At 46.4% G+C, this 70,878-nt stretch overlaps 1 protein-coding gene and 2 long non-coding RNA genes across 10 annotated transcripts; 2 read left to right on the top strand and 1 right to left on the bottom strand.

The window, feature by feature from the left end:
- The first annotated feature begins 11,668 nt into the window (after positions 1-11,668).
- On the top strand, positions 11,669-33,962 carry LOC309866999. The gene is made up of 3 exons (XR_014312920.1): positions 11,669-11,912; positions 17,606-17,702; positions 33,277-33,962. It is a non-coding gene; the product is annotated as an uncharacterized lncRNA (long non-coding RNA).
- Positions 33,963-35,076: 1,114 nt separating this feature from the next.
- Positions 35,077-68,313, top strand: LOC309866997 (uncharacterized protein). Of its 8 annotated transcripts, none has more exons than XR_014312914.1 (6): positions 35,077-35,259; positions 35,828-35,949; positions 37,553-37,639; positions 52,698-53,301; positions 53,418-53,527; positions 67,323-68,313. XR_014312914.1 is itself a non-coding variant. In XM_082735204.1 (6 exons), the coding sequence occupies exons 4-5, from the start codon at positions 52,836-52,838 to the stop codon at positions 53,464-53,466; spliced, it is 462 nt and encodes a 153-aa protein (XP_082591330.1). In that variant the 5' UTR covers positions 35,077-35,259; positions 35,828-35,949; positions 37,553-37,639; positions 52,698-52,835; the 3' UTR covers positions 53,467-53,527; positions 67,323-68,313. The 8 variants fall into 8 exon arrangements, 3 of the variants coding, with proteins under 3 accessions (XP_082591330.1, XP_082591331.1, XP_082591329.1); XR_014312916.1 differs by lacking the exon at positions 67,323-68,313 and adding an exon at positions 55,364-55,501 and having other exon boundaries at positions 35,839-35,949; XR_014312918.1 differs by lacking the exon at positions 67,323-68,313 and adding an exon at positions 55,364-55,501.
- LOC309866998 lies at positions 59,095-61,950 on the bottom strand. The gene is made up of 3 exons (XR_014312919.1): positions 61,866-61,950; positions 59,901-60,279; positions 59,095-59,234 (listed from the first exon to the last, which is right to left on the bottom strand). It is a non-coding gene; the product is annotated as an uncharacterized lncRNA (long non-coding RNA).
- Positions 68,314-70,878: the final 2,565 nt, after the last annotated feature.

The following is a 70,878-nucleotide window of genomic DNA, read 5'->3' as shown; positions in this document are numbered from 1 at the left end:
TTGTTCCAAGGGATTTGGAGCTATGACAGAATTCATTGAGTACAAGGTCAGCAAAGTGAAGGGTGGAGTGACAATATTTCCCAGGCAGTATTAAATGAATGCAGCAGCCAGGACATTTGGGATCTGGCTGTAGATGGAGTCTGACACTGGGTGGGTCCCGGTGGAAGAGCTGTGACTTCACTCCGCTAACATGCTGACCTGCTATATTGAGCTACTCGTACAGATTCATTTCCAGCGTCCTTCCCATGTGCTGTGTGTGGGCTTCAGTTCAACAGAATATCTTTCTTTCTCCCTCGTAGAGAAATCTCACGCACACTTTGAGAGCATTGTTTATTTACAGTAGGAATCAGCACCCATCCTGCGTTTGCTACGCCTGCTCCAAAGACTCCTGGGTGAGGAGGCACACAGGGCCAGGGCAGGCACCAGTGGCCAGGACAAGCACAGATTACTAGAATGCTTTAGAAAGCCCTTTCTGCTTCAGATAAGTGGCTAATTAAATTTGAGGTTGGCTATGGGAAAAGTGCCAATTATGGAAACGAGCATCTGTTGATCACACTTTGCTTTCAGACGTTTGGCTCCTTACTAGAATGCTGCTGGAGAGATCTCGAGCAGGGAACCGCTGCTAGCACCACGAGAGGAAAACATGGTAGGAGGAGTGAATCATCATATTTACTTTCAGGCGTTCGTCTTGTAACAAGATTAATTCAGTAGAACTCAACTTCTAGAGAAAAATGGACTGTGTATTGTTTTAGACTCAGGCTTCGGCACAGCAGGTGGATTTTCCAAATTGCCTCATCTGACATTTCCTAGAAATATAAGCTAACATTATTCCCTCTTTTGGCAACTGTAAAGTTCTATTTGAGCGTTCTACAAGTCAGTTGGCAGGGCTGGGAATTTCGAGCACTTAACTATCACTCTTGAGCTTGATTTTGTCAAGTGATTTTTCACTGGGAGACGGTCCTTTTTTAGATCTGGAAATCAGCTCAGAAAATGTAAGTCATTTGCCAAGGGTCACTGAATAATATACAAATTAGAGCTGGGAACTGCTGAATATTGATTGGAATCCAGTTCTCTTATATCTCAGAGTTACTTGTAGCAAGTGACTGTAATTCGTGATGTGTGCAACTTTGTTTAGCTCATGGAATCAGTGCCGATTTTTGACATGTATCTTCTCCTGGCTTCTCCCTCTGGTACTTTGAGGGCTTGCTTATTGTGGTGTCGGTTCTTCCCGGAAATGAGAATGGAAAGCTGTAAATCATATGTCCTCTTCTTCTAGAAGCAGACTTTCCTGCTGTGTGGGCCAGACCCAACAGGCAAATCCACTTTGCCAGCAGTAATCCCATAGTCCAGGTAATGATGTCTTTTGATCTCTTCCATTGCAAATGGTCGGCCAAAGCAAATTAAATCCAAGCAAGTACGATCAGCTAATGACTTCTTAATTGTTAGACGTGTCTGGTCTTCACCAGTTAGTTGTCTCTAAGACATCACTTCAGTTCACTATTTCAATATATTTTTTTACTTCTTCGGGGTTTCTCTATTCAATAATCCTTTAGGTTATTCTCGACTGTGTTTGCTTGTTTGTTTTATGGGTGTCACAGATTCCTCCCCCCTCACTACTCTGCATTTTTGTGGTTATTTATGGTAACCATAATCTTTCCTTGCTTATAGATTTCTGATATTTGAAAATTAACTCTTAGCTGGATGAGATGCGGGCATTTGCTGGGGGTGAAGGTGGGGTTGGGGGTGTCAGTTAGAGTCGGTGAGTTTGGATTGAGTCCTGTTTTCTTAGCTGCTTCTGGTACCCCCAGCCAGACAGAGCCGTCAAGCACTTAGAAACGGTTTGGGATTCAGAAGAGAGTTCAGGGCTAAAGATAGATCTTTGGAATAATCGGTTTATAAGTGACACGTGAAACCATGAGAATAGATGTAAATATCCAAAGGGGGACAAAAGGCCGGTGTTAAGCACACTAGGTGCGAATGGCGAAGAGAGAGGCCAGCGCCCTCAAGGAGACTGGCTGTGTATGAGAAGATGAGGAGGGAACGGAGCGGTTCGCCAGGATAGAGCATGTTGATCGGTTCCTTAGGGAGAAGAGGAATGGGGGAACCGGCGGCAAGGGGGGAACTGAGGAGCAAAGAGAATGGGCTTGTTGGTGGCTTGGGGTTTCAGGATGGTGGGGGCAGTCTCAGGAAGACCACGGTAGAGCCCGACGCGGGGAGGAAGGCCCCGCACGCCTGCAGCTGGAAGGCTGGAGGAGAGTGAGACTGTGAGTTAGAAAGTAGAAAACAGAGGAATTGAGAGTCATAGATCTTGGTGACCTTCCCCCTCTCAATGAGGCACAACGTGCATCCGCTGAGCACAAAAGGCGGCTTGGTGTAGTTTGGAGCATCTTTCTAAATTAAAATGGGATGCACCTAGATTTTGCCAAACTCATAGATGACATTTCCATTTTGGAACCTGAGCCACTTTTCACTTCTTTCTGAGAGCTAAAACATCATGATCAAGGGTCAGTAACTTAAACCAAAAGCCACGGAAGTGATGTAAAACTTCCATGGCTTGTGAAACTCATCCCCGGAATTTCTGACGAGCCCAGGGCTTACCTTCAGATGCAACCTGGTGTAATAGGGCAAAAGCTCTGCAGAGCCGTGCAGACCTGAGATGGGAGGATGGCGGGCTGAGTAATTTATGCCTTAACTCACCCGATAAACCGACTCACTCTTTGAGAATGTTGGATCTTCTTTGGAGATAGAGTAAAAACTCCTTGGGGTAGGGAGGTCCTCTGAGAAATGTTGGTGTTCCTGAAGTAATAATAGGCTGGAAGGCCTTTTATTATGGATGAGTGTGACAGCTAAGAAACAGAAAGATATAAATGTGAGTCACAGAAAAGCCTCATTCTGTGACCTTCAGCCTTTGTCAATCATATTTACGAAAACGTTGTGAAGAACATCAATATTTTAAAAATTTTTGTAATACTTATAAATGCTATATATGTAAGCTTCACCTCTGATGAAAAAATGAGACAATTATGTCATTTCACTTTCTTCCGCTGGTTTAAGATTGTTGCCGCTGCATGAGGTGGAAGCTTCTTTTTTTGTAGAGTGCTCAGCCATGAGGGAAGGGAACGGGGGCTTGGGGAGGGGGATAGGCAGACATAGGCTCCTGAGGCTTAGGGAAGCCCTTAGAATTTTCAAATTTTCTCCTTTCTCTTTGAGGCTTCTTACTTTTGATTCAGGTTTCCCATTTCGGAGCCTCACCTGGAGTCAGCCCAGAGCAGGCTCACCCTACACATCCACAGAACTCAGCAGAAGCATGCCTTTTCTTGTCCAGGCTTCACACAGCACCTCAGGGTTGGGTACAAAGTAGCTTTTCAAAACCCCAAGTACAGCCGCCAGAACCTGTTTCTTCCCGGCCAGTAGCCGACCTCGGGGCCACTGGTGCTGTGGCTCCCAAGGTCCTGCTCACTGACACAGTCACTTACACACTAGTTGGGGACAGGGCAGGGAGGCACAGCCTAGAGGGAACTTTGCCCTTCCTCTGGCCAAGCCAACAACATGAGAACCGTGAATATGAACTGAACAAAGTGACAGAGTTAAGGAAAGTTCAAACAAGAAGAACTGGAAAGATTTTGTCTTTAATTAAATTTCCAAACTTCTTTTCTCTTTCTTTAAAGATTATTTATTTATTTCTTGAGACAGAGTGTTCGAGAGCATGAGCAGGCTGGGGGAGGGGCAGTGGGAGGGAGAGACTCTCAAGCAGGCTCCACACCCAGCACAGACCTTACCTCAGGGCTTGATGTCATGACCCTGAGATCATGGCCTGAGCCGAAACCAAGAGTTGGATGCTTAACCGACCCAGGTGCCCCCAAACTTTTTCTCTTTTAAAGGAAATCAGCTAAGAAGCACTTGCTGCGTACTGATCATTTGTGGCTTATAAATACTTTCTAAGACTTCATAACACTCATCGTGGCACAACAAAGGTTTGAATGTCCCCTTAGACCTCGTCGAATTTTTCCCTTTTCAGAACATTTATCTCCTCTGTCCTGTCCTAGATCCTGAGGAACCTCTAGGAAAAAAGGAGATTTTTTTGTCAGACACAGATCCCGAGTTTTTTTCCTCCAATGCTGTCAGATGGAAGAGAGGGCTCTTTTCCTGGCTTGACCTATGACACCAGCTCTGTCTGCTCACTCTGTCCATTGCCCAAAGCTGGAGAAGCAGCAGAGCCATCACAGATGTGGGAGTGAAATGTCCCCAGCCATTGTCACGATCCTTTATACATCCTCCTCCTGGGCACGTGAATGGATTTGATAGTCTGTGAGCATCTTTTTTCCTGTTTAAAGTGTTCTCTGTTTTCTACTGAATCTTCAAGCACAGCTTGGGTCTTATCATTGGGTATATCAAGGATATTATTTTCCTGCTTCTGAAGAGCTTAAAAAACGGACCATATTTCTATTTTTTCTGAGAATTTAGTTCTTCTATATGTAAGGACATAAAAACACTTTCTAAATCTATAGTACTTAGGTTTATCTTCCCTCTTCAGCTTTACCAGGAATGCAACACGACCCTTGTGCTTCAGGGTGGAGGTAAGAGGTGAGAGGTAAAGTGAAAAGACTGTTCTAAACTTAGGTGTCTGCCAAGCATTTCAGTCCCTGAGCCTGGGGGACTGCAACAGTAATCTAAATTCAACAGAAGAAATCCAGGGCCAATGAGCAGGGCTAAGTGCATGGCAGGAATCAGGGTCATGAGTTACAAATTGATCTGGGAGTGAAATTATGAGCCTCCATAAAGCTTTCATAGGACTTGATTCCAGGAAATAAAGAGAATACATTTCTAAGATAGTTAATTTAAGTCTGGAGCTTTCAGAACTCTAACACGCTTTTATTTTCCGTAAGTGGTTGGGAACATGGTGGGCACTCATTCACATTATTTTCTGCTCTGGAGGGAGTTCCCCATTGCATGTAGTATTGGGGAGATGCAGTGGTCTACCTTGTGTCAAGGGTGATCCCACTCTCCCTAGCTTAGACATCCAGGATATGACACAAGACCTAGGCCCAGCCAGTCAGACCCTTCTCTCAGGGAATTTGAATATCAAAGGAGTGAAGCAAAGATTCAAGGATAGTCCAGAAGCCACTTGTGGGGACAGTGTCATGCTGTGGACAGCCGTGGGCATGCACACTGTCCTGTGGCATGACCTTGGCTGTGGTCTATACTGTGCCTTCTCTCTTGACCTCCAGTGCATTTCCTGAACCTTGTTCTCTAGCCCTCCCGTCCATCCTGTGAACTATTCAACATCTTTCCACTCCATTCTAGCTTAGATAAAGTCAGATAGGGTTTGCTTCTCTTGCCTGTTACCAAGAGTTGGACTGGGCCATCTGATGTTCCTGTCTTCAAATCCTAAGAGATGGTCCCTCTGTTCCTAGTTGGCCTCTGTTTAGAATGGTCTGGAAGTAAGCCTGGTATACTCCTTCACATGAAAGCAGCTTTATGTAGAGATTTTAAGACAGACCTAGAATCAAGGGTTTGGAGTATATTCCCAGAGTGGATACACCTAACTCAATGTAGAGAGAAAATTCGTCAAGTATGGGTTTGCAGGTGGGAATCCCAGGCCACAAATCTAGGTGGGAAGAGATACTGAGTTTTTTCATGTACTTAAATCAACTGAATTTCAACTTCACATTTTTCTAAGCAGCAAGAAAGAAATGTATCCCCAGGCAGAGCTGACTTTGTCTAGAGCCCCTGTACCCCGAGGGTCATTTGGAAGCCCAGGCTCTCAGAGAGACCAGGTATGGGGGGAGGCCCTCTGGCCGTCAGTCACTGAATTGTACCAGTGACTGCTGAGACACCCCTCGTTCTGGCCAGTGTAGGCGAGTCAGCTGCCTAGGGTTCTGTCTCCTGAGGGGTGCCATGAAGCTAAGCCATTGAGGATTTGGTCGCCTCCTTGGGGCACTGGTATGGAGCAATCTGGTCCCTGATGTTTGAGGAATGCATGGACCTCTGTCTTTCTCTGTCATCTGCCAGAATGTTTTAGTCTGATGAACATGCCACTTTCTTTATGTTTCCCCTTATGGGACCCCCAGCCCCAATATATTAATCAATGACTTAAGCTTTTGAAAACAAAAGGCAAGAAGGGAAACATCTCACAGGTACCATGTACTTTCTGTTCTGCCACAAACCTCCTTTGAGACAAGGAAGTACAGAATCTGTTCTTCGCTCAAATAGGAGAAGAGAGAGGGGTCACTACGGTGTGAGAGTGGAATAAAAACACATTCATAGATTTAAAAAAGGCTTGTCAACACTTAAAATTAATAAGGGGAAAAATAAAGTAGTGCTAGAATGCTATCAGCTGTTGAAGAGAGGGGCTAATTGGATTTGTATCTGGTGTCACCACCTTCTGTGATTTCTAAAAGTTTCATAAGAGATTCAGTCTCATTCAGAGCTATTCTGGTATGAATAATGTCACTCCCTCCCTTCCCATCTCAACTTTTCAGCATCAGGAATGAGGAGTATTTCTTGTCTATATTCTGTAAGCCAAGTCAGCAATTCTAGCTCTAATTAATATGGGACTTCCACTCCAGCTGGAAGCAAATATTTATGTTACAAATGAAATAGTGTGTAATCCATAATCAAGTTTCCTATTGAGTCCCATGTTCCTGCTTCTTGGAATAGAATCCACTTACTATAGGTTTTCCAGTCTTGGGTAATAAGGTGGCTTAAGTGAACTGTCTCTGCTGGTATGAGAGCCTAGTAATTCACTGACACATTTAAAATAAGTATATGCTAAAAATTAAAAACAGAAATATCATATGATCCAATAATTCTACCACTGGGTATTTACCCAAAGAAAATAAAAACTCTAATTTGAAAAGATGTGTGCACCCCTATGTTTAGTGCAACATTATTTATAAGAGCCAAGATATGGAAACAACCCAAGTGTCCAGCCGTAGATGAATGGATAAGGAAAATGTAGATTTCATGAAATATCACACAGCTATAAAAAGGATGAGATCTTGCCATTTGTGACAACATGAATGGACCTGGAGGGTATTACGCTAAGTGAAATAAGTCAGATCGAGACTGACAAATCCCACCTGATTTTGCTCATATGTGGACTCTAAAAAGAAAACCAAAACAAGATGGGTAAGTCCATGAAAAGCAGAATCAGACCTGTACAGACAGGGAAGAAACTGATGGCTGCCCGAGGGGAACAAGTGGGAGGATGGGCAAAATGGGTAAAATGGAGAGGGAGCTAGAGGCTTCCAGTTATGGAATGGATAAGTCAGAGAAGCAAAGAGCACACACAGCATGGGGAACACAGTCGATGGTACTGTAATAACATTGGATGGTGATGGACCATGGCTACACCCACAGTGAAGTAGCACAACGTATAGACAAGCTAAAGCACTGTGCTGTACCTCTGAAAACAATGTAATATTGTATATTAGCTATACTCAAAAAACTTATGAAAACTAAAATAAAATAAGTAGATGCTAATTAAAAATTCGTTGTAGACGCTGATTCCAAGAAGCAAAGAATCCACATTTGTAGGAATTTGGAGGTCTAGTTCACTCCACACAGAGGAAGGCTAGCTTCCAGTAAAATTGGTAAATCCCTGGAAGAGGGAAGGACGGATCTTCATAAACCCATAAGCACTTTCTGATGATCATTTATCCAATAACTGTATGTATTGAGAACCTGTTAGGGGACCTGAGCTGCTACAGAGCTGGGTATAGAGTGGTGGACAAGCCATGGGGTCCTAGCTCCCACGGAGCATGCGCTTCTGGATATAAGGATATGAGTGAGGAGTCATCTCAGCTGGAGCCCATCTCCTGTCTCTGATCTTCTAGAACTTACACCACCTACATAATGAAGATACAGTAGAACAAAGGCTTACCTTGAATATTTGCTACACAGGCAGGGCGTTCTGCATGCTTACCACATAATAACTCATTTACTCTTCACAGTACCCCTGTGAGGGGGCACCATTTACTCTTTTTACAGAAGAGGGAACTAAGACCTAGAGAGGTGAAGAAACTCACCTGGGCTTTCAAAGCTAGTAAGTGAGGAGTTTGCTTCCTTGAAAGCCAGGAAAGTAAAAATTTTTAACAAATACTGTTTGGGTCAAGAATAAAATGTTTAAACTTAAAATAATGTGAGTTTTAGTACACCTGCTTTTTGATTTTCAATATTTTCTCAGCTATACTGATGTCCTGGGACAAAATGAACCATTACAAAATACACTGAAACATGTATATGTGGTTGCACATATTTTCTTTTGCCTTCAGCTCCAGTATGACTCAGCATAGCATTTTTTTTTTTTAAGATTTTATTTGTTTATTTGACAGACAGAGATCTCAAGTAGGTAGAGAGGCAGGCAGAGAAAGAGAGGAGGAAGTGGGCTTCCCGATGAGCAGAGAGCCCGATGCTGGGCTCCATCCCAGGACCCTGGGACCATGACCTGAGCCAAAGGCAGAGGCTTTAACCCATTGAGCCACCCAGGTGCCCCTTGGCATAGCATTTTTAGAGCCTGTCTGTATTTACACTTCTGCTATTTTGTACATCATGAATTTTTAAAATAGTGTATTAAAATATTATTTATCTTCATTACAGAGGGTTTTTTTTGGTTTGGTTTTGTTTTGGGGGGCTTCCTCTTAAATTCTGTGTCCCAGGTGAGTGCCTCACTCTCATCCTGGCCTTCGGTGGCAGAACTGGGATTCAAACCAAGGCAGTCTGGTTCTAGGTCTGTATTCTTAACCATTACACTACTCATGTCCTATAACTGTCGATTTTATTTTTTTTTTTAAGAGAAGGGGGGTGGATGAGCAGAGGGAGAGGGAGAGAGAGAATCTTAGGCAGGCTTCACATCTGGTGTGGAGGCTGATGTGGAGCTCGAGCCCATGATCCTGAGATCATGACCTGAGCTGAAGTCAAGAGTCAAATGCTTAACCGACTGAACCACCCCGGTGCCTCTAGAATTGTTGATATTTATATTTACATCTATATATCATTGCTTTCTCCAGTTAAACTAAAAAATGCCTTGAGGGCATAGACTATTTATTATGTTGCCTTCTTGTATCCAGTATGGTGTCGGTTTGGCACATAGTGTTTTTGATAATGGTTGGCTAAAGGGAATTAAAGGAGACTTTCCTAGTGTGCTGAAGTTCACCGTCATCACAGCTACTTGGACCACAATTTATAGTTTTGCTTTAATCTCCCTCTTATATGTCGCATTTTAATTTTATGAAAATAATGAACCAAATAACCCATCTCCCCTAAAGATGATGAACGAACACCTATAAATAAAAACATTATGAAAATAAAATGCTTTTCTGCAGCCCAGTGTTCTCTTTCTGGTGAAACTCTCCACATTTTTGGGAAACCTACCGCTTCGGGGAAGAAATCCTAGAAGTTTTAGTTCTGTAAGTGAACAGAGGAGCGCAATAAAAAGAAGGTAGAATGTTCATTGACATAATTATCAGCTCTTTGGTGACAGTCTGGGAGTTTCCGAAGTACAACAGTTCTGTGACTTAAGTTTCCCTACACACTGGGAGCTCTGCTCATCACTTCCGACACCCTGCTCTGAAATCGCCCTCACCTGTGGGTGCGCCCATCTCAGCTCAGTAATGTCACGCCTGGTTTGTTGTATTTTCTCCAGCACTGCTTTTGGGGATGACAGGAGAGGGTGGTTCTCTCTTGGCCCTGAACTATTAGAAATGTGGCTTTTTTAGGAGATGGGGTCAATGACGAATGCAGTGACTGCTCTGGGGTGCATTATATAAAACCCCTTGAGAGCTCTCCTCAGGGTGGGAGTCTTGAAGACAAAATAAAGGAAATGAGTAGCGCTAGAAAACATCTGTAGAAGGTGACTTTTGGAGGGCTCCTCCAGTGGAGCAATGTCATTGTCAAAGGTTCGTAGGGTGCATGGGTGGCTCCATTCGTTAAGCGTCTGACTCTTAATTTCAGCTCAGGTCATGATCTTGTGGTTGTGAGATAGAGCCCGGGCTACGGGCTTTTCACTGGGCTTGGAGCCTGCTTAAGAGTCTCTCACAAGGGCTCCCTCTGCCCCTCCCGGCCCTTAAAAAAAAAAAAAGAAAGAAAGAAAGAAAGAAAGAAAAGGAGGCTTTCTGAGTCAAATATTCCTACTCCCTTCCTGCCCATCCAGTCCTGGGTTGGGTTGAAAAATACACAAATCACTTTGATTTGTTTGTCTGCATGTTAAAAATCTTCTGAGCAGGTTTTAGCTCCGCTTGAGTTTTATTTTTGAGTATTCTATACTTACTAGTTTATTTACTCTTTTTACAAAAGAGAATAGAGCCAGGCAAACTGTCACTTGCTTGAAATTTGGGGATCATATGGATGCCTCCTTATGCTCCTGGGTTCTGCAGGGAATAAAATACCGCACTCAATCTAACTCCAAAATCATATTATGATAGGACGCAGTATGAAGAACGCAGCTATTAAAATTCGTGTAAGGTCTGTCTCACTCTGCAGAAATGGGGTGTAAGGGACACTGGTTAGAACAGTTAGTCTGCTCGAAAGAGAGTTTTGCTGAACATCACCCCATCAGATTTGTACCCTGAAAACCCCACTCCAACCCTGGGGCAAACACAACCTCATGTATTTGGTGGCAGGGGAGAAGAAACACTGCGGGAGAACGTATTATTTTCTTGGTGCCATTGTTACCTGCTCTGGGGACACATCTATACTCATCCCCTAGATCACTGTAGATTGTTACGGGGTGGCAAAAAGCTTGAAGCTTAACAAAGACTCAACTCCAGAAGAGAGAATAGTCCATTAGGTCCACCCAAATGAGAGGAAGCTGGTGAGAGACAGTCTCCAAATAGAGGAAGAAGAGTAACAAAAAAGTGATACAAAGGAAGGAAAAAACTTGCAAAGGGTGAACAGGGGCAGGACCCGGGGCCCAATCCTGATACTGCCTGTCACCTGAGTTGTCAGGGAGGGCAGGAAGCGTTGGAAAATCAGGCAACCAGAAGCCCATTTGTGGTAGGTCACACGCAGACAAGGACCAGGCAGAAGTCCTAAGCATCTACTCCAGGATCGAGGCTCGTCCTAGGTACAGTGGCGGAGTGCTTGACGTTTAAATACATAGGGCTTAAAGTTGACAGCTAATCTTAGACTGAGAAGTCAAAAGAGGGAGAAGTGACAAATGGGGAGGTCTGGAAGGGTGTGATTCAAGGAGCACAAATTGAGAGCAGGCCCGGGGGCCAGGGGCTAGCCTCAGGGCTAGAGGCGCAGACTGGATTAGACATCACGCTGCCCTCCTAGAGCTGTGATCTCCCAGGATCACGGGTCTCGGGTCTCGTCCTCTAGCGCACAGCAGGTTTCCAAGATGGAGTGGTGAGAGAAAAACTGCAGGTGCACTTTCAGAACCAGGTACTCATACGTATGGAAATTAGAACTAGAACGGTCTGCAGTGATAGGACTCCCCTTCTCCCACTTTAGTGGATTGCCCACACTTCCCACATTGTTAATGAAACCTCTCCCATGTGGTGTTTCTCCAATACCTGCCTTTTCTCCTCCTGAGTTCTGCTCTACCACCTATTTGCCTCCCCGGACAGCTAATTATAAGCCTCTATTTTAATGCCTACTTACTATGAAAGCTTGTGTCAAAAGCAGCACCTACCTATATAGACATTTCAAAGGTTGTAATTCCAGAGCAGGGATGAAGCAACGCTCTTGGATATGTTCCCCATCCAAGTGGTGGTTCAGGGAAGTTGAAATAGGTCTGATTAGGTCAGTGCTGACCAAGTGAATGCCTAAGAAGTATTTGAGAATAGCCACCATGATAATGATGCGGAGACCTCCTACAAGCCTATTTCGGACACTTTCTATTTATATGAAGAGGGAGAGGAACTTCTGCATTCATCAAGGGTAAAGCTTGGGCTGCAGCAGCCTTGTGTGTAAGTTCACACCTTTGCAGAGCCATTAGGGTTTTCACCAGCCCTTCTCTATCTTTACAAATCATGTTCCTGCTCTAACCATGGCTTAGAATATTTGAACGTTGGGGTTACAGTTTGGGTTTTTAATCACAGCCTTTCTTGCTAATGGTACAATCTCCTTAAGGTCTTCAGTCTCTGAGACAGTTCTGATCTGCTGGGATGCTATCCTCACTTCCTCTTCTCCATTGCAGGGGTCGAAGGTGGAAGGGGTCGGGGAAGTAGGCACAGGAACAGAGTAAGTGTTTATGTACCTATAGCTTGGATTTTGAAGGGGAAACTCAGACCCGCCCAAGTGTCTTTTATCATCCGTTCCAGTTCTCGAGCTCTGCAGAGATGCCCCTCTCCTTAACAGAAAACAAACTCTCTGCTCAGAGCTTGCATGGACTCTCGTGTTTATAAATGGGAACGTTCACGGGACTCGAAGTCTTCAAACTCTCACTGCAGATCCTGAGCTTCTGTGCGATTATGTAAAACCTTGTGTTGCCAAAAACCCTCCTTCTGTCTTCCTTCTATCTTGAAGCAGGGTTGAGCAGTTTATGAAAATGACAGCAGGGAAATGTTTTACCTGCTCGACTTGTTCTTCCGATCTCATTCGGGTTTCAGTCAAATGTTTCTACACTGCACTGGGCGTGGGCGGCGGTGACTCACCAGGAGAGAGGACATGGTGGCACGTCCAAGGCGCCGCGGGATGACGGAGGAACTTCGCATTTGGGCTTCCTGCCATTTTGTTCCTTCCCTTGTTCTCTGTCGGATGTTTGCTTGGCTCCTTGTTCCCAAGGAGAACCAGTCAGTTGAGTATTCAAATATTAAATTAATTCCTCTTTCTGCACAAGTGGCCAGGCCAGTTTTTACTGGAAACGGAGACCAATGCGTGAGGGAAAATGGGGGTGGTGTGGAAGGGGAGAGACGGAGTTTAAAAGGCAGAGGAACCTACAGAAAGTTGCTTTTTTGTCTAATTACAAATTTTAGGACACTTTCCAAGATCTGTGATCTTTGTGCACGAAGAGACCAAGAAAATGTTTCAGGGAGAGTAAGCTGACAGGAATCAGCTTGTGTCAAGAAACTTCCTTTTTCCTGTTGGCACCATCTGCTGGGCCCTTTAGAGCTGGAAGAGGGACCTGTCCCCTGGCCATCTGACTCCCATGAGTCACATTTCGCACACAACGCCTCCGCTTTCCCCCTCTTTCAGACTAAGGACTTGTCCAGCTCTCTAGTGGCTACATGCCTGGTGTGCCTGTGGGGAGTAGCTGGCTGGACGGAAGCAGGTGAAGTTGGAAGCTGCACCCCAGTGCCCCCTGGTTCCTCCCCAGGCAGTGGATGTCCTCCTCCTTCTCCAAAGCTTGCTCTCCCCGGGTCCTGTTGTCCTCCTGCAGGACCCTTCTGGAGCCAGGAAGCCTGGTGATGTTTCTTGATTACATTTCTCTCCTTTTAAAGCCTAATGTTGCGAGTTTATCAAGAGTAATACCCCAAGGTGTTCAAATGAGGTATTTTGGGCATTTGGTTCCAAATGCAGCTGTATATCATGGGAAGAAGGGAGAGAGGAGAGAAATTGGCTTAGAAACACACATTCTAGGATCAGATGGATTTAGTGGAGCATTCTACCTAAAACTTAAATAATAATTAACATGAATTCTTCTCAAATTCTTCCCAAAAGTTGAAGAGGAGAGAACATTCCTAAATCATTCTATAGACCAACATTACCCTAATACCAATGCCATAAAAAGACATCACAAGGAAAGACAACTACAGAGCAAGATCTGTTATGAATATAGATTCAAAATCCTCAACAAAATATTAGCAAATCAAATTCAACCACATATTAAAAGGGTTATATACAATTACCAAATGGGACTTATTCCCAGAATGCAAAAGTGGATCAGCATATGAAAAATAAATACATCACACTAATAGAATGAAAGGGGGAAAAAAAAACACATGATCATCTCAACTGATGCCGAAAAAGTGTTTGATAAGATTCAACACTCAGTAAACTCAGGATTAAAGGAAACTTCCTCAACATAATAAAGGCCATATACAAAAAACCCACAGCTAACATCAGATTCAGTAGTAAAAGACTGAAAGCTTTTCTCTTAAGATCAGGAGTAAGACAAAAATGTTCACTTCTATTCAGCATAACACTGGAAGGTCTAGCCAGCACAATGAGCCAATAGAAAGAAATAGAAGGCATTCCAATTGGAAAGGAAGAAGTAAAATGATCTCTGGTCACAGATGATGTGATTTTTATATGCAGAAAACCCTAAAGATTGCACACACACAGACACAAAAACAGCTCAAGCTAATCAACAAATTCAGCAGTTGCAGGATACAAAATGGCACACCAAAATCAATTACATTTCAGTACGATAGCAATGAAAACTCTGAAGTGGGGGGTGCCTGGCTGGTTCAGTTGGTAGAGCACAAGACTCTTGATCTCAAGTTTGTGAATTTGAGCCCCACTTTGGGTGTAGAGATTATTTTAAGAAATAAAATCTTAAAAAAAGAAAGAAAAGAAAACTCTGAAGTGGAAATTAAGAAAATAATTCCATGTGCCATGGAAGGATACAATATTTGGGAATAGATTTCTAATCCAGGAGGCTAAAGACTCATACACTGAAAATTACAAATCATTGCTAAAATAAATTAAAGGAGACACAAATAAATGAAAAGAGATCCTGTGCTCTTCTTGTATTGGAGGACCTAATGTTAAGATGAATACTACACAAATTGCTCTACATAGTCAATGCAATCTCTATCAAAGACCTACTTTTTTTTTTCCAAAATAGAAAAACCCATTTTAAAATTCATATGGAATCTTGAAGGACCCTCAATAGTCAAAACAATCTTGTTATAAAAGAACAAAGTTGGAGGTCTTATACTTCCTGATTCCAAAGCTTACTATGAAGCTCCAGTAAACAAAGTAGCACAGTATTGGCATAAAGACAGACAATGTAGGGGCGCCTGGGTAGCTCAGTGGGTTAAGCCTCTCCCTTCAGCTCAGGTCATGGTCTCAGGGTCCTGGAATGGAGCCCCCACATCGGGCTGTCTGTTCAGCAGGGGGCCTGCTTCCTCCTCTCTCTCTACCTGCCTCTCTGCCTACTTGTGATCTCTCTCTCTCTGTTAAATAAAGTTTTAGGGGAAAAAAGGCAGAAAATATAGACTGGTGGAATAGAATAGAGATTCTAGAAGCAAATCCTTGCATATAGGGTCAGATGATTTTTGATAAGAGTACCAAAACCATTCAGTGGGGGAAAGGACAATCTTTTTGACAATGATACTAGAGAAATTGGACATCCACATGCAAAAGAATGAAATTGGACACTTACCTTATACTGTCTATAAAAATTAACTAAAAATGGACCAAAGAATTAAGAGCTAAACTATAAAACAGAAGAAAACATAGAAAGTATTCACAACATTGGATTTGATAATGATTTCTTACACATGACATCAAAAGTACAGGGAAGAAAAGAAAAAGTAAAACAAATGGGATTCCACAAAATTAAAACCTTTAGTGTATACACAGACATTATCGAGAGAGTGAGAAGATGGTCCACTGAGTGGGAGAAAATATTTGCAAATCATATGTCTGTTAAGGGATAAGTACTCAGAATATATTAAGAACTCCTATATCTGAAAAACTAAAAACCAAAATAGCCTAATTAAAAAGTGGACAAAAGGGGTGCTTTTAGTGGCTCAGTCATTAAGCATCTGCCTTCAGCTCAGATCATGATCTCAGGGTCCTGGGATTGAGTCCCGCATCAGGTTCCCTGCTTAGCGGGAGGCCTACTTCTCCCTCTCCCACTCCCCCTGCTTATGTTCCCTCTCTCACTGTGTATCTCTCTGTCCAAATAAACAAATAAAATCTTCCAAAAATATAAAATAAAAAGTGGACAAAGGTCTTGAAGAGACCTTTGTCCAAAGGAGATATACATATAGACAATAAGCACATGGAAAGATGCTCAACATTGTTGGTTGCCAAGGAAATGCAACGCAAAACCACGATGAGATACCGCTTCACACCCATACCGCTTCATGCCCCTTAGGTTGGCTATTCCAAAAACCAAAAACCAACCATCCTTACCCTGTACCCTGTACCAAACAGAAAATGACAAGGGTTCATGAAGATGTGGAGAAATTGGAACTCTTGTGAACTGCTGCTGGGAACGTAAAATGGTACAGCTGTTGTGGTAAACAGTTTGGTGTTTCCTCAAAGATTAAATATAGAATTACCATATGATCTAGCAATTTCACTCCAAAGAACTGAAAGCAGGTACTGAAACTGGTATTTGTACACCAGTGTTCACAGCAGCCTATTCACAATAACCAAAGGTAGAAAAAACCCATCTGTCTACCAACAGATGAATGGGTAAACAAACAAAATGTGGCATATTCATACAATGCAATATTATCTAGCCATAAAAGGAATAAAATCCAATGTATGTTGTGACATGTAAGAACCTTGAACACATTATGCTAAGTGAAGTAAGCCAAACACAAAATGGCAAATATTGGCGATTCTATTTTTATGAGGTACTTAGAAAGTAGCATGTGGTCACCAGGAGCTGGGGGAGGGAGTGGGGAGTTATTGTTTAATGGGTACAGAGCTTCTGTTTGGAATGATGAAAGAGTTCCAGAAGTGGATAGTGATGATGATGATGGTGACTCCATGCTGTGAATGCACTTATGACCACTAAATTTTACACTTCAAAGTGGTTAAAATCCTAAATTTTATAGTATGTAAATTTGACCACAGTAGGAAAAAATTTTTTTAATACACATACCAGGGCCTTATTATTAAAGAGGCTGAGAGGGCTGATATAGTAAATATGAGTTGGGAACCTGGAATCTGATTTTATTTTATAATAAAATTTATTTATAATAAGATTTTATTTATTTGAGAGTTAGAGAAAGAGAGAGGGGAAGGGAGACAAAGAAAGAATTTGAAGCAAACGTCCCACTGAGTGCATAACCTGAGATGGGGTTCAATCCCACAACCAGAAGATCATGACCTGAGCCAAAACCCAGAGTCGGTCACCCAACCACCTGAGCCACCCTGGCATCCCCAGATTTTTTTGTAATGCCTTCCTGTCTTTCACAGACATAGCCAGGCTTAGAAATTTGTGATTTATTATCTGCCTGTTCTTTCCAAGGCAACTGGTGCCAGTCTGTGAGGAAATGTTCGCAAGTCTATGTGTAATATGTGTGTATTATTCATAAATCTAAGTGTATTAAATTTAAAATGCTGTTTTAGAATCAGGGATTGTCATAACCACATTGGTTTGGTGTCTACTCATTTATGAATGTATAAATTGATTGTGACTGTAGGTTGTTTTTTAAATGCCTATATTCAGCAAAATACAAATGAACAATCCAGGGGTGTTTGACTGGCTCAGTCAGTAAAGCATAAGACTCTTGAGCTTGGGGTCCTGAGTTCAAGCCTCAGGTGGACCTGGTGCTTACTTAACCCTCCCCCCCCCAAAAAAAATCCTGTTAGTCTTCTCAAAATTTTTTGAAATTTTAATGGCTCATTAAATTCCAAAGTCTGGGAAACTTTGCAACCATTTGAAAATATTGTAACAGAGACTGTTACTTCTATTAACTTCTTTGTACAATAAGAAATTGAAAAGATTTATGCATTTTCCTATTGTTCATAGGATCCTTGAACAGAAATGGCAGAGTTGAAATGGACAGTATCAAGATGCTATTCCTCCTGCGGCCTGTGGCACTATTCTTCCTCAGATGAGGGAGGAGGTAGGTAGATGTGGGGCCAGGAGAGTGGAGAATGGTATAAGTCTTCTAGAGAACATACTGTCAGAAGAAGGGGTTGTCCTGTCCTGGGTGGTCCTTTGAAGGCCCTCCTCACCTCGCTGAGTTTGGGGACTGAGGTAGGACCGGGGCTGAGGAACACCCTTCTAGAGGATGCCTTTGCATTCCAGAGGAGGGCAGCTGGCAGCAGGGAGTGCCCAGTCTGTGGGAGCCCCGCCTGCCCCGCCCGTTAGGCGGATTAGTTAGTTATTGAAAAAGTGCTTTGGAAGCACAAAGGTCTGGAGTGACTCCATGTGCTGTTGCTCAGGCCTGTGTGGGAGCTGGCATTTCTGAGACGCTGAGGCTCTTCTAGGAGGCTAGGGGACAAGAAACAGTTCTTTCCTGTTGTGGTGCAGTCCTTTTTGAGTCTGTCTCAGGATGCAGAGACAGTTCCAGAAAATTCTTTTGCAGTGCATTCTGTCTCAGGAGAAAAGTTCATTTTGGTGGTAGGTTTCGTAAGATATTTAGATAAATGAACCACATCAGATTTTAGTTTCGTTTTCATGCTTAAGTCTTTTTATTTATATTCAAGTCATTTATACATAAATGAAATCATTTAACATGTTCTATTCTGTGACTTACTTTTTTTACCTTAACAATAGTACCTGGAGATCTTTCTATGTTAGTGTGTTTAGGCTTCCTTGTTTTCTTTAATGACTACATTCCTTCCAGGCTGTAGAGCTGCATCACAGTTTTCTTAACCAACTGTAAGACATGTAGGTGGTTTGCTGTTTTTCACCATTACAAACAGTACTACAACACACATTCCTGTACAAAAATTTGTGTGCTTATGTATAAATATTTCTGAAGGATATATTTCGAGAACTGGAATTTCTGGACCAAAGGGCATGCACATTTCAGTTTTTTGGTAAATAGTACAAACGTTCTCTCTGAAAATTCTGTTGTAATTTATGTAGCTAATGTGGCACTCATCAACACTGGATGTAATCAGCTTTTTTAATAATTGGCCGCATCATGATCAGAAAAAGCAACATCAATTAAAATCGTGTTTTTCTGGTTTACTGCTTAAGTTATACATCATTTCACATGCCTGTTGACCATTTGGGTTTTTTAACTTTTTTCTGGAAGCATAAAATTACAGAGGTACACAAGTCCTAAGTGTACTGCTGAAGGAATTAACACAAGGTGAGCTCTCCTTGTATCCACCCCTCAGGTCAAGAAATGGAATGTTATCAGATCTTTTCCCACCACCCCAAAAGTAATCACCATTGTGATGTTTAACCCCTACCAATTAGTTGTGCCTGTTTTTGGATTTCATACAAATGGAATCGTAAAGCATGCGCTCTTCTTAGGCCTGGCTTCTTTCCGTGGATGCCTCCAAATGGATTATGTGCTCTGAGCCCACCACTGGTGGAGACAGAGGCCCAGCTGCCACTCTGCAGGGTCAGCTTCTGGTTAGAGACAGGACTACCTACCCCAGCCATGCTGCCCTCTTGACAAGAACGACTTTCTTGGCTGGCTGGATGATTGGTATGGGCGTCCCATCATGGGAGAACGATGTTTGACCTCAGTCTGTCCTCCCCCTTTTGTCTGAAATGAGCACCAGCTTGTCATGCCCATGGACTGGCCAAATTCACTGCTCAGCATGAGATTATCTGGTTGTGGGCTGCCTCTCCCATGGCCCAGCGGCAGGCAGTTGTGTTCTGCTTGTCCCTCCTTTTTCTTTCTTCCTTACACGTTTTTGGGAAGGCCAGTTACCTGTGACTTGGTTAACATGTGGTAGGCCTGAAGCTTGAGCTAGGAGAAAGAGGAGTGACATCCCCCTTTGCTCGACAGGGAGCTTGGTTTTAGGCTGGTGAGCTGAATGTGCAGCTGTCAACTGTCTGAGCTGGTTTGCTTGGAAATTGCTCTGCTGGCCAAGCTCCAGAAAAGTAATCAAAAGTGGCCTCAAATCACAAGTTTTTTTGCTTGCATTCTGAGTTTCACAATTTAAGGAGTTGGCTGGTCCCTGTCCTAAAAGTACGGCATTTTCTACTGTTTGTAACACATAGCACGTGTGTCTGTGTGTGCATGCGTGCGCGTGCGTGGTGTACACAGGCTTGTCAGCACAGGCAGGTTTTATAGCTAAACCGTTTATACCTACAGGCAGGGAATGATTAAAGAACACGGTGTATGGCAGATTTTCTTTGATTTCAAGCATCATGTATCTGGATTTGTAGGTTGGTGTCTTTGAAGGAATGCCCTGGAGAATCTGATCCACAAGGTACAGAAATATCTGCAGATAATTACTGAGGAGTATTCAGCATGTCTTTTTTGGAGGAACAGGTGCATTTGGCCACACACTGGGGGAAGTGAAGACCTGAGCTTTGAGGAAGTCAAGTTTGAGGGCACCAGAGGCTGTTATTTATATCAGAATGATGTGTATTGAAAGCTGAAGACCTTCATTCCACCACTGTCACGGAACTAGTTTAGAGAAGAGGAAGGGTGTGCATTTTGCCTTGTTAAAAATCTATTGCACTAAGAGCTTCTGGTGTGGTCCAGAGTGCTGGTCATTTGTACCCAGGCTCTGTTGTGGACCAAGGTACTTACACATGCTCTTCCTTCAGCCTACTTGTGGATAAAATGACTCATTTCTGAGTGGTTGATAGATGTGTGACTTGATTCCTGCCCCCTTCCCGAAGAGGTGAGCAGCCTGGTTTGTGTGTTTGGGGGGAGTGGAGGGACCTTGCATCTCTGAGCTCAGAATGAAGACATTGGAGTCTAACAGCCAACAAAAACAATACATAAGGAACTCTTGTGTTTTCCATTATAATACGTATTATAATACATAACTAGCTTCTGTTTTTATATCTTCTGAGTTCTAAAGAATTCCCCCCTCCCCCACCCAACACATCACAAAGCTCTTTGTCCCCAAACACACTCATTGCCCATAACCAAACATGTCAGAATTATTACGGAGAAACTTGACAGTGGACCAAATATGCGATTTATGCTTGACAAGAATTGAGAAAGAATACATCTCAGATTTTCTGAGAAAGTCTTTACTTTTTGGTTCAGAAATAGGACTAAGAAAACATAGAAAGGGAGGCACCGTTGCAACCCTATTAGGGTCATTAACAGTTAATTTTTCCTAAGGAGCCAACAGAGGATATTTCTTCACAGAAAGATCAGTTATCTGTAGGGCGCCTGGGTGGCTTAGTTGGTTAAGCATATGCCTTCAGCTCAGGTCATGATCCCAGCGTCCTGGATCCAGTCCCGCATTGGACTCCCTGCTTGGTGGGGAGTCTGTTTCTCCCTCTGCCTACCCCCCCCCCCCCCCCACTTAGGCTCACTCTCCCTCTCACACACACAGGAAGGAAGGAAGGAAGGAAGGAAGGAAGGAAGGAAGGAAGGAAGAAAGATTGATCAATCAGGTATCTATAGGAGAAGAACTTGGTTCCAGGGTAGGTAGAAATTGAAAAGAAAAAACTTGTGGGTTTTTGCCCTAAATAAGATCCAGAGACAGAGGTCCAAAAAGCAGAGTGCCCTGAATGACTCCAATAAGGAAGTGGTAGGTAGCGGGAAACAACAGCACGTTTGCATAAGTATTGAGATTTTTCTGGGTTTGCCTAATCCCAGTCCTTTGGAATTGGCCTTTTATGAGGGTAAACATGGTTTAACAGTGAGCAAATATTAGTTCACATAATTAAGACCTGTTGAGTGGAACAGGAAACATTCAACAGGAATCTGCAGGTGCCTGTAAGCAAGGGTGACACTAGAAAGATCTTGGTATGTCAGCTCCTTCTTCCCCCAAAGGGAGTGTCCCTGGAACCAAGCCACCAGCGACAGGAGAGGAAACAGACGGCTTGTAAAAATAGGAGCAGCATGGCAAGATTCTGAACTTATTAATAATCTGCTAGCCCTGGGGAGAGTGTAAAAGGCATCTGGAGTATTTGCATTTTTGTTTATTGAAGGGAGGCACTTCACAACTCTCTCTCTCTCTCTCTCTCCCTCCTCTTCTCTCTCCAATTCATTCAGGACAGGAGATTTCAGAGTCTGTCATCTTAGGGGTTGAGTCTGTTTTCAGCTTCACTCCAGCTTTTACCACCCGCATGAAAGAAAGACTATTCTAGTAGGACTTAAGAAAGAAAAGCCAGCCTGACTTCTATGATCCTATCTTACGTCATGGATGCGTTTTCTTCCTGGAGGGAGCCATGTGATTTCTCCCCTTCTTTCCATCCTGCATTCTTTTCATTCCGAGGCCTGGTCACATCAGGACAGAAGCCCTCATCCTCAGGCTCTGGGAGATGAATAGGAGGCATGCCCCACTCTGGCTCTGCCTGAAGTTTCTTCCAAACAGGAGTGGAGACAAACGGGTGTGCAACTCAACATAATCCGGGGCAAGATATGATCCCGGCCATGAGAGAAAAAGAAACAATGTGCTGATGGAAAATTAGAGAAGATTTATTTGTGGCGACATTTGTAATGAGCCTGAAAAACTAGCAGGATTTTGACAGATGGTAAAGAGTGTCACTAGTATTATTATGATATTCAGGTCCAATAATAGCTAAATGAATCTGTATCTGTTTAGGATATTCAGAGCTTTTGGCCTCCACACAATGTTCTGTTGGCAGGAATACCCCAGCTATGCTTTAACGGATCACCTTTCTCTCTCTCACTCTCAATCCAAGTGGTTTGAATGAGGTGACCCCGCCCCCATCTCCCTTAGGCATGTGACCCAGACTAGCCAATCAGAGAGCCATATTCTCTTTATCACAGTGATCTGTTCCAGGGTTGGGTATGTGACCCAAGTTGGACCAATTCCAGAGCTTTTTCTGGAACCATTGCCCAAAATGCATTGTCTTTCTGGGGGGATTGTCATACTGGTAAGTAGTAGTTTAGGAGCTGGAAGGGACCTGTTTTGTTACAACAAAGGAGAACCCAAGAGATGGAGAGATTCCTGAGCACCTGGATCCAGTCATGCTTGAAACTCTGCTGTTGGAGGTTTTAGTCAGGCCAATAAATTCACTTTGTAATAAGCCCTTTTGTGTTTTTCCCTTGCAAATGAAAAAAGTCCTAAACAATATAGAAATTTTTTTTTTTTTTTTTTTTTAGTATTTCAATTATTTGAGAGAGAAAGAGAGAGCACAAGCAGGGGGGAGGAGTAGAGGGAGAAGCAGACCTTCCAACAAGCAGGGAGCCCAGTGTTCGTCTCTATCCCAGGACTCTGAGATCATGATCTAAGCGGAAAGCAGATGCTTAACCGACTGAGCCAGCCAGGCACCCCACCAATACAGAAGTTTTAAATAATTTGCTTAAACCAACACAACCTGTGGCGGTAGGAGGCTTGCAGATTCACAGAGCAAGTTTTTGGCAAAAAGAAATCTTTCTATTGCTAACATTTTCCAGGTCAGCTTCCTGGATTTCAGTAACAAAGACATTGGAAACTGTATTCTTGAACGCCCTGGTCTGAGGCTTCTCACCAATCTAGCCGACTCCTGTGTGCTGGCTATTTTTCCATGAATCAGAAGTGAAATATGCAGTTCTGTTGTCACAAAGGAATGAAAACAGTTCATTTGCCTTTTGTATCTCTCCAAGCTTTGTTTTTTCTGGGTCACACGTTCTAAGTGAAGAGTCATAATGATAATGCCATTTGGATTTATGAACAGTTGAATAGACAATTGAGAAAGGACTCATTAATCATCAGAAGCAAATTCACTGCAGAAGAATTTCAGAGAGCAGGACAACTGCCTTGAGTCAACTGATTTTCTGCTCCTTCGGGGAAAACTGTTGGATGTTTGAGTTAAGTGCCACATCTGCAAACCTGAGAAAGAGAATGATTTTTATTGAGTGCTTACTGTGTCCTTGGTACTAAGAACAGTATCGTGCCCACATTCTGTCTTAATTTCATCCACTCTGCGAGATAGGCACCAATCCTGTTTTGTGACAAGGGGAACGTGGCCAACATTATCTTTCCAAGCTTCCTACAGAGACAACCCCAAGAGGTCACTGCTTCTTGTTCAAAGTTCGGTCTCTCTGGGCAATTACTGTAGATATTTATCATTCTGCAAACATTTTTTTCATTTTTGCCCTGCAGCTTTGGATAGCCATGTGATATGGTTCTGGCCAGTGACTTTTGAATTGAAGTCTTCTGAAGATTTCTGTAAAAGTGTTGCTTTCCTGATTTGAGCATAGCTCCTTCCTCTTTGTTCTTTTGTTCTCTGTGCTTGGAATGTGGGTATGAGGCAGGTGGTGAAGGAGCTGTATTGTGACCTCAAGGCCACCATGGGGAGGACAGCTGTATTGTAAGGGTGGTAGGGCAAGAAGATAGAAGGAAACTGGGACTTTCTGACATTGCAAAACCAATGTTTCTGTCCTCGAAGGCCTGCTTTCAGACTTGTTATGTGAAAAAAATTTAACATTATTTGGCTAACTCGGTGAGGTTGGGTTTTTGTTGTAGACAATTGCATGTACTCCCCGACACAGGGAAACTGAACTAAAGCAGGGACTTAGTTGCGTTTCCATATAAAGTGATGCCTCGAAGCTGAATAAGACATAGAACCCACCCTTAAATAGCTCAAGCCTACTTTGGGAGGCAGATTCGTAAAGAAACAATTACAATGCAATGTCATTAATGAAATGATAGTGATTTGCTTAGGAAAAAAATAAAATGAGACAAAAGTGTAATAAAAGTTAGCCAGGCAGAGGAGAAATGTGGGCAAAGAGAGTACAGCTTGAATAAAGGCATGGAAGTGAGACCCATCATCGTAGGTGCAGAGAGCCACAGGCTGGTCTGAGTTGTTGGAGCACAGAGTATAAGGCAGGCAATGATCAGGTGTTTCATTTACCTCATGCAGCAGAAAAGTTCAGCCCCAAAACTTAGTGGCTAAAAAGTTCAGCTGGTGGTTCTTCTGGTCATAGACTATCTGTTGGGGTTGGAACATTCAAGAAAACTTCCTAACTCCCATGTTTGGTGCCTCAACTAGGATAAATTGAATATTTGCAACTGGCTGGGCATTTCTCTCTCCCTCTCCTCTCTTTTCTCTATCCATCCTTCTCTCTTCTTTTCTTTCCTTTTGAGTAGCTGGGACTTCTTCACAGCATGACAGTCTCAGAGTAGTTGACCTCTTACATAGTTGATGGCTTCCAATTAAGAAGAAGAGGAAGCTGCTAGTGCCTTTAAGATCTAGGCTCAGAAGTACCAGAACATCATTTCCATTGCATTTGGTTGACCAAAGCAAGTCACAAGGTCTATCCTGAGTCAGGGAGAGGAAGTAGCTTCTACTTCTTAATGGGAGGGGAAGAATGCACATACAGGGAGAGATGAATTGACAGTGATCATCTCTGGAGATGACCTACCATGAAAGTAAGAAGGGTACAGATGCAGGACAAACTTGTCTGCTTGTCGGGTAGGTTGATATGAATGCCAGACCTGGGGAATAAGCCCCGCATCATATTTGGGATCTGAAAGGAGAATGCCTCTTGGACTGACCAGACCCATCAAAGTAAAGCAGACCAGGAAATGTGATTAGGCAGAGAAACCCCTCTTCAGTTTCCTTGTGACATAGACAGGACTCAGAGTTTCTCCTACGTCATGGGAGATTGTTGAGTTGAGAGTCCGAGAGTTGACTGGAATCTTCAATGGTGAAGGACCAGGTAAGCCCGTAGCAAAGGCTGGGTGGGTCACTCAGGTCACAGGCAGGAGAGGAGACTAGCAGAGAGCCCTTGGATTCAGAATTCTAGGGGAAGCTGAGCAGAATGACTGAGCCCTGACTAAGTTGAGAGACCAGAAGAGGAGTTCCCAGCCACCCTGTAGCAGAAACCAGTAAGAATCTGGAAGACGTGTTACGGTTTTGAACACCTTGTCTTCTATGACGTCCAATCATAAGGTCACAAAAGACAACACTGTTCTCACTCACCCGGGCACAGGTTGGAGAGCAACAAGGGGAAGAAGAGACAAACCCAAGAACCTGAGAATGTGCCTGACGGGAGTCCATATTTAAATAAGCTCTTCATAGCATTTCCTGGACCGTACTAAAACCCAAAATTTACCCAGCAAAAGAGGCTCACAAGGAAGAATAAGTTATAAGGAAATAAAGAAGCCATGTTAAGTAAAATTACAAAGAAATAATAGGAATAATGACAAATGCAGGATAGCAGTGACTTCTGTGGTTGAGGAGGGGGATGTGGGAGTCCTCAGGAAGCTTTGGCTGTTCTGGTAAGGTCTTGTGTCTAAAGTGAGGGGATGGATACATGTGTGCTGCTGTATTCCATCTTCCTTTTTGTGGACTTGAAATAGTTCAGAATGGAACTTTGTAAAAAGCTTTGTTTCTGAATAGAATTGTGAGCCCCTAATGCCAGACTTAAGCCTTGAATGTGTTAAATGGGAATGAGGATCTAGAAAGAGACTTGAAATAAGTCAAATTTGTTTGTGAGGAAAATCACCCTGGCTGGATTTAGAGGAGGGAAAGAGTAGAGAAAGGAAGGAGGCTGTCACAGTAATGCTGTGAGAGCTGACAGTAGCCTGAGCTCCCAGCTGGTGGTCAGGGTCTCTTAGGAGTTAGGTTTGTAGGACTTGGTAATTGGCAAGATGGAGTTGGGAGGGTGGGCAAAGTTATCTATTTGAGTGAGTCGGTGTATGTGGACTGCCCCCACCCCTGCATTGACCAAGATGAGAAGACCCAATTGGGGGGTGTAACTAGTTGGAAAGGCAAAGGGTTGTCAGGACAGGCTGGGTTTGAAGGGTCTATAAGACATCCTCATGGGGATGACTGGCCAGAGGGTGGGTGTGTGAGTCTGGACCGCAGTGAAGTCTGGGAAACCCCAGCACTGATATAAATTGGAGCTGTAGAAGTATGTGAGATGCCCTGAGGGAAAGTGAGTAGAAAAGAGGACCCAGGACAGACCAGATGCAACATCCCTTTAGCCACAGAAAGGGAAGCTCTAGCTATCCCCAGCTCTGTAGACACCTACTTGCCATCTCTTCTGATAAGCAGAAAGAAAGGCCACCCACCACTCACTACCACACCTCCCACCATCCTTGCTGTGAGATCCCCCCTCAGGCCTCCCCCTGTGGTAGCCTGTCCCTCCCTGTCCCAGTCTCCTCTGTTTTCTGTTCTCTGTCCAGGTTTGCATGCCTGCCTGCCTGCCTGCCTGCCTGGGGGCTTGCTTTCCTTTCTGTCCAGAATTATTAAAAGGTGCAGAGAGGAAGACTTCCCTCAACAACCAGAGGAGGTCCTCACCTAGGGAACAGAAGTCCCAGCAAACCCACAGAGCCCGGTGAGACCCCAGACGTGGGAGCCTCCTCTGAAGTATGGGCCTCGGGCTCCCAGATCAGACGGCAGTTTTCTCCTGGAGGGTCTGTTCTGTGGAGAATGACAGAAAATGAGAGGGATGAGGGCTGCTGAGTATGGCTTAGAGACCCTGGGGTGCTTCGGCTTCTGTTGGCTTACGTGGTCACTGGGGCAACCACTCTCCTGTGTGTGTCAGGCCTTCCCTAGCTGTAGGGAAGCTGGAGAACATACTGCTGGGGTTCTAGGGTGAGGTGAAGATTTCAGATTTTGGCTGATCTGTGAACACCCCATCTCTGAGGAGAACAATGTGTGGATCTCTGGACTACTTGCCCCCAGAAATGATTAAAGGGAGAGTATACTATGAGAAGGTTGATCTGTGGTGTATAGGAGGGCTGTGTTATAAGCCACTGGTGGGAAATCCAACCTTTGAGAGCTCATCCCATAATAAGACCTACAGACGCATCCTCAAGGTAGATGTAAGGTTTCCCCCATCCTTACCTTTGGGGGTGCAGGACTTGACGTTCTCAGATACCAGCCTTTAGAGCGCTGCCATTGGCCCAGATCCGGAGCACCCTGGGTCCGGGCCCCCTCTCAGAGGGTGTTGCCTCCATCCATTCAGATGGTTTCTTGAGCCCTGTCTGCACCTATTTTATTGTGGTTGTCCAGGGAGCTCTCCTGGCTCTACTGTCTTACGTATTTTGTTTCTTCTATATGCAGGATGCTGATTAATAAAAGTTGAATCATTAAAAAAAATCATTTTAAAAATATCACTCTTTAGGAATTCCTCTTGTACTGCCACAGTGTCTTTGATTTGAATTTCTAGACACTGGTCTCTGTGGAAACCTCACAGGCCTGAAGAGCCAACACTTGATGGGATTTTTCTCTTCTTGACCGCCTCCTCTTTGAAGAAGGGATAGAACATTTCCTTCCTGATGGGTTCGTTGGCAGTAATAGAACATGCGGAAGCTGGTCAGAGCAGTTTGGGTTGACGGCAAGCTTAGGGGAAGTGGACATAACAGGGCCTTACAGCCTGGCCAGCCCTTTCCTGTCAGCCTCCCATCTCCCTTTAGCTTTTGTTATCACAAATGCAAGATAGTGTCAGCCTTTGTCTGTCCTTGTTGACAATCTGGGCATCTTCTCTTCCACCCAGACCGTGGAAATCTCTTTGTTTTTCTTTTTTGTTTTGTTTTTTTTGTTTTTGTTTTTTTAAAATTTGGTTTCTGATGTGAAGTTTACATTCTGGGTTGGGCAGGGAACTGCTCTAAGCTCTACAGAAAAAGTGTATCTGCCCCAAATTGGATTAAAAGAATTTGGGAAAAGCCAAAACAACAAAGCTGTCTTTCAGAAATACCAGTCTCTCAAAGCATTTCTGTAAAAAAGTAGATTTTAGTATATTCTTAGGAATGTTAGGGGATTTGGGTTTCCTAAAATCAACCCTATAGTCAAAAGTGATACAGCTACAGAATAAGATAGTTGAGAAAGGGAAGTTTTCGTACAGAAAACGTTTGTGTTAAGGAATCATTCCAAATCCTTGTGGCGCATCTACTCTGAGAGTTTAGGATTGCTTTTACCTGTACAAACTGTAACCTGCTGGTATCACATATATGCCAAGGAGAGGAGGCATGCGCAAATAAGCAATCTCCATTCTCAGGATGATCGCCTTCCCGCCATCATTGGTCTTTTACTGAACTGAGCAGGGGAGAGCCAAAGGTCCTACAGCTCGTTCCTCTGACTCCAGACACCTCAGATAGCAGGGCGGCCACTCCCTTTCAGGGCCTCCTCTGGAAACCTGCCCACTGCTTTGGATTTTGGTTTATCTTGACTATCTGATTATTTTGAATGTGCCTTCTAGCTCTCAGGACCTTCCCTGCCACCACTCTTATTCTGGCCTTGCCCTTCTGGGATAGACTCACCCCAGACCTCCCATCTGTCCTTATTCTGGGTCAGGTGTTAGCAGCTAGCTGATTGGATCAATAACCTGGGGAAGGGGTGTGCTAGTGGGTTCAATGTGGTACTTTTCCCAGGTATTATATTTACATTTTGATAGGAGTCCCCTGGGTGGAGTATGGGGTAGGGAGCGTTAATTTATTTTTAATTTTTAAAATATTTTTTATAAACATATAATGTATTATTAGCCCCAGGGGTACAGGTCTGTGAATCGCCAGGCTTACACACTCCACAGCACTCACCACAGCACATACCCTCCCCAATGTTCATAACCCAACCACCCTCTCCCTACCTCCCTCCCCCGCCACCCTCAGTTTGTTTTGTGACATTAAGAGTCTCTTACGGTTTGTCTCCCTCCCGTTCCCATCTTGTTTCATTTATTCTTTTCCTACCCTCCAAACCCCCCACATTTCCTCTCCACTTCCTCATATCAGGGAGATCATATGATAGTGAAATAAGTCAATCAGAGAAAGACAACGAAGTATGATACCCTCTGGTTCCATCCACGTCGTCGCAAATGACAAGATTTCATTTCTTTTGATGGCTGCATAATATTCCATTGTATATATATACCACATCTTCTTGATCCATTCATCTGTTGATGGACATCTAGGTTCTTTCCATAGTTTGGCTGTTGTGGACATTGCTGCTATAAATATTTGGGTGCACGTGCCCCTTCGGATCACTACGTTTGTATCTTTAGGGTAAATACCCAGTAGTGCAATTGCTGGGTCATAAGATAGAGTGTTAATTTAAAGAGATTCACCCAGATTTTGGAAAAGTGGTGTGTGTGTGTGTGTGTGTGTGTGTGTGTTACAGAAGGAAGAGAGAAGAGACGAGGAGGAGGAGGAAAGGGAGGAAGATAGTGGCTGTCGTTTGGCAATGGACAAAGAACACAGGCAACACCCTTTGCCCCTCTCATCCAGAAAGGACTATTGTTGTTGTGTCGGTCTGTATCCTCCCAAGCACCTAGTGTCATAAATGTGAATGAACATCCTTATCTTTAGCAGTCAAACTGAGACACTTATGAATCTCAGAACTCATGGTTTCTATGTATTCCTCTTAGTAACATTCTCCTTATTCCAGTAATCCCACTTCTAGGAATTTCTCCTAAAGAAAAATCTAGAATAATAAGACTAGCTAGCTATGGTGTATTGAGTTTCAATTGTGTACCAAGACTTTGATACACATTGGTTCATTTAAGTCTTGCACCAAGCCTGCAAGGCAGATAACACTATCCCTCACCTGAGGCTGGAGAGATGAAGGACTTTGTCCAGGGCTCTCTGCTAGGCAACTGCTTTGGAGCTGGGGCTCAGGGACAGGGAGGGTACCCCACTAAAAGGTGTCATCTACCTGGACACTCTCAGAGATGAGTGTATCCTCTTGTCCCAGAGTCTCCTGTCCTCCCCAAATGTTCCATAGGCCCTGGGTGGGAGGAATGGGATCCCAGGTCCTGGGGGCATGGGGAGTGTGGTGCTAGCAGGGGACAGTGCCTATTGTGCCTCCCGCCTGTCTAGTTGCTGTTCTTCTTTGAAAGCCTTCCCTCGCTTTCTCTGATCAATTCTGTTTCTCCTTTCTCTGTTCTATCAGAATAGCCCAGAAGGGATTTCTACTGCCTTCCAACTCATCACAGGGGTTCTCAAAACGTGTTCCTAAGATCCCAGTTAGAATCCTCTGGGGAGCTGTGAAAAGTGCAGACTAACTAAATCAGATTCTCGGGGGAGCGGGGGTGCCCAGAACTCTGCATTTCACGGCGCTGTAGCGCGCTCAAGTGACACACCACACTGGCATTTACGCCCGTTCAGAGCAGGGACTCTGTCACACTGCCCTGAAGTTACCTGTGGCTTTAGCGCAGGGACCCACAGCAGATGGAAGTGGGGAATTGGAGGCAGAGGTGTACTGGCAAGGAAGGAAAGGAGAGTTGAAGGAGGTGGAAAAAGTGGGATTAAGGGTGGGGAATAAACGAAAAGGGTGTAAAGTGAGAGCTTCTGCGGGAGAGTCAAAGAGATGGGAAATCACAGGACTCATTTGCTTGGGGTCCTTTGAGGATTACCAACAGATACTCAGTCAATATCTTATCCCCTCCTTTTAAAAATTTTTATTATTTTTTATTATGCCCAAAGATGCATGCTTGAGTCCTAGGAATTTTTTTGAAACCTGAACTTTCAATACCAGCATGAGTAATTGTGTATAAAGTGGGTCACAAGGAAGTGATAACGAATGCACAGACTATTTTAACTGCTGAATCAGAAATCTCTGTGCTATATTATGAAATATGCAGGAAGGAAAATAAGCAGATGATAGGAGTGGAAGGAATCCTAAAATAATATTTTCACAAACAAATTCTGCCCCAACATACGCCTGGAAGGTGGGGGTAGGGGAGCTCTGATGATGCATGCTCCTGAGAGTTAAAGAATTGGAATAAAATTGCAGAACTGGAAATCTTTCCAAATGACGTAGGATCTCCTGAGGCACATGACCGCTCAAGCCCACAGCTCGAAAGGCTTCAGCAATGTCGTGGGGGCATCTCAGTCGGCTTCGTAGCTTAGGCAGGCAGGACTTAGAGGAGGCAAAGACAAACAAAACAAAACCCACAAAAATTTAAAGTCTGTTCTATTTGCTCTTCCTAAAACAAACAAACCCCACCTTTTTTGACTGAATCTGTTTCGCTGATTTTTTTTATTTGGTAAAATATATACAACATAAAAATCACCATGATAACTATGTTTAAATGTACAATTCAGTGGCATTATGTTCACAGTGTTGCGCAATCATCACCACTATCTATTTCCAGAACTTTTCATCATCCCAAACAGAAACTATACCCTAATCAACAGTAACTTCCCATTCCTCCATCCCCATGGGGTTTCCCCCCATGGAAACCGTCATTCTACTTTCTGTCTCTCTGAATTTGCCTGCTCTAGGTAGGACCCTGTATAAATGTAATAATATTTATTTCTTTAGACAAAAGTAATGCAATATTTATGGTATTGCATTTAGCAGAATGATTTCAAGGTTCATTTATACATATTGCAGCATGTATTGGAATTTCCTTCCTCTTTATGACTGAATGATATTCTATTGTAGGCACAACATTCGGCTTATCCCTTTATATACTGATGGACAGTTTCTTTGAAGTTGAGCTGTGGTCTTTTCTCAAAACACTTATTGTAGTCGCATGATTTGTGACTATGTGTAGTCACATGATCCAAGGTGATGAAATACTTGTTCAATCGTTATTTTCTTTGGGCCAACATATTTGACAAGGAGAACATTCATGAAGACTTGGTCAAAAAATACTTGAGGGCCTACTATGAGCCAGCTGCAGTACCGGGTGCTGGATATACACTGGTGACAAGGCAGGCCTTGTGACAGAAGCTTGAAGAAAAAGTCCTATTGTTTTTATTGCCTTCTTGACTAACAACTTAAGGGATAACTCGTAAAAGCTTAGGGATAAGTTTGGCCAAGGACAAAATTGTACTTGTTAGATTGATTTTACACACAGCTTTCCCAAAAGGATTTGAGTTAGCTTATAAGACATAATATATAATGTTAATTTGCAGAGAGGTAGAATCAAGACCAAGAAGGAAGGAAGGTAGTAACGTGCTAGAGCCCTAAGGTGTACATGTTGGACACAATTGCCATTAAGTAATTACTATGTCACTACGTTTGACACAAGTTCCAGGGATGTGCTTGCATGGGGAAAGAAAATTAACATTGACCCGGACGAGTAGAGCTCATTTATCTCATATTAACAAAAAGTCTGAAATTACAACTCAGGGCTAGCTCAGTAACTCACTATCAGGGACCCAGTTTCTTTGTCTTTCTGCTCTGCCTTATTTATTTATTTATTTATTTATTCATTCATTCATTCATTTTAGATTTTATTTATTTAGAGAGAGCAAACGTGAGCAGGGGGAGGGGGCAGAAGGAGAGGGAGAGGCAGACTCCCCACTGAGTAGGGAGGGCAATGCAAAGCTTGATCTTAGGACACCTAGATAATGACCTGAGCTGAAGGTAGATGCTTAACCAACTGAGCCACCCAGGCGCCCCATCTGCTCTGACATCTTAAGATGTACACCTTCATCTTCATGCTTCATGACCATATCCCAAATTGCTGGCTGCATCTCAAGGCAGGAATAAAGGAGAAGGGCTATGGAGCCAAGAGCTTTTTCCTATCTTCATCTGGAAATCCAGATAGACCCCCAGGAATGCTTGCACACATAGTGGGTTGCCTTACGGAAGAGGAGCCCTGTGCTTAGGGACCCCAAATCTTATATAATAGCAGTAGGCAGTCCTGTCCTTTACTCTGGAGTGAAACATTATTTCTGTCTTCCCAGGTTCCAAACAAGCCTTGCCTTTATCCCGGAGACACAGTATGTCTGTTTTCCAAGGTTGTAAGCCTTTCAGACATGCTTGAGAAGATATCTGAAAAGAAAAGACCGTCAGGGCCCCAGCTTGAAAGGTAAACAGAAATCTGAGACCATGGAGAATCTTCTCCCAACAATAGCCTCCTCGGGAGCGTCTGCCTATATGTTCCTGGCTGGAACTGTGTCGTATGGCCACCTCTACCTTCAAGGGAGGCTCTGAAATTGAGGTTGGGCACATTACTGCTCTAAATAAAATTGTGGTTCTGTCAGTAAGAAAAGGCAGGCGAGGGATGGAGCTTCACAAGAGCAAGGCAAAAACTGTGTCCAGGTGTTTTCCTTTGCACGGCCAATGTCTTTCCCCCGTTGCTTAACAGACCTTTTGACACTATGTTTATTGATCCTGCCAGAAACAATTTATACAACTGAGACATAAGAAACCCCCTTGGTCAACTACCATTTTACAAATCTCAAATAAGTTATCAGTCGTTTATGCAGAATTTTAATGTCACAATTGTGTAATATCTAAGTGTACAAGCCCATAATTCCTTAGAATTCTTCCCATTAAAAAAAAATCCTTATTAGTTATTTTGACAAGCCATTTTGTGGAGGGGGTGAATAAAAATTCGTTCAACTTAAGAAAATGTTTGTGTCATGAAAGTTCCCCCCATCTTTGAGTATCTATTGCTTAAAGAACACTTCTTACTTTGTGAACAGATAGGTGTTTGGTAAGAGGTTTATAAATATACTTTTTCTGGTTTCATTTATTTTAAGAGGCTTTTTTCACCTCATGACAGTCATTTGGGGCTGACAATGTTGCCATGGTAACCATGCTCCGAAATGCTGGTTGCCAGTGAATATTGATCCTTAGCACCTCAGCACCTTTTGCGACAGTGCTCGCTCCCTATGCGAAGGAGGCTTCGCTCAGAGCACATGTAGGTCAAGGAATCTACACTCAGTGGTGGTTAGGTACTACCCCAGAAACTTACTGGATTTTTCTCCCAGGAACCAGTCTAAGGATCCCAGTAAGAATTCAGGCCTACCCCACATCACTGGGGCTTGTATTTTCACTCTAACAGATGGAGGGTGAAACTTCTTTGTTTCCTCTTCGGTTGTGTTGTTCCTGAGTTTAGCTCAGTCAGTGCAGCACAGGAGGCATTTGAGGGAAAATTTTGGATGTGAATGGACATGCCTTCCCCAGAGGCAAAGAAGTTTGTAAACTACTTTTCCAAAGTTCATACTATATGCTTTTCAAATAAAAATGCTTCTCTTCGGAAAGGGAGGGTGATGTTTTGACCTGGGCAGCATACCTGGGGCTTCAAGATTGAGCCAAATCTGAGTTCAGGGGCGTCGTGGAGGTACAGGGATCTCAGGGCCGCGACAGGGCAAATTGCAGATGGAGTGTGCCCTTCTTCTCCATAAATGGGGGGTAGCCTCCCTTCAGCAAGGCTTCGTGCTTGAGAAAGGGGAGGCTTGTTAGAAAAGGGCAGCTTTGAAACTTAATTCTCTTTGCCAAGAGCTAATGGACTGTCTTCAACGTGCATGAAAATATTTTCAGCGTGGTGACCAGAGAAGCCAAAATGAGGCCTCCACAGACCTAATTTGGCATCAGTTTATCTCCACGTGAGAAGATCTGGATGTGCTTATTTTCCTCTCTGCTATAACTGAGAGAAAAACAAACAGAAACCCTGCAAAGGTTCACTGAGACAGGAGTCAGTCACAAAAAAGGAATTTGAACCAAGATAACGTTAGTTACATTTTATCTACATGTTCCTGAAGCCTGAGCCCTACCAGTCCAACAGACCTGATTCTGCCTTTTGCCATTGCCATAAAACTTTACCGTGTGGGCAGAGACTTTGTGTAACTCAGAGACCCTCACACACAGAGGCACACACACATGCAAACCTCCTTTGATACCTTGGGGATACCACCAGAATGGACAGATTCCAAGACCAGGTGAGACCTTTCACTTTCTGACCATCTTTGCTCAGTTTGGAGAGGCCACTGTCTGTTTTATTGAAGTAGAAATCCAGGAAGGAGACACAGTGGAAGAGATTGCTCCCCTGCTTCTTGTAGCCATGGCTAGCCTGTATGGAGCTCTGATGGGGAACCAGGGAATGTTCTTTGAGAGGATTTCAGTGACTGCTTGCTAACAGTCCTAGCAGGTCATGTGATTATAATATGCATTTTTACAATTGTGGCAGCTGAGGCACAGAGAATTTAAGTGACTTATCCAACATCACACATTATATTGCTTGTGTAAAATTATAGACGCCCCCCCCCCTCCTCCCAGCCTCCTGGCTCAGGGTCCTCTAAGCAAAATGCTATAGCAGGAAGGGGAGAAGAGATCAGGCGGTGGGATACCTGAGGAGAAAACAAAGGGAGGCTCTTAAAGTCAAGGCAAGCGTGGTGTCTCCAGGGACAGTGCCATTTCTCCCCGGTGAAGTACCAGTCAAGCTCCCCAGCCTCAGAGGCCTGTCCAGGGCTCCTCGCTGCCAGGGTCACATTGCTCAACTGCCTGTAGGGGTGCTGCAGTCCTGGAAGGAAGCCCAGGCTGCAGGGCTGCCAGGCCCCGCCAATCTTCTACTCAAAGACAGAGGTGAAGGTCATCCCGGGGTAAACTCTCCTTCCAAGGACCTTTCCAAGGTAAGCCTTGTCTGTTTCAGTGTCTGCCCTCCTTCGTGTATCTCGTCGGACTCCAAAAAGACATGTCCTCTGATAAACACATCAGGGGAACTGGTGGGCTGAGTACTGGTGGGTCATGTGGGGGTCCAGGTTGGGGACCAGGTAGGGGACCAGGTAGGGGGGTGGTAGGTTCATTCCCACTCTCTCGTTTTTCTGCAGTGATCCTGTCTTCACTACAGTCCGTGATGCCCAGGACTGGATGACTTATCAGCCAAAGGCACCTCTTTTTAGTTTATGCTGCCTGTTTTCTCTGAAGAATGAAGCTCTGTCTGACCCAAATAATATAGGGGAAATGTTTGTAACTATGAGGTCACTGTCTTTTGTTGGAAATTAAAAAGCAGAGAGGACATATGCCAATGCCCACCTCTGGGATTTCTTCCCTTGTCTCTCAATAGAGTAGTAGAGCGTCTTAGACCTCAGACCATTCACCGGTACCATTGGTTGTCAAGACGATGAACACTTCTAGCCCTAAATCATGTACTATCACAGTCATTTGGTTTAAAAATATATGGACAGTTTCAATAAAAGGGATGACTAGATTAACTTAACTTTTTTTTTAAAGGATTTATTTATTTGAGAAAGAATGTGTGAGCAAGGGAGAGGGAGAAAAGCAGACTCCCTGCTGAGTGCAGAGCCTGACCTGGGGCTCAACCTGGGGTTGGGGGGGAGCGTGACCCCATTATCCTGAGATCATAACCCCTAGATCATGACCTGAGCTGAAATCAAGAGTCCAGCACTCAACTGAACCACCCAGGTGCCCAGTTGACAAAGTTTCTGAATCTAGAGTCAAGTCTCCTTGGTTAAACCTGTAATATAATAAACTTATAAGGTGTCAGGTTGGCTTGTTGGGTTTTTTTGGTTTGTTTTCTTCCCCAACAGGAAAATTCCTTTACAATGGTGAATTTGATAACAAACAGCGCTAGACTTCAGCCTCAGTCCCTGGTCCACAGGAGGCAGGAATGGAGCAGTGAGAAGAACCAACACATTTCAAGGCTCACACTGACTGCCACACTAGGAATGACCACTGCACAACTCCCTGGAACTCTGCCCACCTGCTAGTGCAGTAGAGAACTATGTTGCTTTTGATTTGTTGTTGTCACTCATTGAAGATAAAATCCACCACGGCGACAGGATTTCAGCACAACAGTCTCTTCTAGTCATGCTAGATATAGACATCCCAGCTCTTGAGAAACAAAAGCTCATTTGATGTCTCTTGCAAGGACCAGAGAGTTACAAATTTTTCTTAATGATCTGTTGAAATATTTGTATATACTTAAAAAAATAAAAAGAAAACTAACAGTCCATTCTGTGCTCTGTTTCCCTGGAAGATTTCTCATGATCTGGGAACCAAGAATTAACTCACTTCAAAATAAGCAATAAAAATTATAATACCATACTCCTAAGCAGATGGTGGGCTTGCCAGGGTTGGAGGGGGAGAAAAGCAGGTGCTCTGCTTGGGGGTAAGGTGTGATCTTTGGGACCACTGAGTGGACAGGCAAACAGAAGCATCCACAAACAGGACACACTACCAGTAAGGGCCTGTTTCCTTCCATGTTCTCCCTAGGTGTGGAGGCATCAGTCACCTGCGTGATGACTTCTCAGAACTGAGGACCCTATCCCTCAATCTCCACCCACTCCAGTGACCTGTGTGGTATATTGGGTGGTCTCTTAATGAAACAGGCTGAAGCCAGGAATTGGGGTCTAACTCTGGAGGACAGCCATAGGTTTCCTTCAGGCTATTCCAAGCAGGAAGTGCCTGGGACGCTCACTTCCCCCCAAGTAACTGTGAGGCATGAAGGGAGCAAACAAGGAAAAGAGAGGTTTAGAAGACAGAAGTGACTAGAACCATGGTGGTTCTAGACATGGCTCAGCTTTGTGGGTCAGACTTGCTGGCACAGTCACCTTATCCTTGTGCTGGGGACAGACTGGGAGAAGTCTTCACAGACAGTAGCTTCTGTCTGTGATACCAGTATAGATTATTTTTACTGGTTATAAATGCAACAGATTCAGGTTCATTCCCCTTTGCTAGAACTGTTCACTTCCCTGAGGAATTCGTGGCTTCAAGTCTACCACTAGGTGCACCCTGGCTTGTCATCTGTTCCCCCCACCCCCACCATGGGAAAGTGGCCCCAGGATGAGCAGAGAGGACACACAGCACAAGAGGTGACTAGAAGGAGGACCTACCTCAATGAGAATTCTAACTCTGAGAACCTAAGTAATTGTGAAGGACTCAAAGAGGGAGCTGAGCTTCAAGGTCACTCACTGGGTTTTTGTTGTTGTTGTTGTTGTTGTTATTTTAAAGATTGTATTTATTTATTTGAGAGAGACAGAGTCAAGGAGAAAGATCATGAGCAGGGGAGAAGGGTAGAGGGGAAAACAGGCTCCCCAGGGAGTCTGAGCAGAGAGCTTGACACAGGGCTTGATCGTAGGACCCATGATCATGACCTGAGTCTAAGGCAGATGCTTAGCTGATTGAGTCACCCAGGCGCCCTCAAGTCAGTGGGGTGGTTTTTTTTTTTTTTTTTTAAGATTTTATTTAGTTTGACAAAGAGAGATCACAAGTAGGCAGAGAGGCAGGCAGAGAAAGAAGGAGAAGCACACTCCCCACTGAGCAAAGAGCCCGATGAGGGGCTTGAACCCAGGACCCTGAGACCATGACCTGAGCTGAGGGCAGAGGTTTAACCCACTGAACCACCCAGGCGCCCCAAGTCAGTGGGTTTTAACTGAAGTTGAAACAGACTCAGAGGGGATGATTTTGTCTCCAGAAGAGACAGACTGGAGGTCACGAGAGAACTTGTCACAAAAGCTTTGTCCGCAGGAAAGCTTGCCCCTAAACTTCCAGCAGCAGAGTCTGTGCTGGAGCTCCTGCTCAGTGCCCAGCCAGGCCAGCTGGGCTGCATCCTTCACCAAACCTAGTGGTACATCTATGGTGGTCACCACAGCCCCCATCATATTCTGCATATCCTTGCCCATCTCTTGAGGGTCCTGCCCTCACTGTCCACCTGTGCCTCCAGAACATCTTAGTGGCTTCAAAGCCATTGTCACACACCCTCTCAGGCACTGACTGGGTCTTGAATGAATAGCTGTCATAGAAGCCCTCCCATGGCCCCTCTACGGTGTTGGGGGCATGATCTCTGAAGAATGGCTCTCCCTTGGAGCCATAGGCAGCGGTGAAGAGGCAGGTGTGAGCTGGAAAGTCACAGCACCAGGGGGACCGTGGCTAAGCTTGGACACCATCAGCCATGAAGTTCATTCCACCCAAGAGGTGCTCGGAAGCACTGTTGCTGACCTTTAGAAACCCATTAGTTGCAGGCCATGCAGGCACAGTCTGTCTGCATGCAGGTTTGCCTGGAATGGGTTCCCAAACTAGGGTTGCTGGCTACGATAGACCACATCATGGTTAGGACATTCCATCACATACCCAGACCAGGCACATTTTTTTTTGAGACCCATCGGGGAAAATGGGTGAAAGCAGATGTCCTGGGCACTCAGCTGGCTTCCTTGCCCTTCTCACGGCGGGCCTCGAGGGTACGAACTCAGTAGTCTGGCGGGGCAGGGAGTATCTGCAATGGCCTTGACTTCACGAAGTACTCCTTTCCCATGATTCATGCAGTCCTTACTCTGCCCCCGGGGGGAGGCTCCCAGGGGCTGGGGAGAATGAGGGCAGGTGCAGAGCCTGCTGAAGCCCGGAGAAGTCTGTGAGAGGGGAACCGAAGGCTTCAGAGAAGCCACCCAGCTTCCAGAATGGGTCCTGGATGAGCTTTTCTGGCACCTTGAGGGCTGTTGAGCCCAGCAGATGAGTGTGCTCAGTGTTCTGGAAAATGACGACAGCAGAGCCTGGCGTGGAGAAGGGGACACCCAGACCACAGCAGGCAAGGTAGCCGGGAGCTCCTTGGGGAAGTGCTTCAGATAAGCTTCAGAGGTACCCCCAGGCACTTACTTCAAGGGCTCTTGATGTAGCCCTTCCTCACAAGTTACAAGGATGGCGGGTCTGAGGTGGCCAGGCCCTTCAGCAGCCCCTGTGTTGTCTGGCGGGGACTCACCATAGCCCCTAGGAGCCGCTTGATATCTGCCACTCCTGCTCTGTGGCATGGGACAGGCACTGCCCACACTCCCACGGTGCAGGGCTCCTGGGCAGGGAAGGTTTGGAAGGCCTCACAGCCGTAAAAGAAAGGACGGTTGAGGTGCGAGACTTTCCATCAGCAGTGTTTCCCAAAATGGAAACCATCTACCAAGGGTAGACCAGGTTTGCGGTCCAGTTTTCTAATAGTCTCCTTTTCACTCCTTCACCAGAATGTGTCTTTGTTTCTCTTGGCTTGGAGGAAATGCAACTTTCTTCCTCCGGGTCTCATCCTGCTCTTCTTCCTTCAGTAACCCCTGGACCTTAGGGATGTGGTACATAGCAACGGGGTGTCTCCCTTTGCTGCCCACCCCCCAAGGTGAGTCCTCTCTGGAGCCTTGGGTACAAGCTGATTTTACAAGTCTGGCTCCTCCCAACACCCTCTGCCTCACTCCTGGCCTGGGTGAATGCCCCCCGGGGCCCTTGCAGGGGCAGCTCAGGGGTGTGGCCGTGTGGGAGTCCTATTGGCTCAGGGCTTCTCAAGTGCTCCTTCTCACAGAGTAAACACTGCAGACAGAATTCACCACACCAAAGAGCTTGGTCAGCCCCAGCCCACCCAACTTTCCTGGCACATCGGCCAGGAGTTCAAGCCCTTCTCTGCTGGGGGCCTCTGGGCTCTCATACCCAGAAGGGCAAGGAAATCACGCATCTCTGGGCTTTCCCTAGGACTGAGGACAAAGGCTTGGAGTCTGAAGGTTGCATGGGATTGCCACAGGGTTCCAAACAAGGGTTCCAAACAAGGGTTTAAAACAAAACCCTTTGTGGTCTTATTAGAATACTCACAGATGTTCAAATTTTAGATTTTCTACCTCCAGGACTCTTATATCAGCAGCAATGTTGATTTGGTTTGTTTTCTTCCTCCATAAGGTGTAGGCAAATAGGTGGTCAAAATGAACAAAATGGAAGGGTCTTTGATGGCTTCAATACATTGGGGATGGGTTCACTGACAGGCTTATCAGCTGGGCCTCAGCCACAAGCTTTCAGTAATGAAAGAGAGTAGTCAGGAGCTTTTTAATACAATCCAGCCTCAAGTCAGTATTTCAGGGGGTACAGAGCAGCATGGCGAGGGCAAGGTGGGATTGGGTGATAGTGGGGCAGTGGTGGGGTCAGGGGCACTTCCTTGGGGAACCAGCGGACCCATTCCCTCTCTGCCCCCCAACCTTCACTGCCTCCCAGGCTCCTCCTCCCATTTCCAGTTGGGATCCACTTGTAGGTTGTTTTAAACCAGTCATTCAAAGCACAGTTTAGCTGTTCCCCCAAAGACTTTAACTTAAAAAAAAAAAAAAAAATCCAACGGGGGATAATTGTTCACATCTGCCTAATGTTTCCACGTGAAAAGACATAATAGACTGTAAGATTTTGAGTTACAATAGCTTTCAGTTTATAATTAAAATCAAATGGGTAAAATTCAAGCGAAAGAACTAGATGCTTCTGATAGGTAGTCTTTATATGAGGACTCAACACAACACGTTCTGTTAGCAATAGCATTGATTTTTCTGATTTTTTTCTACTTTTGTGCAGGTGAGGTAGGAAGGAGCAGATGTTTTGTGTCTCACAAGACAATAACTCATTTCATTATGACTACTTGGCTTCACCTTGTTTGTGCTGTCCATTGTTAACAGAGGCCCACGGTGCTGTCACTGGGGCCTAAAATGTACCATAAGGAGCCAGAGGGCCTTGGGAGAACTGAAAATCATTGCCTTGGCCTGACCCAGTCACCTGTCCCAAGAAAAATCATACCCCATCGTCCATGAAGTTTCAGAGAGACTCAGCTTTGACTCAGCTGCTGCTGTGGACCACAGCCCTTGCTGCTCTGGGCCCACAAGGCCCTCAGCCACAGGACTGAGAACACTAATGCCAGCAGACATTATAGACCAATGACCGAAGAGCAGGCTTGTGTTGGAAAGAACACAGCTATAGGGCAAGACTGGTGAATAAATTAGCATAGGGGTGTGGGGTCTGACTGGAGCTTGATGGAGAAGTCCAAGTGTGCTGTGAGTTCAGCTGAAGCTAAGATTCCAATGAAAGACTAATGTGGTCTAAAGGTAGACAGTAGGTGCTTAGTGAATGCTTAACTGGATAAATCAGAAGATGCTGGTCAGAGGGTCCTGCGTGGAGGTGGGCTAGGGAACCAGCTGGGGTTGCTGAGGATCTATGGAAAGAATTATTGCCGCTTGAACCAGGGGATTTCCTTGAGGGAACAGGCACCAGGCTGCAGAACTGAGCACAAAAGTCAGATTTGTTTAAGTAAGGTAGGACAGAAACTGCTCCTTGCTGACACAGTATCTACACTCACCTTTTCCCTTAGTAACACAACAGATTTTAACTTGGATGGCAATGTGCCCAGCTCTATGGTACATTCATCTGTCACATTTAGAGTTGGGATGGCCATTGAGGTATAAGTTTAAGCTGTTGGGTGGGTCTTCTGTTCTTTAAGAGGTGCTACTGTACAGATGTACTCACTTTTTCCCCTTCTCCCTTCCCCCTGTGCCTTTCTGGAAAAGGAAGATCAGTGTGATGGCTGGTGCTCTAGCTGCCACACTAGACCATGAGGTGAATGTGAAGATGGAAATCATAGGCTAAGAATGGCAGAACAGAAAGACAAGAGAACCTGGAATCTTGATAACATTGTAGCTCCCATACCAGCCAGACCCCAGCCGCCTTTTATGGGAGAGAGAAATAGGCTTCTACCTTATTGAAACCACTGTTATTTCTTCATTAACCTGGAATATCAAAAGTCTAGAAATCTTGAGAAGCCTTTAAGAGTGAAAAATTAGGGGTTTGGTTTATTTTGTTTGGTTTTTTATTTGTTTGGTTTTTTTGGTATATTTAAGTAAGCTTTAAGACAAGGTGATTTAAAATGACAAATACAGTCTTTCTCTCTGAGCTCAGGCATAAAAAGTAACCAAGGAGTTACATATTATTGGGTTATGTATTTATTTGGGTTAAATAAAAATAGGTTTTATTGTCTCATGTAATTGAGAAGTCCAGAGGTCAGGTAGGCTTCAGATAAGGCCCAATATTGTAGCTAGACAACTCAATGAAGTTCCAATGTCTTTGGATGTCAGTGAAGACATCAATTTCACCTAACATTAGACCACAAGGTCCCTGAAACTCTTGGCAAAGTCTTCTTGTATCTGGACCGGATCCCCAAACCAATCACTGTGACTAGGAAGGCTAGGACAATGAGACCCTCTAGATGGTCCACTCAAAGACTTGTAACAAGGATTTTCCTCCCAATAGCACGGTTGGGGAAGTATGGGACCTTGTTGGGAGGGAGAGAAAAAAAGGGAATGCATGTAGGGAGGCTACCACATGTCCTACACCTCTCCTGGCCATTGTCACCACCTAGTGTTGTTAAAGGAGTGTCATTTAAAGGACTTTTTGAAAAGGCAAAGTTTTCTTGCTCTCAATTGTGTTTCTATTCTCCTCGAAGCCAGTAATCGGCTTATTGGTTTGAGGTAAGGCATCCGATTTCCCGACAACTTTTGCTCTTTCATTCACTGATTCAATCGTAGATAATATCTTAGGTGCTATTTTGTTTTTTTCCAAACATAGATATCTTAGGTGCTAGTGGTGTGTCGTACAGCTGGCAGGTCATGCCGGAGAGGACAGGCACATATTAAGCCATTATGATTGGCGGCCCTAGCAGATGTGGGTACCCAGACTCTTTAGAAAACTCAGAAAACAAGCATGAGGGCCTGGGAAATAAGACAGGTAAGTCTCTCTAGTGACAAGGGAAAGGGACTAGCAGTTGGGCATAGGGTGATGCCCAGAAAGGGTGCACCAATGTAGGGCTCTTGGCAAGGCCCCTGGGTAGGTCGGGTTTCCTGAGACCGAGGAAGGGAGAGTGGGGTGGGGGTGCCTCTGGGGACGTCATGCTGTGCCTGTTTTGCGGTCTGACCAGGACTGGCTTTGCAATTAGGGTTCTGGGTCTCCCTGGCTAGGAAGTCTCTGGGGGTCGGGGGGAGGATGGGTGAAAGCAGTGGTTCCTAATGTGGGCTTGGGAGCATTTGGGGGATAAAATGCTAGGAAGGGAGCACAGATCCCTGAAACGTCCAGGAAGGATTTTTCCCAGTCCAGATAGCTTGCTGCTCTCCTGACCCTGGACAAGCTCAGGAGTTTTCAGTTTATCATGACACAATTCTCCCCTCCCTGACCCACCCGCCTGCAATAGTCAGAGAATAAGGGCTTCATAACCCAAATAGTTCACAGTATGGTATTTGTCTCTATTTAAAATCATCTCCCATGGGGTTCAATTAACAATGTACATGTCAAACTATGTCACACCCATTACTTGCTCTAATTTGGTCAGGCTGGGTCAGGCAGTCCCCGATCTGATGGGAGCTGTGAGCCTCTCAGCTGAGAGCCAGGACGGTGGTGCCTGGGCTGTCCTTGGCCTGAGCTGCAGCAGGCCGTAATGTCACACTGGGAACTACCAGGCAGCAGGAGGTGACCGGTCAAGCTCATGAGGACAGTGCTCTGTGATAACAGCCCCCTTTATCAGAGCTTCACCCCTGGAGACAGTTGGATGTGGGTTTGAATCCCGGCTCCCTCATTCAGCAAATTGGTGATCTTGGGCAAGTTCTTTAACCTTTCTGAGCCTCATTTTCCACTTCTGTGAAAAGGGAATACTCGTCACACTTCATTCATAAGGGCTGTAGTTGAGGATTAAGTGAGATAATGTGTGTAAAATGTTCGGCAGAATGCCTGGCCTTTTATAAGGACTCTGTACTAGCTACTAGTCATAGTATTGAATTTTTTTATCTTGTTCAGTCCTTCAAAACTGGGGCTCCTCCTACAATTACCCACAGGAAATATTTCACCAGCCCTCCAGAAACCAAGAGAAGACAGACAGCCCTTCCTGGAGGTCATGCAGGGTAGTCAGAGAAGCCACAATGGTATTTTGACATCAGAATTATTAAATATGTGGCAAGACCAGCCTTGACTTTAAAAATAGTTCAGTGAGGGTACAGAAAGCTTCTATCTCTGCCTGATGGAGATCACAAAATGCCTTTCTGTGGCCATTCAACTGTCCTGCAGGGCTCCAAAGAAGCAGACATAAGGGTGCTGGGTCAGTCATTCTCTCCATTTTAAAGAGAGGTAAACGGAGGCAGAGAGCAGTCCACATACATGTGAACAGTTCCTTCCCTCACCTCTCAAAGGACAAGTGAAACTGTGGTAACTATAGAGCTAGAAGCCGAAATTCCTGCCCAAATGACTTGAGACTGAGGCATCTGGGTCATCAACCACAACGGAAGCCAATATTGGGGAAATTATCTGGGGTTAAAGGCACGAAGGCCATGCTTCTTACCCTCTTCCACATTCAAAATCTCTGGCGGTAGTGTGCAGGTCCATCTGTGGGCACGTCCAGGAGGCGATGTATTATAGAAAAAGCCATGGATCATATTCAGGAGACCTGTACTCGCCCTCAGTCCTCCCAAACCAGCTGTGTGACCTTGGAAAAGTTACTGTACCTCAGATCTTACATCAGAAACGGAAGGGAAGGGGTTGGATGACATCAGTATTTCCCAAGCCTGACAGCTCATGACTTCACAGGGTCATGTCAGGGGAGGGGCAGTGGGTGGCGATCTGAAGCCCGCCAGCCTGTATTCTGAAGTGTTCTCGGTGATTCTAGAACAGTCACCATCGGGAAGCCTGGCCAGATGCTATCTGAAATGTCCCAGCTCCAATGTTGTCTGACTCCAAAGCCCCTTTGAGCACATTCCACACAATTCCACACAGTCCAGGCCAGAGACGGCAGCCCTTATCTATGAACTCCCATGAGAAAGTCAGTGTGAAATCCCAGAGAACAGCCAACATGGCAGAACGTCTGGCGGGGGTGATACAAGGAGGAGGGGCCGTGTGTGCTGGGGCTCCAGCTTCAGGGCCAGCTGGGTGTTGGAGCCTGCAACTCAGGCTTGCCAGGGGCCGCAGTGCTTTCTCCCTGACCATGACCATTCTTTGCCGTGCTCCTCAGGGCCTGGGGCCTTCTCGCCATTGGGCTGTAGTCTCGAACACCCAACACACCTGTCCTGAGACTGAAAGACATCAAGCATCCCAGCAGGCCTGCCTTGTATCCTTGAGGCTGGGATCCTTCACGTGAGCTTTTGAAATCAGTCATGTGTCTCCAGCTGCCCTCGAGTTACAAAAATCCTTCTTTTAATGAGGAGCTGCGGAATGCTAAGCCGCAAGCTGCTTTTAGCTCTTTCAAAAGTTTCAATTATGGATTAATCCTGACATTCTTTGGCTTTAGTAAATGGGCAGGAGGTTTTTGTGTGTCTGTGTGGTGATGTGGGAGGAGTGGAGGCCGAGGCAAGAATAAATCATGGCTCTCGGGCCTGAATTTGATCCAGGAAATGTGTGTCTAGACACCCTCTGGGTGGCAGAGAGAATAGGGGAGGCGGGGGGTCCATGGCGGGAGCTTCTCTGTGGCCCCTCATGCCTCCGAGGTACCCAAGCAGGATGGGGGCTGCCCGGGTGTGTTTGCGGGGTGGGGGAGGGGTGCGGAGGGTGCATCTTGGCCAATGGGGCTGGCCTCCCCTTGTTCCTGATTCTTGAAAAAAGTCAAAGCTCTCCATTTTACCTGAATTCTACTAATTATAAAATGTTGAGACATTTAGTTTAGAAAATTCCTCAGACCAAGCCAATCCCACCATTTAACCTCAGGTTGAGACTGAGGAGAGAGCCTGGCTTCAGGGACTGATCATTTGGGACTCTGGTCCCAAATGAGCTGAGCCACGCACCCCCCCCCCACACACACACACCCAGAGCTTCTTAAGTCTTCAGAGCTAAATCCAACTCCTACTTGGCAATTTCCATTGTTGGAGGGAAAGAAGACCCTGGCTTTCTAAAGTTCTAGAAATCCCCTTTCTCTTTGGCAGTGTAACACCCCACTGCAGGGCTTTGGGGCTGTCATCCCCACCTCCCCTTCCCCTCCATCTGCCCTTGCTCCCAGTAAACCCCAATAACAGAGAGCCCATTCCTTGGACAGTATGCAGGCTGTAGCATGGTCTCTGTTCCCATGCCAGAAAACAGACCCAAGGCACAGGGGAGTACCATATGACATGGACAACCTTGAGCCATCAACTTATTTTAAGAGGTAAATCATTTGGGTACTTTGGTGCTCTATCAAAAACAACTTACTCATGACAACATGTCACAGAGGCTGAGCAATGGCTCTAGAATTTCTATATAGGGGAATCTTGGAGGTAGCATTTTGTTTGGAAACAAGGAATAGCTAAAGGACTCTTCCTAAAGCTACATGGCATATTAGACTCTCTTTTTACTTAAATGGCACATGTATTTAAAAAACAAAGAAATCCCCTAGAAGCCCTGTGATTGGTCAGGACACATGCAAGTGCAACAAGATAAAGACATCTTCCCTCTACCCCCGCTGTCGCCCCCCACCCCGTCCCTGCTTCTGCACGGGGAGGGAAATGGGCAGAAGGTCCCCGAACAATCCAGGGGCAACATGAAGATGGATGAAGAGGGTACATTCTCACCACCAGGCTGAGCTGTTCTGGATAAAACCAAACATGCTCCTTGGCAAAGGTGAGGGGTCATGTCAGAATGTCCCAAGACACCTGCTCCCATGGGCTTCTCCCGGCCAGGCAGACAGATGGCTCATTATGACCAACAGGCAGCCTCGAGGCCTGGGGCCCTGGATTGTTGGCACCAGATGGCCTGGGGGACAGGGACTTTACCTCATTGCTCAGATTGTATCCCAGGGGATCCTGTCCCTGTTCCCTTCTTGGGATCAGCAAACTCAAGGAACACCAGGGAAGATTTTCTTAGAGTTTACTTCAGAGTAATTTTTATACTCTAGAAGAGTGACATAAAATATAATGCTCCTGACTTGTCCGGAAGTGGTCGAATTCTGTCACCATAAGGCCACTGTTTGGTATTATTTCAAGTAAGTGATCCATGTATAACCCGAAGGGTTTCAATATTTAAAAATAAACAAGCCATTGAACCTTCACTAAATTGGTGGTTGTCATCACATGTAATAACTGCCTCACAAGTGTGTCAGTCCCTTCTGGAAAACTGGTCACCAGCGACTGGCGAGAAATCACACTGTTCTTATTGAAAAGTTCTCTGTTAATACAAGGACCAACCTTACATTTTCCCTTTGACTTTTTAAACAGCAATAATTCAATCCTGAAAGGAACAGTGATGTGTGTAGCTTCTGTTTCTCCCCAGGGAGCAAAGAACTCTGGTAGGGCACACACACACAGGTGAGGGCCTGCCTTCAGAGTTAGGCACAGTTGGTATTTAGTTGGAGAGCGTTTGGGAGATCAGGGGGACAAGAAAGCCCCCTCTGCAGCAGGGGAGGTCCACACCTCAGCTTCCTTTGTCCTCAGCCAGCTCCCAGCAGTGCGCCCCCACCCCCACCCCCACCCCGTGGGTGTGGGCCCTGCTCATGGCCCTCTGCCTCACTCAGCTCCCCACAGCACTTCCTCCACCGCCCTCAGGCCAGGCTGGCCAGGAAACCCAGCCCCAGCAGAGGCTCCCAGCTGAGCATCTTCAAGGCCCCTCAGGGAGGCCTGAGGCAGACGATGACATCCAGGGCAGGACTGAGGTTTGGGGCCTATTTCACAGGACGCCCATCTCTCTTACTTTGTATGTGGTTTGGAACTCTGTCAGATTTCTTGGGCCCCAATGCCTTCCTCATCAGTCTGCAGGTCTGCTGGTTGGCTCTGCGTTCATCTGCTAGACACAGATAAGAGGACAGATGAGACGCGAATTTTGGTAGCATCAGTTCCTGGTGATTCGAGATGGAGAGGATATGCATGCAATTTGTCAACACACAAGCAGCCTGTTAAAGAACCAAAGTTCATCTAAGGAAATTTAAAGATCTAAGCGGCTTTAGTCACCAATTCGTCAATCAGGCAGCATCCCTGTAACAAATACAGGGGTGCTCTGAGGAGTTGTGCGACCTGGAAGGGTTTTATAGGCAGGAAAGGGGCAGGACAAAGAAGTTATTAGTGAAAGAAAAGAAAGGATCGATTCAGGCAAGGTCACTTTCCCTTAGGGGTGAGGGCAGGGGTCTTGGCAGAGGTCCTCACTAGTGCTGATCAGGAAATTGGAGATTGACTGGTTTAAAGTGCACTCCTGGGAAAGGCTGGAACTGCAGTAAGATTAGGTGCTAAGTTTGGGGCTGGGCTTAACATAGGTGTCTCCATTTTGGGTCTGCGTCCCCCCCCCCTTTTTTTTTTTTAAAGATTTGCTTATCTATTTTGGGGGGAGCAGGGGGAGGAGCAGACTCCCTGCTCAGCACAGAGCCCAACCAGGGCTCGATCTCACAACCCTGAGATTGTGACTTGAGCCCAAATCAAGTCGGATGCTTAGCCAACTGAGCCACCGAGGGGCCCCTCTGTTGTTGTTGTTTTTTCCCTGTTGCTTCTTTTTAACAAGCCTAAACACACAGAGCATCTCGAGAACAGAGAGTGACTTTAATTTCTTCTTTTAGGTAGTGATAGTAATGCAACAAACACAAATTGCCTGAGAACACTTAATTATTTTCTAGGCACTATTGCAAGACCATGAAATTCAATGTCAGAAAGTCCCTGCCCTCACAAGTTTTAGAGTTTTGTGAAAGACATTCTTGCTAACAAGTACGAATCCAAATGACTCTTCCACTCCCATTAGGGTCCTTCTAAGCAGGAGTAAGAAACAGCCTACCAAGGCAGGGCAAGCAGCATAGAGCCATGGGCTGTACATGGTCTCTACTTTCTCAGAATCAAAAGTCCTCAAACACTTGGAGGAAGCATTAATATATTTTTAATTAAAATAACCACAAACCTCTACTGTGGAATAGCATACAAAAATCAGATCGCCCACTCCATCCCCCCACTTGCAGCCTTTCCTTCACCCGTGTCTCCTAGTGGCAGCTGGCTGCTGCTGAGCACAGGGATGAAGGACAGACTGGTGGAGAGATAGGAGGGAGCAGGGACAGTCAGAGCTGCAGGGGTGGGGGTGGGGTGGGGGGTAATGCAGAGGCACTAGAGTGTAAGCGCTTAGGGGTAAGCGCCCCCCACCCCCTCAAGGGGAGGTCCATGGGCACTAGATTAGAGGAGAAGCACAGAAATGCTTTTGGGGACCTTGGAAACTTCAGTAGGGCTTCATGTTCCAGAAATGGAGGCAAGGCATTCACTAAGAACTTCAGACTTGGAGGAGACCGTCTTTGAAGCAACCCAGGGTGCTCTCCCTGCGGGCTTGCCTGCTTTGAAGGTGTCCTCCACCCTCCTAGGAAAGTGGGGAGAGGCTCTCAAGTGACTGAAGCGGAGAAGCTGCATGGAATAGAAAGAACTGGGTGGGGGAGGGATCTGTGTCCTCTAGCACGTCAGCCCAGCCGGGCAGGAAGCTCTGCTGAGTAACCTTGGTTTTAGTTGGAAATCTTTTGTCATGTTCCTGTCCACGCAGCAGTGTGGGGGAGTGGGGTTCAATTTCCTCCTTCCTTGGGGTGGACAGGGACGGTGGCATGGGGGCATGAAGCAATGGATAAATGGAGAAGTGATTGCAAGAAGTGGTGGAGGTCGCTCGGAGGGTTTTAAAATTCACAGAAGCTTTCCTGGTTGTGGGGAGGACGCGCTGCGAGCAGCGTCTGCCTGTGGAACAGGCCACTGGAGATTCTGGAGGAGGGATCCACCCAGGCCTCCTGACTTGTGGCTTTAATTATCCAGTTAGTCATTGGTTTACTGTCATCCAAGTTTAATAAGCTGGACTGTGACCCGTGAGCAAAAAAGCTGGCCAGGCTTGGGGGTGGGGAGGAACCACTCTGGGTTGTCCCGCAGGCTGAGGCAGGACCCACAGAAACCAGCAGCCCTGGGGAAGTGGGGACCACCTTCCTTTTCTTTTCTTCCTTTGCAGCTGGGATCTTGAACACAGGGCCCCCAGGCACCCACCAGTCCAGTTAAACTGGAAAATTTTAAGAACTGACAGCTTATAACTAACTGCTCAGAGATAAGTTTTACTGGCGCGGAGCACCCTTAGGGAGCAAAACCTGATTTACAAGCCAGGGAGGGTGTGGGTGAGGTGCAGGGAGCTTGAGAGCCACCGGGCTGCTCACCCAGTTCCTCACAGGAAGCGGCTGATCCCCTTGGCCCTGGCCCCTTGCCCTGGCTCTGGGAGGACTGAGTGTGTTTGGGTGGCATCCTCCTGGAGGGGAAGAAGCAGGTTTTTGTCCCCCTGACCTTGGAGCAAAGCCTGAAGCTCAGTGTGCACAGGTCACGCTTCCATTCTGAGAAACCTGATTCTTCAGACCCGAACACACCGCTCTGTTTTTTGCACAACAGGATGGTCCTAGCTCAGCTCCGGGAACATTCTGGCTTCCAACTTCCCTTCTGAGCACCTGGTGGCTGTCGTTTTACCGTGCCATTCTATCTGCCTGGGCTTACATTTTCAGCCTCTCCCCAGAGCTGCCAGGAGCCATCTCCCAGGCAAGGCTTTCTACACAGAGGCTGCCAGGCCAGCAGGAAAGGAGACCTCCAATCCATCTGTTAGAATTTGAATAATTTCATCCACACATGCTTCTCTCCCAACCACCGGAGCTATTTTCACTTCCCCAAACCATGCAAGCCCAAGGCGCCTGTCAGCCTGCTCCCCCTCAGAAGCAGGGTGCTTCCCTGTGAGCCCTCCAGGAGCCCCACCACACTGGTTTCTTTGTGAGGTCATCTTCACTGTGGTTTCCGGGTCCTCTGGCCTCCTTCCTGCTAGCTTCACACACTCTGGTTTGCCAGAGTTCACTTCAGTAAAAACATGAGGGCCTTCTGAGGGCTCACCCCTCTGCTGCACGTGGTAGAAGATGCAGAGATCACCCCAGGCTGTTCTGGGGGTTACAGTGTAGCCAAGAGTTATCCAAGGTGGGCCCCTCAAGGTGAGTCCCAAAGAGAAAGAATTCAATTTTCAGTTAGATTGGGGAATTTTGATCATTCAGACCACTCATTTCTGTATTAAAAGGTTCTGAGAAGTCCCATCATAAGGAAATTCTGTTCCCGCTTTTTAACCTACCATTTCCCCAACCCCGCACAATACTGACTATGAAACTCTTCACATCCCAACGGCTACATCTCAAGGAACTAGTTCATAGTTTTGGTTATGTATTTTAGGAAAAGATCCAGCAGTGGCTTCAACCTAAAGAGACACCTGGATCTCAGGAGTATTTGGATATAGGTGGTGGCATTTGGAGCTTTCCCAAAGATGGGGAGGTGCTATGGGCATTTGCTGCATGGGGAGCTAAGACACCCCCCACCCCCCACCCCCTCCACCTCAGCACTGGGGCCCAGCCTGTCCTCAGTAGGCCTAGAAGAATCATTCTGCCCCCCAAAGCCCTCAGCGCTCCCCTCCTCCACCGAGAAGCAGGGGTTGGACAAGTGCTCAGCAGTTTCTCTAAACTGTCTGCAGGTCCAAAACACCTCCTTGCTATCTCCTTGGTCTCGAGATTCCTAGCTTCCTCTCGCTGGGAGGCCTGCATGGTTCCTTCCGGGCCTTCAGGAAGTCTGGTCTGAGTTGACCCGGACAGAGGCTCCCAGAAGCCAGGGCTCCAGGGTTCCATCTACTCTGGAGATGACAAAAGGATTGTGTTCAGGATTGTGCCCTTGGAGGGCGAGGAGCAAGGCGCTCAGCTACCTGGAAGTCCTCGCACCTGGAAAAGGATGCCTCCTGGCTCAAGCCTGGTGAACACACCTGGTGCTCAGCCAAGGTCAGGAGACCTAAGACCGTGAGAATGGCGGCACAGCCTCCCGCCCGGCCCCCATCCTTCTGGGGTAAAGTAGCGGAGACACCCACATCCACAGCCACAGCTCCAAATCAAGGGATTCCGGAGCCCCTGCTTCTGTCAAAAGAGAAAACGCCCATGGCAACCGGCAAGTGTTGCCTGAAACTGCAGAGTGTGTGTTTACCAAAACAGGGGTGGCTCACTGACACCGTCGCCCAGCGAGAGTCTGGCGGGGCGCCCGCGAGGCGGCGGGTGGTCGCGGGGGCGGGGGACAGACGCGCCGAGTCCCTGCGGGGAGGAGCCGGCACCGGCCGGGCGGGACCCGCGGGCCATCGACCCCCCCTGCCTGCCGACCCAGAGGTGGACCCAGAGGTCCGTCAGCCCGCGTCCCTCCCTGGGCTGAAGCCGGCCGGCTGCGCACGGTGAGGTTGGTGTTTCCTGGAGCAGTCAGAACGCGCCTCTCCCAGCCCCGAAGGTTTGCGCGTGAACGGCTTCTGTGCTGTTTCCCCTTCCTCTTTCTCTCTCAGGATTAGTATGGTAAGGGGGGAGGAGGGGAGAGGTGCAATTTTTTATTTGGAAAATGACTTTTAGGCTGACGTGGTGCCCGATGGACCGTCCCGCAGCCCCATTTCATGGATGAGGACACTGAGGTCCAGGGAGGTCAGATGTGAAGTCTCGCTGCTGGTGAGCAGCCAACCCAGGTAGAGAACCTTCCTGCCCCACTCCCTGGACGTTAGACTGCCCACATTTACTATCGTTTTCCCTTCTTTAACACACTGAAGCAAAATGTGGTTGATTTTTCTCTGTTAAGAAGAATTTTTAAAACTTGGTGGAAGGGGAGGAGGGTAAACATAGCCCTTTCCATAGTAAAACAATGTCTTAAGCTTACCTGGGGGTCTTCTGGCTCTCCAGGGGAAGGTAATTTTGACTTAATATTTACTATTAATTGGAGTCCAGGCATGCATAACTCTGTAAAATTAGATGACACTGTGTAGAAATTTAAAATGTAAATGACTCTTCTGTTCAGTAGAGATGCAAATGATTTCTATCTGGTAGAAAAAAATAACCCCAAAGGTTATAGTTTTGTTGTCCTGTAGGACATGAACCAGTTCTGTATCAAACTTTGCAGCCTTCAGCACCCCTTTCAGTGCACAACATCTCTGTTCTCCTATTTTAAACCAGCTTTGTTACCCTGCAGATTCTCTCATTAATGGAGTAATTAAATCATAGGCACTTAATCATCACCTCTTGTCAAGTCTTCATGTTCCTCCTCCTCTATCATCCCCCCCAATCCACTGTCAGTTGGAATTCATACTCAACACCCATTGCTGATTTTCAGACCCAAGTGGAGGAGATGCATGACATCAAGGGGACCTGGGATGTGTGCTCACCACCTTGGCAGAGTCAAAGACCTCTCTGTGATTGTCAGAAACACACTAGGATAGTCAAGAGTGTACAAGCAACACAGTACTCCAAGTAATGTGGTCCCTCCCACCTCAGTTTAATCAGACATGTCTGTGTGATCAGAGGCTGAGGGCTATGGCCTGCAAGACACCTGCTCTGCTTTCAGGCCCCACAGAAAACCTCTGCCCATGTCCAGAGCCATGCCTGGGACCTCACCTCACTGGGCTGGGCACCTGGTCCAAGCAGCAGCCTACTTACTGATTGGTGGGCCAGTGGGTCCTCTGCCCATCTACACTCATGAGATCCTCTCTCTTGGCAAACTTGACAAGGAGATCCTAGAGGGAACCCTTGGTGGTAAAGGAACCAGATAAGGCAGGCATTTGGGGTCCTGAAGCATCAGCTTAAATAAGCAGCAAGAAGAGCAGTGGCAGAGCCTGAAGGCCAAAGGTGGATGGAGACTGTGCTCATCTGGCCAGGAGCTGAAGTGTCTGTGTTTGAAAGCAGTGTTTGATCTTGAAAGACTTCTTGGTTCCTGACCTACATCTAGGACACTGTCAGGCTCCATATAGGTTCTATTGTTCCTGTTCCTCCCAGGAAGTGAGCTTGTCCTGGGTTGCCATTAGACCTTTTCTTTTGGTCAAGGGCCCTTACCTTCTTATCTGCATGTGGCCTTCAAATCAACCCCAAAATGCTGGAGGGAAACTAATCAGGCTCTGTTCCTTCCAGTTGAAAGACCTTGATTCATCCTCTCATCTTTTCTAATAACTTAAATAATAGCACAAGAGTCTTTATTACATTGTGTTCAGCCAGCTCTGCCCAGGGACGTCAAGAATTTTCTAGGAAAGAGCAAGTTTACTTACTTAAAGCTGTCCTTCCCTTCTGCCTCCCACCATTCATTTAGGTTTGAGCATTCATTCATTCTCTCCACAAGCACATCATTGACTCCAAAATGAGTAAGAACACTCACACTTCGAAAATGATCACAGTCTTGCAAGGACAGGGTTAAGGGACTGGGGTTGGTGCAGGAGTGAAGAGAGAGGGTGGGTGCTCCATGCACCCCCGAGGTGGGGGTGGGGAGGGGCACCCCCTTGCACCATGGTCTGCATTGGCAACTTTTCCTTTGGCTCTTGCAGGAACGCTGGCTTTCGTGCCTCTGGCCTGGAATCACATGTAACCAAAGCCATATGTTCAACTTGGATTAATTAAACCAAGGCCTCAGAACATTTCTGCTGCTGCTTCTGATGCTTTTGCATTATACTATTTTAACATTTGTTACTGTATGTCATTTGTTATGTTTAACCCTGCGGCCCAGATTCTATTAGTCTGTAAAGTTTAAATGGGGAGAGACTTCTGGTCTTGAATTTTCAAAATGAGGATTATTTTTGGTTTATTCCATGAAAAGCATCATGTCTGCTCCAGGTTGGACCAGATAAGTCCCCAGTCATGATTTTTCTGGGAACTGACTGTAATCTTTACAAATTTTAGGGAATGGTGTAAGAAAAGGTTGTGCTATAAACTCAAGGTCCTGATCCTCAGTTCTTAGCACGAGAGTGCAAAAAACAATTCCCAATCCAGTTTTGAACCACAGGGATCCAGGCACCCACGGTGGCACAGGGAAGGGAAAAAGAGGTGCTCTTTCCGGGAGTGGGCACCCAAGGCTTGCCCTGGCCCTAGGCAGACAGCGGAGGCCATAGGACCTGCTCTCAGGGCTGCAGAATTTTGCAGGGACCTTGGTGCTGCTGCTCTGGCCGTTTCCCACTCTTCTGCAAGGAACAACACAGTGCCGGGGATGTGACGGCATATTTGGGCATTTTTATTGGGGGAAGGGTGGTCCTGGTGATGAAGAGACCCCACACTGCAGGTCAGTGTTTCAGCTTCCTCCTCCGCAGTATACTCACAAATGCCTGCTCTTTAGGGTGACAGTGACTGGGAATGGGGGGCATGCAATGAGCCCATGAGCTCACTAGTTGGATCTCTGGGAATCATTGCAAGGAAGGGGACAGATATGGCCTTTCTGGTTCTCATATCTGTAAATGTGAGCTGGGGCAACTTGCAGACACAGACAGGACACTCCCAGCTGTGAGGTCTGGGATCTTCCTTGAGTCCAGTCAGTCATCAAGGCGTTTCCTTGAGGCTTCTTGTCCTTTTTTTTTGGGGGGGGGGCATTGAAAGCATACTCTCACCCCACTGAGTGCCGTGAGATCTACTGCACAGCTTACTGGGCTGGATCTGCAGGGAGCTGGGGTTCCCCTTGAGCCCACCCAGTGCAGGCTCCTAGTTCCCCTTCTCCCAGCTCTCTGCATCCAGCTCTTGTGTCTGGAGAGATTGAGTCGTGATTTCAAATAAGTGAATTACAATTTCAGAAGACATGCCTCTACACAGTTAGTGCCGAGGTTCCATGCCACGGTTCAGCTAATGGCCACTCCCTTAGTACTTCTCTTTCTTACCCCTTCTTGCTTTTAGCTTGGAGAACAAGAATTCCTATCTGTACAGCCTCCATCTTTCCCTTCCCCTTGTAGTTTCCCTTCCTGGGTCTCTCCCATGTGTTTGTCTAATGAAGAACACCGAAATTAGTAAGCCAGGCTTGCCTCCTGGGCAGGATTTATGAAAGCCACGTGCCCCTGGATGTAACAGATTTAAATGCTTTGTTTTGGTTGCTCTGCACGGTCCCGATTTTTCTCGGGGTGCTGGCCTTCGCCTGCTCACTGTGCAGGAGGCCCTGATAAGGCCCGCCCCCGCTCCCGCTGGCTCAGGACTGACACATGATCTGGTCCTTGCCAGGTCCCATCCATCCACCTGCCCATCAGCAGTGCATTCAGAGACAGACTCAGGCTTACGTCCCTCAAAGAGGAGTCAGTTTCAAGATTTTTGCTGAGACTCTTGGGAAGGCGGTTCTGGGTTTCGGCAGGGCTTGCTGAGCCTAAACGAGGGGTCCTAAGGCTGCTCGTGGCCATCTTGCTGTTGTTTGGGTGGAGAGAGCCCAGAAAGAAACCCACTGATTCTGTGTAGGCCCCTGGACTTCTTCAGCCCCAGCTCTATGAACTGATAAGTCATTTTTCCTCAAGTCCATTGATTCGGAATTTATATTGCCTTCAATTTCAAAAAAAGACTTGACTGCTAGCTGGCCAAAGTGTATACTGGTTTCTAGCCAACAAAGATGTGTTTCTCCAGGTAAAAGAGAAAAGAGAGGCAGGGGGAAGAGTGACAGGGAAGCTGGGTGGAGATGCTGGAGTCTGGAAAATGCTGCCTTCCTGTTTTCTTGTTACTTATTGAAACCATTCCCCTCCCTCCTTCTTACCAGTCTCTACTGTGCTTCTGGGAACACCCTTGGAAAGGAGGCGGAGAGACGTGCTCTGGCCCTGCAGGTATCTGTAGACCAGAGCGAGGTTTTCTCCCCAGGGATCCTTTTCTTGAGAATCCCTCCGGAAACTATTCTGAACCTATTCTGAACCCCCATGCCCAGTCCAAGCAGATCTCCACCAGCCTCGTGACCTGGATCCCCCGTCCACGACTTGGAAAGCAATTCTTGGGGCAAGTGTTCCACTTACAGAATCCTTCAGACCATCGGTGGGACAAGCAGCCCCATGGCCTAGCCAGGTGCCAGAGAAGGAGAGTCTGCTTTTTTTTTTTTTTTTTAAAGATTTATTTATTTGACAGACAGAGATCGTAAGGAGGCAGAGAGGCAGGCAGAGAAAGAGGAGGAAGCGGGCTCCCCGCTGAGCAGAGAGCCTGATGTGGGGCTCCATCCCAGGACCCTGGGATCATGACCTGAGCCGAAGGCAGAGGCTTTAACCCACTGAGCCACCCAGGCGCCCCGAGAGTCTGCTTTTGACAGCTGCACCATCCAGCCCTAAATGGTTTCAACAAGACAGAAATCTGTCTCTTTCTTGTGTGAATGAAATCTGGACACAGGCTTCATGAAGTTGTCCAAACCCAGTATCTCCCTCTCACCTTCTCCCCATCCCCAGCAGGGGCATCTGCATTCTGCTCCTCCCTTCCCCACTGTCCCTCCCCCTCCCATCCCCCACACCACTTCCACTTCCACCACTGCACAGGCATAAAGATGGAACCAGCAAGGGAGGCTGGGAAGGCAGGCACCTTTTCATCTGTATGCCAGCTCCATGTTGGAAGGGTCTGCTTTTTTTCTTTAAAAAGCAAGGTAAAATGGAGAATTGGGGGCCCTAAGAGAATGACCTAGGACCACCTGGGGAAACCTTCCCCATCATTACCAGTCTTTGATATTCAGGGGTCACTGCCCTCAGGGAGTGAGGCCTCCAATCCCATCTCAGTTCATCAGTGCTGGCCAGACTAACAATGGCATTAGAGCCCCAGGAAGCCGGAGAGCAGGCAAAGAGCCCTGTCCCTACTTGACCCTGTCTCAGCTGAGATCAGAAAGCAGCAGCTTTCTTAGGGAAAAAAAATAGAAGTGGGGTGTATTTCTTGGTAGATTTTGCTACCATTTGATGGGAAGGGCCCACTTATGAATAAGTGAGCTGTGGGATTCTATGCAAGGTGGTTTGATCCCAGAGCTCCTCTTACAGCTCCCGAGAACGAGAGACAATGGACATGCACAAGTCCATGCACATTTCAGGCCATTGGACATGCACAAGTCCATGCACAACCATGAAGCGAACGGTCTTCAGGGAAGGACTCCAGCCTCCCCACTCACCGCTTAATATTTGCAGAGCTCTTAGAATGTCGGTAAATATCAGTGGAATATAGGCCTGAGTATTCTGGGGGAGAAAAAGCACTTATTATCACTTATTTTATGAAATATTTATTACACATCTATGTATAAGGGATTGATCTAAGTGCAGTGGAGGGTCACAGAGATGAAAAAGTCACCATCCTTGCCCCCAAGGAGTTTACAAGTCAAAACGCTGTTTATTTCATGTCAATTATCAAAACAAAGCAAAAAATGATCCAGCAAGGCTGGAGGTTCTGTTTCCTGTGCTCGTCCTTCTGTCTTTGAAGAGGCTGGTTTCTGAATTCCCATGTCTGCTCCTGGAGGAGATGGTAAGGAGTCAGGGTAGGTCACCTGGGCTGGGGATTGAAGAATCACAGGCAGAACACTGGCCTTGGAAGCAGCAGCCTTCTATTTGTTCCCATCACCTCCCACATCCTAACTGAGCTTCTGCCTCAGTTTACCCTCTCCAAGGTGAAAGCTACCACATTTGTTTCTTCCCAGCTCCCCCTCTCCCTTGCCCACTGTGCTGATGGGAGCAGTGATATTGGAATCACATGGAGTTTCCCGAGAACTGGTTTTAATTAAATCTTCCTTGGGACTTCTGGGGAGTAAAAGGGCTGTCTTTTCAAACTGGCTGTTTGGTTTTGAATTCATCTTTACACGAGCTCCTCCCAGGAAAAACAACGGAGGAAGGGACAGAGGGCAGGGTTAAATACCCAGGGGAGAGTAAAACAAGACAGCAGAAGACCTGGGAGATCAAAAATTTGAGGGCAGCTGTGATCTCTGAACACCCTGTGCCTTGGGCAGCTGCTATCCCTACCCCAGGGGCCACTGTCCTCCCCACTGCACCAAGTTTACGATGGCTTAGATCATTGGGGGCTTCAAAATCACCCACCTTTGTGTTACATTCATTCGGTGACTCTTCCATTTTCTATTCATTCAATGTATATTGAGTACCAACCAGTGCCATCTGGAAATCTTACCCTCATTTGCTATCAGGAAGGGTCCGCATCTTCATCAACCTTCTGTGCCCTTAGTTTCATTTCCCAGCAGTGATTTTGGACTTGACAGTAGATGTTGCTCAGAACCTTTTCTGAAAGTCGTGTCTCCAATTCTCAGGGTGGGGCCTGCTTCTCCAAAGAAGTCCTATACATCTCTGGCCCAGGGTAGCACCCACCTTCCCTGCACGTTCTTGCAGGCATTCAAACCCGGGAGGTTCTCTGCGCAGCCATGGGCTGTTCCCAGGGTAGTCAGAGACGTCTGGCTGGAAGCAACAAAGACTCTTTGTGTGGATGGCGCTGTCACCTGACAGGTCTGAAATGTAACTTCCTCCTCTGAGGCAGGGGAACTGAATCTGAAAGTCTAGAAGGATGGGTCACAATGAAGATAAAACTTAAAGGAATAAAAGAGTTTTGTACTTTGTGATTAAAAGAAAAAAGATTTTAAAAAGGAACAAGAGGGAAGCCCTCCTTGACGGTCTTGTATGTGAAATTGACGTAAAGGCTTCCGTTGACTACAAGGTCAGAGTGAACCAAGAGCTGAATTCGCAGCTGGAAACCCAAACAACTTTTGCCTGTGTTGGCAGAGTCACAAGTGTCTAGAGAGGGAGGTGGGAACCCCCTGGGCTTGTCCGGGGGCAGGCCGTATCTGAAATGTTGAGGCTTAGCTCTGGGTCCAACTTCAACATCCTGGCAGGATCCCTTAGGAGGATGGGAGTGTAGAAACCACACCACATGAGAAGCCACTGACATTCAGTCTATAAAAACAATTTATGGACATAACTTTCTTCAAATACTTAATTGGTCTGATGGCAGAAGGAGCCCGGAGAACTGAAGGTTGAGAAGGGCGACATCATTCTCAGATCACAGTAGACCCTTTCTGACGCGGACCTCTGGGACTTCTGCCTTCGCCTCAACATATAGGGTTTGCAACTTCCTGCATCCTTTCATTTCCTCCTGCCTCAGAAGAATAGTCCCCCCTCCCTTAGGAGGTTCCCTTCATCCTCTCCTGTCTCCCACCTCTAGGACCCACCCCACCAATTACCACCCTTCCAGAATCTTTAATTTTCCCTTCTCCACTGGCTTCTTCCCACCAGCCTGCCACTATGAGGAAGATAGGGATTTGGGTACGTATTATGCATCAGGGGCACAGAGATTTCCATGCCATTGACTCATCCAAAGAAGCAGGTGATGCCTCCTCCATTTAGAGAGGAGGAAATAGAGGCTTCAGTTTGTTCAGTGACATTCCCAAGCTCACACCATCCGGTACGTAGGTCTCTAACACTCTCAGCTGCGCTTGCATTCCCACTGTTAAGGATTGCCCTCCCTTTCCAGCTCAATTCCCTTACAGGAACCTCTTGTGTCTACAGCTTCATCTCCCACCTGCGCTCCGAGGCTCTCAGCTCCCCCAGGGTCATCAGTGACCTGACGGTTCATCCAACAGCCTTTCCTCAGAGGTCACTGTCTGACCCTTCTGTAGCACGGTCATTGCTGGCCACAGTCCCCACCCCCCACAACCCCAATATATGGCTGAGCTCACCCACTCCCACTACTCCACCTCTCATCTTTTCATCCCCATCCAGGTCCCTCCTTCCATGTGTCACCAGTCATCTTAAAGGATCTGAGGACTCAGTTGAAGCTGGCAAGCAGGGATCTGAGAGTGAGGTTCCCTGGTATGTGTGGGGGGCAGGAGATGGGTGCATAGAACTGAGCGTGCTGCAGGGCACTGTTCCCGTGACCCGGCTGTCCTCTCACTCATGCTGGGTGGAGTTAAAGGGGAGAAACAAAAGGACCAGGAATGGGGGTCGGTACAGTCTCAAAAAGCAGGGAGAGCTGGGAGAGCAGAAGGCAGTGCTGAGGGAAGAAGGTGTGAAGTTCAAGGAGAAAGCAGGCTGAGCCCCTGGGGAAGGAGGACCATGACGAAGAACAGAGGAATATTGCACGAATTACCGATGTCAAGGAATGGAGATTCTAGATCGCTGGCCAGCTCATCAGAAGCCTTAAACTCATGGCAGGAGACGGGTTTGACTTTCCTGACTCGTGCCTGCATCCCACGTGAAGCCAGGTCCTCAGCAGCAACAAGATGTTGTATCCCCTGGGCTGGTCTTCAGTTTTCTAGCTTGCCAGCGTTCAGCAGTCCTGCCCCAGTTAAACAGGACCACAGATCCAGGGCTGTGCGGAGTGGCATCGCTCCAGGAGCCCCACCACCGCCACCAGAAAACCACTCTGACAGCACCTGGGCATGGAAGCACTTATTGAATGAACAGATGACGAATACATTCGTCTCCCGTGTGTCTTACTCCAGTTCAGTGCAGCAGTGTTCTTCGAGCAGCCGCAGAGGTCAAGCTGTCCATGGGGGACTGAGACAATCAAGCTGGGAAAAGGGAGCAGGAAACCACGCTGCAGCCCAGGCAGTCCTCATGGATTCTAAATTAGGGCAAAATCTCAAGAGGCTTCCAGACAAAGCCTTAAGCTCCCTCTTCTGGGCTTGGCATTTGCAAATTTCCTTTAGAACCCCAGAAACTCTTTAGCTTGATAAAAAGACCGTCCCAGATATTTGGCCTTTCTCTGGTGAATTGAGTCCAAATGTGTGTGCCTGGGATAGAGCTGCTGCTGGGCCCTGAAGGGAAGTACCTCTAGGCTGTCCCCAGGACAGCCCCTCTGGACTCCCTCTTCTTGCTCCCCAGATTAGAAAGGGAGCATTTACTGCCAATCCTCTCTGCTTCGTCGCTCATCTCATTTTATTCAGAAAGGGATCAGAAGATCTCTTTTCATTCACATAGAAACAATGCTGATCTCCAAAACTCCTGGAGTATTTCTGAGACCAATCTCTAGACTGTTTCCATGTGCACTAAGAACTAGAGCATACAAGAGACTTCTCCTACTTTCCAGAAGAGAGCAGAATGAAAGCCTTCCAAGGAGAGCCCCAGACCCCTACTTGCTGTTCCCCCAGGCAGGTAGCTGGTTCCCCTTGCCCTCTGAAGCACCAAGCCTTCCTCAGAAAAGGACTGGGAATTTAGCTAGACAGAAGCATAGACTTGGACAGCTGCCACCACAGCTCTGCCCTCAGAGACTTCCAGAAAAGCTTCCCACTCTGTTATTTGCCTGGGTGGCCATTAATGTTCCCACGGTAGGCCCTAGAAACCCAAGCGAAACTGCAACATCCAAGTGCTGTGGGTTCAGTTGGGACTGCAGGCCCCCTCTGTCAGCACTCCACCCCTCCCCCCTCAAACACAAATGCAAATCTAGCCTGCAGGGAAGAAGCCTAAGAAAGAAGCTTGGGACACTGGGAGGGAGGGGGGACATCCCTTGCATAGAGGCCAGCTCTGATTTGTGGCTAGAGCAAGGGAATCCAGAAAGACTTCTGTCAGAGTCCCAGGACTCTGGTTCTATCTAGACTCCCCGGGTCATCCACCCCAGGGGGAAACCCTGGCATGGGACCAGCTAGGGGAAGTAACTGGAATCCTGGGGGCACATTCATCTACAAATAGTTCACACGATATTGTTAGAAATTCAATCCAATCCAGGATTTACAGATTGGAAGCGTTATAGATTTATGGCTTCTTTTGGAGGATCAAATAATTGGAAAATATGGTTCACCAGGACTCTCAAGGCAGAACAAACTGTGTAGACAGAGTACATGTCTGACAGTTCTCCACACCCCCCACTCTCCGTGACAGCCCTCACACCGGGCCAGGTGCTGTTGACCTTGCACTGCTGTTTTGTGTGTGTGTGTGTGTGTGTGTGTGTGTAATAGTGGAACAGACTTCTCTATACACAATTAGCCATCGGAAGGGATTTTCTGCACTGGACCTACTGGTTCCTACTGGCATTTGAATTTGAGGGCCCCAATCCCAGGCAGCTGAAGAGCCAAGACTGTTCTAGTCTCGAGGGACAGAAAATAAACCGAATGACTTAGACAAAAATGAAGAGAAGCGTTGGCCAGCTCCTGCAGCTGGAGGAGTATCTGGGCAGCTACAGAGGTGAGGGAGAGAGTGCAGGACTCACAGAAAAGGCCATGCAATCTGCCAGGTGCTCTCTCAGCTCTCCCATCTGCTGGTCTCGGCTGGTCTTTGCGTGTTGCCCTCATTCTCTTTCAGCAGAGATGCCTTGGTCATGTGGGGAGGACTGTGGCCATTAGAAGCCCCAATTTAGAAATCCCCATAGGAGAAAAAAAAAAAAAAAAAAAAAGAGCACAAAAGAGAGAAAGAGAGCTTCCTTTCTCCACTTCTGAAAATCAATCCCAGGAAAGGATGCCAGCTTCACTTGGGTCATAGGACTTAGATCGGCAGGATGTTTTCTTTTTCAATCCAATATGTAAGTAGCTTGTCACGGTTTTCAGTAGGTCACAAATATTACCTTATTTAATCTTTATTTTTCAACAAAGCCTATGGATTAGTTCAATTACTCTCTCCATCGCAAAGGGACCACAGATAAGTGGTCTTCCTAAGGCCATGGAGATACCACTTGGCAGAAGTGGACTTTGAACCCTGGCAGTCTGGCTCCAGAGTCCATATTTATGCGCCCATGTGATGGTTGTACAGGTTTGCATGGCCCAACTCTCAGGGAGCCAACACTGGACCGAAACAGAGTATGACCTCACAGGTGACGTGGAGGACAGCAACAATCACTAGCTGTTAGAGTGAATGGGAGACCCACAGGGGCTCATATCTGGTGGGCATGGGGAGTGGGTACTGTGACTGACAGCCCCACTGGTCCACATTTGCCGGGGGAGGAGCAGTTCCCCAGCAAAAGAAGCCTAGGAAGGCAGTGAGAACGTGTGACCATCTCAGGAGCAGCCCGCGACAGTCATGGCTACAACATCTGTCTAGCTTCCTGCTCCCTAAAGAGGTCTAGATGTCTAGATGTCCTCTGGGAAGGATATTCTGGCCCATGGACTCTTTAAAAAAAAAAAAAAAAAAAGAGAGAGAGGAGAAAAGATTTAATCAACCAAACCATAAAAGACAAACAGAATAGCTTAATGTCAACCACACAAAAGAGGCTTAAAAGGAAACTCAATCACTATTCACATGCTCTCAACATCTAACTCCTTTTTGAGAGACCCCACACAACTTACCTAAACTTTCCGAATCTGTTTCTTTTAAGATTTGAGAGAGAGAGACAAAGCCAGAGCAGGGAGAGCAGCAGGCAGAGGGAGAAGCAGACTCCCCGCTGAGCAGGGAGCCTAATGCAGGACTCGATCCCAAGACCCTGAGATCATAACCTGAGCCAAAGGCAGACACTTAACCGACTGAACCTCCCAGGTGCCCCTGAATCTGTTTTTTCCAACTGTAAAGTGGGAGCAAAGGCCTATCCAGGTTGTTAGGATTTGGAGAGAGAAGATGCCACGGCTCATGGCACACAGAAGGCTCTGGAAAATGGTTTCCATTAAAGGGCTAATTTTCACCCTGCCTCTCGTGGGCAAGTGTCATTTAGAACTCTCTGCTCTCACTTGCAGCCATTTCTAGTCTCCCTCTGAGAATTGGGCAGATTCTGCCATTCCCTCCTAATTTAGCCTTGGTTTCTCAGGATAAAACACAAACTCCCTTCCCCCACCCCAGGTAAGAAGCCTCAACAAGGGCAGGGAGAGTCGTGTGCTGGATATGGAGTAGGGTATGGGGAGGGTCTGAGGGAATACCAGGAGCTCTCATGATGACATGTGGTGGCAATAAATAAGATGACACAAGAAGGGAAAGGAACAGGAAGCGGGTAGGGGGCACAACTTTGAAATAGTTAAAACTCTGATGGCCACATTTTGGAATTAAAGGAAACTTCGAGAGGATCCAATTGAGTGGTTATTCAGTCTTTAATAAAATCTTGCCCAGAATCAAGATCTGCAAAATAGATAAAGGCAAGCCGTCCTGGATAAAATGAGGGCTTGGGGAGCAGTTCCTTTGGCCTCCATGCAGGGCTCCTACGAACAAAGTTTGAAAACCAGATCTGGGTCAGTTCAAGAATCCAACACCACCACAAACATCCACTCTACTTGCACTCCCCAAATGAATGACCTCTTTCATCGTCTACCCCCAAACTCAGGATCTTAAAACAATTTTATTTGCTCCTGAGTCTGCTGGTCCATCATTTGGGCTGAGCTCAGCAGGGGGTCTCCAGGGGTGACCTCTGCAGTTGATCATCTGGAGGCACGAGGGGGTCTGTACAGGCTAAGATGGCTCACTCACACTTCCGGTAGTTGGTGCTGGTTCCCTGTAGGGCCGCTTCTCTCCTAGGAGAGCTACCTGGAGACTTCATATGTAGCACTGAGTTCTAAGAGGACAGGATTAGAAGCTGAACGTTCTCTAGAGGTAAGAGGTAGGAAATCCCATAATATCACTTTCGCCACAACCTACTGGCCAAAGCAAGTCACAAGAGCGGCTCAGATTCAAAGCCAAGGTGTGGAGAAATAGACTCTTGATGGGAGGAACGTCAGTCACATCGAAAAGAGGTGCTTGGACAGGAATGGGAGGAATTTTTTTTTTTTTTTTTGCAAACTACCACATCTCATTTTCTGCAACCTTTTTTCACTAAGCTTGGCATATCTCTGGTATACGAAGATGACAACGTGTAGTGTACGTGGGTGAGTGTGGCAAACTCTTATTATATAAACCCTCTCATTATTCATTTTCCATTTCTTTCTTATCTGCAGAACCTTAGTTATTTTTTTCAGGGTGGCCTTGTGTCCAGTTACAAATATTCACCCTCCCAGATTTCCTAATAGCTGGAGCGACCACGTGACCCAGTTCTGGCCAATGACGGTAACCGGAGGTCTCCTGGGCAGGGTCTCCAGGAGAGCAGTTGTTTCCTTAATCAAAGGGAGCAAGCTCTCTGGCACGTGTCTTGCGTTTTTCCCTGCTCCCTTCTTGTCCCACCCCGGCCTGGTCCCCATATGCAACACTTAGGGGTGAAGCAGCCATTTTGAAACCATCCAGTGAGACTGGATGACTAGAAACGCAAGAAGCCTGATCTCCAGTGGCATCATGGGACCTCTTCTCTGGTCATAGACTCCCTACTTCTGAGCTTCTTGTCTGAAAAAAATAAACCCCACTTGGTTAACTCAGAGCTGTGGTTCTGAAACAGGAAGTGATGGTGAGAGGAGACTGGGAGGGAGGGCAGAAGGCTCACCATCATGGGCAGTGACTGTTAGGGAGACACCCCAGCTGCTATTTACTCCAAAAGGAGTTTCTGCCTCTTGCTGTGGCTCATGTGTATTTTGTGTATTTGGATGGGCCTGGGTCTAGACATAAGTGGTTTGGGTATAGGTATATAAGGAAATGTATTTTTTTGCAAAAATTAAAATCAAATTGGAATCCAGAGTTCAAAAGGCTGAAATAAGTTGAAAGTGAAAAAAATAAGTTCAATGGTAAGGACTATAAACTCTTGTACTTAGATTTTTTTTTTTTTTTTTTAAAGAGGTCAGCATCAGAGAGCTTAGTTTCACAGCCTGAGGGTTGGAGTTGACTGCAAAGGCTTCAAATGAGCTCAGAGTGAGCTGTGAGTGCCAAAACTTCTGGCTTACCCTCTGACTGCAATGATTATCAAGGATCCAGAACGCAGAGAGCAGACGTCCCTCAGCGTGCCTGGTCCGAGGACCAGGGGTAAGCACTGTGTCCACCCTATGACTGACAAATGGAGCCCAGCCAGAGAAAGACCAGGATGCCGTCCAGGATCTGGGAGAGTTTAGCTTGGACCAGAGAAGACATGGAGGAGCCTGAAATGAGAATTACTTTAATAAGCCATCTATTGCTGTATACAAACCACACCTAAAACTAAGTGGCTTAAACCAACAATAACCATTCATTTGCTCAGGATTCTGCAGTCTGGGCTGGAGAGATTTTCTCTGCCCCACGTGGTGCAGTGGGGTGGGTTGGGCTCAGTAACACGTTTGCAGCCAGCAAGCGGGTTGACTGGGACTGGAGGAGCCATGATTGCTTCCCTGGCAGGTCTGTCACGGTGGCTGGGGTGACTGGAAGGGCTGTGGACTGGCTATGCCTCTCTGCTTGTTGGGCCCTGTCAACCTGCTTCTCCACCTGGCTCTCATCCTCAAGGAGGCTAGCCCAGGCTTCACGGCATCTCAGGAAGTAAGACAGTGAAAGGGTAGGTTACAAGGTTTTTGAGGTTTGAGACTAGAATTTTTGTCACATTCTATTGGACCCAGCAAGCCATAAGACCTGTCCAAATATAATGTGAAAAGGGACCACATTAAAGTGTGAATTCAGGAGTGTGATTCACTGGGGGCGATTTCATAGCAGGCTTTCGAAAGAACTAATATCTAGTTTTTCTGTAGTCTTTATGGTTTACAAAGGACGTTTTCTTGCACTCTTATGTGATCATTACAACTATGTTGATTATGGAAAGTAGTATTCAGGTAAGACAAAAAAAATCATTAAAAAGTTCTGCTTTAGGGCATTTGTCACTTATTTTCCTTGGTGTCAATACTCCCACCCCGGCTCATTTCAAGCGACCAACTTGAGATTACTGCAAACAGAGGGGAGAGGAAGAACACTTGGGAGCAGACAACACACCACTGTAGACAGTGAGGAGTGGTTACTACCTGCAAATGAGGCAGTGGGACGCTCTCAAAATTACCCACAATGGATAGTGGCAGATCAGGGACCCACCCCAGATCCAAACTGTATGCTTTGGGTAGAACGTTGCCCTATCTCGCAGCAGTTTTCTTCAAACACCTGAAAGGTTGCTATGAAGAAGGAGGAGCAATAGTCTAGGTGGCCTCAGAAGGCAAAAATAAATCCATGTGAGTAGATTTCAAAGAGAATTTCAGTGTAAGAAGGTCAGTATGAATATGAATTCTGCAGTCAGTCATCCAAAGAGAAGGAGTGGCTTAGTGCCGTAGTGTTGTTCCTATCGAAAGTGTCTCTCAGAAGCCAGACCTTTGAAGATTTCTGATCGGGGGAGAGGTTTAAGGTTGAACTAGAAAGCCTCCAAGATCCCATCTACATCTTAGATTCTGATTGTAAGAATGTTCTGAACTCCCCAATCTAGAATCATTCAAGGTCCTGTTAAGACCAAAGAGGGTGAGGGAGGAGGAGAGGAGAGAAGCGAAAGAAGGTGAGTGTTACGTCCCCGGGAGGAGCTTGGTCAAAAGAGACATGGCAGCCCTGGAGAGATAGGTCTCCTGAATGTATTCAGGCTGGAAAATGGGTCTTCAGTAGGGTGGCCCTGGTCCAAGGGACAGAGCCGTAGGACTCATAACATGGAAGCACAACTTATTTTATTCAAGTCAACTCAAATGACAGAGACCGCCCCCAGACTTGAGTCTGAAATGGAAGGTGTTCTCAGGGTAGCAGAATGAACTATTGATATTGCCTGGCTCTGGAAATAATGCTCACTAACTGGGCTTCTTTAATTTTTGCTGAGGATTCAGCATTTAGTCTCCAGCTCAAGCAGAACCCACTGATCCTGCCCCTGGCCCCCACTTTTGCTTGTGGGTCTGGCAGTCTTGGGCACTTCCCCCTCAGTGCTGGGGCTTCCTAAAGCTGTTCAAGATTCTAGCTTTATAATGAGAACCACAGAACTGGAAGCTTTCCCAAAGAAACAGCTCAAAACGTGAGGAATAAATCTCCCCATTTGGGAATAAACACCTGGGATGTTTCCTGGGATGACTCAGGCGTCACCAGCCATGCCAAGAAATTACATGGGTAATCACAAAGCCTGGGAGCTTCCAGGGAATGCCCCAGACCGTTACTGAAGTAGATAAGTCATCTCTGAGAGCGAGTCCTTTGGCTCAAAAACTGTACAAGTCCATGCATCTCTGATTTTGAGGAGCTGCTATTTCCCAGAGCTAAACCCAAAGAGAGGAAGGCAAGTTGACGGAGCCAAGCCTGGGCCTGCTCCTTCAGCTGGCAGCTCCCCCCTAGTGGGACCAGCCCCATCAGAGACTTTCAAAGATGCTTGCACATCAAGGTTCCCAGGTTTCCACTGAGTGACATGCTCCTTGAAGTCCAGTGGGTCCATCACCCATGTGTAGAAAGATCTGGAATGGTTGGGCAGGATGTGGAATAAGAAAGGGGGAGGCAGGGGCACTTGAGTGGCTCAGCTGGTTAAGCATCTGCCTTTGGCTCAGGTTAGGATCCCAGAATCGAGTCCCATATTGGCTCCCTGCTCAGTGGGGAGTCTACTTCTCCCTCTGACCCTACCCCTTTCGTGCTCTAATAAATCTTAAAAAAAGAAAGGGGGATGTAGGGAAGCAATGATGGTCCCCAAAGCCACTTCCCTGCAGACACCCTGAAAAACTTTTAGAGAGGAAGGACCCACCATCAAATGGATCAAGCACATACATTTGTACTTGTATCAAAGTACACACAAACCAGCACCAGCTCTCAAAACCTGGGCAACCCTCTTCTCATTCTGAGTGCCCCCAGTTGTCTTTGTTTTTACACAGAATCTGGTCTAAAAACCTTGGTGAAACAGAGCATCAGCTATTAAATTAGAGCTTCCCATTCCCTCACTCAGCAAGTGACAAGACTTGGGCATCCATCCTGATTGTGGTGGAACTGGGCCTGAAGCCATCTCTGGGGTCCCGTGCAGAGGCTGCTTCATGAGACCCAAGTTCCTTTATGTCCACTCCTTCCCTTCTCCACGCTTCCCCTCACCAACCTCGAACCAGGAGAATCACAGACCACGGTGCACTTAGGGATCATGCTCATTTGAACACCTGACGTTACAGGAAAGACCCAGAGATAAGGAACAGAGATGCTGAACTTGCAAGGACACTCAGCTAGTTAATAAAAGAGTCATTCGTTAGCCAGTTCATACCACTGACCTTTTCAGTACAAGACCCTCTGCCCCACTTCTCTTTCCCAAACAAGGTGTGGTAGCCAGCCTCCAAGATGGCAGCCCCACCCAGGCATAGCCTTTCTCCCACAAGGGTGGTCTGTGTGAATAATGGAATACAGCAGGTGGGATGGGACTCCTGAGATTAAGTTATAAAAACTGTGGCATTTGCCTT

The sequence above is a fragment of the Mustela nivalis genome, assembly GCF_964662115.1.
Source record: "Mustela nivalis genome assembly, chromosome: 6".
NCBI classification, from domain to species: Eukaryota; Metazoa; Chordata; class Mammalia; order Carnivora; family Mustelidae; genus Mustela; species Mustela nivalis.
Note: the sequence above shows the minus strand (reverse complement) of the source record. Positions and strands in the feature narration are given on the sequence as shown.

Bases quoted from the DNA above. Each gene is read 5' to 3' on its own strand.
- LOC309866997 (XM_082735204.1), top strand. From the start codon at position 52,836: ATGGCGGCACAGCCTCCCGCCCGGCCCCCATCCTTCTGGGGTAAAGTA. The intron at 53,249-53,417 runs GTGAGGTTGGTG...AATGACTTTTAG, and splicing joins AAGCCGGCCGGCTGCGCACG to GCTGACGTGGTGCCCGATGG.